The sequence below is a fragment of the Arachis stenosperma genome, chromosome 8 (genome assembly GCF_014773155.1).
Source record: "Arachis stenosperma cultivar V10309 chromosome 8, arast.V10309.gnm1.PFL2, whole genome shotgun sequence".
Classification (NCBI taxonomy): domain Eukaryota; kingdom Viridiplantae; phylum Streptophyta; class Magnoliopsida; order Fabales; family Fabaceae; genus Arachis; species Arachis stenosperma.
The window spans coordinates 52,323,484-52,395,572 of record NC_080384.1 but is presented as its reverse complement, the minus strand read 5'-3'; the positions used below and the strand labels follow the sequence as shown (position 1 = coordinate 52,395,572).

At 31.9% G+C, this 72,089-nt stretch overlaps 5 protein-coding genes across 8 annotated transcripts; 3 read left to right on the top strand and 2 right to left on the bottom strand.

The window, feature by feature from the left end:
- The first annotated feature begins 7,127 nt into the window (after positions 1–7,127).
- Positions 7,128–10,563, top strand: LOC130943617 (ubiquitin-conjugating enzyme E2 27). 2 transcript variants are annotated; one of them, XM_057871568.1, is made up of 6 exons: positions 7,128–7,253; positions 7,433–7,648; positions 7,787–7,835; positions 9,213–9,372; positions 9,528–9,617; positions 10,162–10,563. In XM_057871568.1, the coding sequence occupies exons 2-6, from the start codon at positions 7,471–7,473 to the stop codon at positions 10,261–10,263; spliced, it is 579 nt and encodes a 192-aa protein (XP_057727551.1). In that variant the 5' UTR covers positions 7,128–7,253; positions 7,433–7,470; the 3' UTR covers positions 10,264–10,563. The 2 variants fall into 2 exon arrangements, with proteins under 2 accessions (XP_057727551.1, XP_057727552.1); XM_057871569.1 differs by having other exon boundaries at positions 7,134–7,253; positions 7,464–7,648.
- A 21,928-nt stretch (positions 10,564–32,491) lies between these two features.
- Positions 32,492–36,868, top strand: LOC130945203 (probable serine/threonine-protein kinase At1g54610). Its single transcript, XM_057873922.1, has 7 exons — positions 32,492–33,048; positions 33,182–33,466; positions 34,397–34,714; positions 35,040–35,267; positions 35,339–35,439; positions 35,518–35,632; positions 36,273–36,868. Exons 1-7 carry the CDS (start codon positions 32,731–32,733, stop codon positions 36,582–36,584), a joined length of 1,677 nt encoding a protein of 558 aa, XP_057729905.1. The 5' UTR covers positions 32,492–32,730; the 3' UTR covers positions 36,585–36,868.
- A 1,813-nt stretch (positions 36,869–38,681) lies between these two features.
- On the top strand, positions 38,682–43,098 carry LOC130943839 (uncharacterized). Its single transcript, XM_057871880.1, has 6 exons — positions 38,682–39,146; positions 39,574–40,931; positions 41,034–41,288; positions 41,598–41,678; positions 41,999–42,370; positions 42,794–43,098. The coding sequence occupies exons 2-6, from the start codon at positions 39,813–39,815 to the stop codon at positions 42,848–42,850; spliced, it is 1,884 nt and encodes a 627-aa protein (XP_057727863.1). The 5' UTR covers positions 38,682–39,146; positions 39,574–39,812; the 3' UTR covers positions 42,851–43,098.
- A 566-nt stretch (positions 43,099–43,664) lies between these two features.
- Positions 43,665–47,109, bottom strand: LOC130944055 (protein BASIC PENTACYSTEINE4-like). Of its 3 annotated transcripts, none has more exons than XM_057872188.1 (3): positions 47,004–47,109; positions 44,923–45,076; positions 43,665–44,833 (listed from the first exon to the last, which is right to left on the bottom strand). In XM_057872188.1, exons 2-3 carry the CDS (start codon positions 44,992–44,994, stop codon positions 43,958–43,960), a joined length of 948 nt encoding a protein of 315 aa, XP_057728171.1. In that variant the 5' UTR covers positions 44,995–45,076; positions 47,004–47,109; the 3' UTR covers positions 43,665–43,957. The 3 variants fall into 3 exon arrangements, with proteins under 3 accessions (XP_057728171.1, XP_057728173.1, XP_057728172.1); XM_057872190.1 differs by lacking the exon at positions 47,004–47,109 and adding an exon at positions 46,619–46,901; XM_057872189.1 differs by lacking the exon at positions 47,004–47,109 and adding an exon at positions 46,340–46,549.
- A 13,059-nt stretch (positions 47,110–60,168) lies between these two features.
- On the bottom strand, positions 60,169–61,613 carry LOC130943961 (developmental regulatory protein wetA-like). The gene has a single exon (XM_057872070.1). The coding sequence runs from the start codon at positions 61,331–61,333 to the stop codon at positions 60,383–60,385; it is 951 nt and encodes a 316-aa protein (XP_057728053.1). The 5' UTR covers positions 61,334–61,613; the 3' UTR covers positions 60,169–60,382.
- Positions 61,614–72,089: the final 10,476 nt, after the last annotated feature.

Sequence of the window (72,089 nt, the reverse complement as noted above, 5' to 3'; positions counted from 1 at the left end):
GTTTCTAAATATCTTTTTAATTTTTCAACTTCATTTTCTATTTTTTCTTTCAACAGCTTTAATTCTTTTAAGTCATAATATGGTGTTCCAGGCATTTATAAATTTTTTAAGTTTAACTCCAACTTGTTTATATTTGTTCTTATTTCTATCCTTTTTATTATAAGGTCATTAATTTCGAACTGAAGATTATTTAACTCCCTTTTATACTCCTTTATTTTACTTTTTAATTTTTTCGCCCTTTTTCTTTTTATTTTGTTTTCTGGTCTTTCAATCTTTGTATACTTCATTATTTATCTTAGAATTTCTGCAAATTCTATCATCGATTCATCACTATTTTCTAGAGATTCTATTAGTTTTTCTAACTCTTCAACTTCTCCTTTCAATTTGTCATAGATTATTTTTAGAGCTTCAAATGCTCTTTGATTTATTTCAGAAAACTGTAAATAATTTAACCGATTTTCTCTTTCAAAGAGCTCTTGTTTCTTATCTTGATAGGTTACATATATTTTTTCTTTATTTATTGTCATAACTTAGTGTTTAGGGTTTCATTTAATTTTTCGACCTTTTTTTTAATTCTTTTATTTCAGAATTTTCCTCTTTAATCTTTAACTTAGATAAACTTAAAAGGCTATTAATTTTAGATTCTCTTATTTGAAAATTCGATGAAACTAATTTTTCTGATGGTTCTTTTAATAATAGAACTGGGTTTTCAATAGCTTTATATTTTGGTATTTCTGTTTTTACAATTTTCTGAAATAATTCATCAACATAAATTCTTTCTTTGTTTTTAAAAATTATACTATGATGGCTGTTTGTTAAAGCATAATTTATTGCATATGTAATTGAAAAAGGTTCATCATCTTGTTCCATTAGATTTTTTCTATGAAATTTATAAGCCAAACTTATAGATCTTCCAAGATTTTCAGTTGATAAAGGTATAGCATATCCAAGATGGGCATTGAACTTAACATTTACGTTTGCCAAGTTTCCATGAACAATTCCAATTATTTGGTCTATTGGGTCATCAGTAATTCTTTTGTCACATATTGCTAAGCTTATTGGTGAATTAATTCCTTTCATATATGTAGATTTGATTAAGACTTGTATAGTACTAATATGAATCCATCCAATTTTAGATCTTTTTTGTTGATCCTTAATTTTCTCAATCTGTTTACTCAATTCTTCATCATTTATCAAAGCTACTTCAAGTTCTCCATTGGCGGATTTTATCTTTATAGGGGCTTCGAGTTGAATTTTTCCATAGTATATTATATTTTTTCTATTAAAAACTTCTTTTAAAAGATTTTGTTTATTAAAATTTTCATTTGATTTGAGATTTAATTCTGTTTTTAGAACAGCCTGTTTTTCATTATCTAATAAAGCAGTTAATCTATAATAATCAGATTCTTCTGTTAATTCTAAACTTTCTAGATAATTCATAACTAAGAGATTAGGATAAAGGCGTACCTTTCTGGAGAAAAACTTCCTTTATTTAGAATATTTTACATAAGATGTTTTTATCTCCAGAGGGGAGATTGTAGATACTAACTCCAGAGGGGAGTTTAGAATTGGTTTTTCCTAAGGGAATTCTTCTTCAAACTATAGAATCGCCTCGGCAGCTTCCTCTTTGCTCTCCTAGCATATGAGTACTCTTAGCCTCCTGCTTTCTATGGTTTGATCATCTCTACAATTGCCTAAGCAACCTATTTATAATGGTTGGGTCTGATGGACAATTCCCATCCTTACCCTTCTTATGACGTTATTGCTTACGTCATTGTTTATTATCTTGCACCAGCTACATTGTTGGTGCTCTATGACCTAAGCGCTTACGTCACTATGCAATAATGTTGAGAGATGCTTCAGATGTGCTGTCCTCCTCTTTCATCATGTGACCTTCAGATGCGTTGTCTTCTTCCTTTATCATGTGGGTTGATTCCGTTTCTTTATTGCTTTCTTCAGATAACTCTGAGACACATAGCTGGCACTTGTGGTCTTCTCTGTCTTTTATCAAATAGCAGAGATTCCTCTTTATCCCTTCAGGGAGCTTTTCTAAGAGTCCAGATAAGTTGTAGAATGCTGATTCAAATTCCACTAAGAGTCTCATCTCTCTTTCTTCAATTTCATTTCTTTTACTGGATACAAGCAGAGTATTTCTGCTTTTATAATTGATTCTTGTGTGAGATTCCCTTGTTATCTTTTGAGTTCTTTCGAAAACCCTTGCTAGTGTGCTGGCTAGTCTACCTTCATGACTGTAGATTGTTAAATCTTGAACCTGATCAATTGGTTGAAAATTTCCTGGGAAGACGGACATGAATATTACTTGGTGTGCTGGAACCAAGCATTCTTCTTCTTCATTAAAAATAGGTTGACTGTTTGTAAATTTTAGGGATATATCCCTTGGATTTACGTTGTCAATCATATTTTTAAATCTCTTTACTGCATCAACGAATCCTGCAGGAAACTCACTAATAATTTTCAAATCATTAAAAATTAAAATTGTATCAATTAATCCATACTGGAAAAACTGATAGGTGTCAGATGGGGAAGCCTCTGGAAATATAACCAGCTTTGTTAGCTGTTCTTTGGCAATAGGATAATATCCCAAGATTGCCCTTTTTTCTTCAGTCCAATTCAGGACTATGTTAAGGGTTTCTCTGAGATTTGATTTACAGACCCTTTTCTTTTCCTTGATTTCAGCCCTTGTAGGAATGTTTCTTATTATCCCTGTTCTCTGGGTTTGAATCGGAGCTTTATCTGCTCTTTTTAGGGTTTGCTCTGGATGAAGAGCTTCATATTCCCTGAAGGATTCCTTTGCTTCTTCCAGTGTTAAAAACCCTCCTTTATGAATTATCCTTGATTGATGTGTAAATGGTGCTGCTTTTTCCCAGGCATCATATACTCCTTTCATGGGGCCATTATAAATTACATAATATTTTTTATCTTGGGTGGATTTTTTGATAATTTCAGCAATTGTTTTATTTTCTGGAATTTTTTCCTCACCTGATTTGTCCACCACGCTTAGCTGGCTGAACTCTGATGGTTTTGGTTGTTGTGTTGATTTCATTGCTTCGATGGCCTTTTTGAGGGATTGGATCTGTATCCTTATTTGCTGACAATGCTTGCATTTTTCAAGTTCTTCTTCGTATTTCTGAATTTCTTGATCTAATGCGTTGTAGACGAACTCCATTCTCTTGTTAATGTATCTGCAATAACATTTTTGTCACCTTTAATATATTCAATTTTTATTGGATATTGTAACAAAAATAATTGCCATCTTACCAATCGTCCATGATTATAATCAACTTTTAAATTATATCGTATGAAACCTGTTAGATAACTTGAATCTGTCCTTAATGTAAATTCTCTGGGTAGTAAATCAATTTTCCATTTCTTAAGAGATTTAATTGCTGCTAGAGTTTCCTTTTCATGAGTAGTATATCTCCGTTCTGTTGGAGTAAAGGTCCCTGAAATATACCTGCAAAGTAATTCTCTTGGGGAATATTTAGAATCTAGTGATTCTTTTTCTTGTTCCAAACTTTTTATAGCTTTCTTAGCTTTTAGACATCCTGACCAGGTTATGTCTGAAGCATCTGTTTCTACTATTAAGTAGTCGTTTTCTTCTGGAATATAAAGTTCTGGAAGTTTTTCACATAATTGTTTAATCTTTTGAATTTGCATACTGTCTTTTTCATCCCATTTCCATTCTTTTTTAGTACTTATTTTTGGAAATAAGCTTTTAGTGTATTCTGTTATATTCTTTAAAAATCCTTGATCAGAAATATAATTTATACATCCTAAAAATCTTTGTAATTGTTTTCTATCTTCTATTTTATTAGGAAATAAATTTACCTTTTCTAGGACATTTGGCTGAAGTTTTAGCTTTCCTTGAGTGGATAGAATTAATCCAAGAAACTCTATTTCTTGTTTTGCTATTCTTGCTTTCTTTTTGCTAAGAACTAGTCCTTTTTCCTTACATCTTTCTAAAACTATTAATAATTTTTGAAGATGATCTTCTTTATCCTGTTTTGTAAAAATTAGTATATCATCAATGTACACTAAAACAAATTCATTTAACTCTTTTAGATTTTCTTCCATAAATCTTTGATAAATACCTGGAGCTTGTTTTAATCCGAATGGTAATACATTCCATTCATAGAATAACACACTTGTTGATTCTTTTGTTGGGCAAGTAAAAGCAGTTAATTTCTTTATTTCTTCGTCTAAACGAAGTTGCCAATATCCTGATTTTGCATCTAGAGATGAAAACCAAGTCGCTCCTTTTATTTTTTCTAAAATAGAATCTTTTCTTGGAAGTTTATGAGCATCACCAATAGTTGCTTCATTCATTTTCTTATAGTTAATAACCATTCTTCGTTTTCCCCTTTTAATTTCATTATTGTTTTCGACATAAAAGGCTGGAGCTGCATGAGGACTTTTACTTAATCTTATAATTCCTTTTTCCAAAAGATCTCTACATTCTAAAGAGAACTCTTCTCTATCTCTTGCAGAATAAGGAATTTTATTTGGAACATTTATCTCTTTTATAGGATCTTTTAATTTAATGCTTACTAATTCGTTATTTGTATTTTTAATATCTAACGGATTTTCAGCACAAATTTCATCCAAAAGTTCCTCTATCTTTATTTCAAGATTATTTTTTGGAATGTTTATCTGAAAGTATAAATTTAAATAACATGTTTCTAATATAGAAAATATTTTAAATTTTAAGATCTTATCTATAGTAGTAGTTGGTATTTTTATACGTTTTGATTTTTGATTTATTGAAGAATCATGTGGAGCTTTTAAAACTATATATGTTAATTCTTGAATGAATGGATGATATAGTTTTAAAAAGTTATTTCCAATGATAAAATCCATTCCAGAATCTAACATATATATAGATGGAACAATGAACCTATAATTTTGAATAAAAATTTCAGTCATTTCTGTTTTTTGGTCAATTTTATGTATTGATTTGTCAGCTATTCTAACTCTTAATGGTTTCTTTAATTTTTTCCAATCAAGTTTTATGTTTGAACTAGCAAAGCATTGTGTTGCTCCAGAATCTATAAAAGCATTTATAAATTTTTCTGTTATTTTTATAGTAATAAATGTGGCATTATTACTCAGTCTCTGAGTCTGTTTCTGAGACATATTCAAAAATATAGTCTAGGTTATCATCAGATTCCTCTAAAGGTTCCATAAAACAAGACTTAGCAATTTCTATTTGTTTAGTAAGATCTTTTTTATCCTTCTTTTTCGGACATTCATTTGCATAATGTCCTTCTTCTTGGCAATACCAGCACTTACAGTTTTCTTTTTTATTTGGGCAATAGTCACTTTTTTGCCTTTTGTTTTTATTGTTATTTCTTGTTCTAAAATACCTCTTTTTTCTCCAGTTTGGATAGTATTTTCTTTTCTAAATTGATATTTTCTTTTTCTCTGAAAATTTTTATTAAGCCCATATTTTTGGGGTATCTCTTCATTATCCTGACAGCAGATTCTAATTATATTTGCAAATCTTTTTTGAGTTGCTTCTTGCATACAACGCTCTTTTATTTCCTCTCTTATTGCAGCGGTTGCTCCACCAAAATTATTTTCAATTGTCCCTCTATTTATTTCTCTTATAAATCTTCCCATTATAAATTCATTAGCAGGATATGGAAGTTTTGTTATATACATACTAAGATAATGATTTTATCTTCTTCTTTTAATTTGTAATAATGTATTCTATATTCACATATATAAGATTCCACATTACATAGATCATATATCTGGATATTAGCTAAATGGTTTTTTGCTTCTTGATATTCTTTATTATAGACTTCTTGTTTATGATCTATAATATTCTTTCCAAAAAATTCTTTATATAGAATCATCATTATATATAATATCTTATCATAAGCTGTTATTTTTGTTGCTAAATCTTCTATTATTTGGTTTTCTATTGATGTCATATAATCTCTTATAGTTCCTTTAGTATGAAATCCTATGTAATTCCAAATATCTCTTCCAGACAATTCACTAAGCTTTGGATTAGTAAAAGCTTCTAATAAAAAGGAATTCAACCAATTTTCGAAAATTTCTTTTTCATTCTTTTTACAGTCTAAATCAAGCATTCTTTCTCCTTCCATTTCTTGGATTTTAGGAACGTACTTTGATGGTATTTTTGTATATTTTGAATCTTTATTTATAAACCCCTTTTTAAAAGCATAATTATCAAAACCTGTTTCCCATTTATATTGAGATTGGTTATCTTTAGATGTTCCAGCTTCATTTTTTACTTGTATTGGAATTGCTGGTTCTTCGTCACTTGAATAATCTAGGATGTGTTCTTCATTTTCTATATTTTCAGAATTTACTAATTCTTCTTCTATTTGAAATCCTTGTTCCATAATATTATTTTCTTGAGCCATTTTTAATTGTTTAAAAAGCATTGTAACTTCTTCTAACTTTTCTTCAATATTCATAATTTTAGTGGTGGTTTTACTTTTAGATCTGTTATGTTGATTATATTTTGAAAATTTTCTTCTTTGAGATTCTCTTTTTCTTTATTTCTTTGAAATTTTATGGATACTAATATTTCTTCAAGCATATCTACTATAGAATTTAATTGTGGGTTAAAAGTATGATAAAGATGTGGGGAATCATTTCCATGATAACATTTCTTAGAAATTCCGTGTGAAAAATAAGTTTTTTCAGGTTTTTGAAATCCTTCAATAAAACTTATAGTAAAATAAAGATTTTGAGAAAAATCATTTTGTATTGATTTTAAGAATTCGGTGTCATTACAGTTAACATTAGTTAAAATCATTAATTTTTGGTCTATTAATTTTGATAACTTGATTATTTCTTCTCTTAAATCTTCTAATTTACTTTTTTCCATTAGGTGACGCTTTTCTTTGTGAAGAGTTACGGTTTAAAGTGTGGCTTTAGAAAGTGTGATGTAGACAAATCTTTAAATCTGTACCAACTTTGATCTTTATACTAAAATTCTCCAATTTTTATTAGAATAGGCACCTAATTTTAATATATAGTTGATAGTTGTGTATTATTTTAATATTAAAATTGTGGCGAAAAGAAAGGAGTATAAATAAGGTGTGTAATGGCATCGGTGACCAGTGACCACTCACTCCACCATTATTCGCACTGCAAGTTAGAGTCTGTAAAAGAGACTCAGAGCAAAACAAAGAAAGAGAAAGAGCGAAAAAGAGACCACCTTTATTCTCGCCTTCTTCTCTACACAACTCAAGGTTACTTAATCACCTTCTTCTTCTTCATCACATTTTTTCCCCTCTACAAATGAATTCTTACTTACGACCAAATAATAATATAATAATAATTTAATTGATTAATTGTTTAATTGATAGTGTTTTTTGTTTCTTCTTGTTTGTAATTTTCTTCTTTAATTTCTGTTTTTGACATTACTTAGGGTTTTGTTTTGGGAAATTTGATTCTTGAAGAAGAAGGATGATAGACTTTGCGCGCGTGCAGAAGGAGCTGGTGGAATGTGGTAAGGACGCTGAGGGATCGGGAATCAAGGTCACACCTAAATCCGATAACCTCGTTCTCCTCCTCGGAACCATTCCCGGTCCTATCGGAACCCCTTACGAAGGTGGCGTCTTCAAAATCGACATCACATTGCCCGGTATATATGCGCCTTCATTTTTCCCCAATTCAATTGATATTCGTTCTTCATATGCCTTCAATTCATGTTTTGTTTGTTTTCAATTGGTGATGAGTCTTCATTGTGTTCAATTGTTTCTTGTTGTTGTTGCTGTTGCAGATGGGTACCCGTTTGAACCACCAAAGATGCAGTTTTCAACCAAAGTCTGGTAGGATTTCTTTATTTTTATTTTTTTCTAAATTATCATTTATGTGTATATATATTTGAAAGTTCCTTCAGGGTTTAGGGCTCGGTTTGGTTTGATTAGTGTATAGAAATATGTTTGATTGCATTGAGACTGAGACAAAGCTTCAGAAGGAAGGACATTAGTGTCTTGGTTTCAGTGTCCTATCCTCATTCCAAATGTATCCATAAGCATGGTTATAACAGGACACTATGGTCTATGGTATTGTTTGATTTATGTAACTAACCCTCCTTAGGGTGTGCTTGTGAGTAGTGATTTTGGAAGTAAGAATGGGTTGAAGGGTAGAGCGTAATCTCTTAAAACCCTTGCCTTTTCTCCGTTTTCCTCCAAAATCAATACTCGATAAACATATATACCTTTAGTAGGGATAGGCTCAGTTGTTTGTTCTTGCTACTTAGTGGTTGTCAATGTGGACATGCAAATCATTGTGTTTTATTGTTTGGCATTTTTTTTTTGTGTGTCTGGAAATGTGTAGAGTAGATATGTCATCCATAAGAGAGTATAGTTAGAGCTTGGATTTGGAGGATGAGCTCTTTTAAAACCAATATCTTTGGATATTTATGCAATTGTCAAAATTTTGAGCTAGGAGTTATTCTGTTTTAATTGAATTGATAATGCTGCCTATGCAACTTCATTGTATCCTCTTAGAGAATCACCATATGCTGATCATTTTTCATAAAACGGAGTGGGAAAATGTGGCATAATATGTTGAGATCTTGTTGCTGACACCCTTATGTGCAATCTTCATTGATTATTGAGCATCATGGATATATTTCTCATATACGTATCAATGTTATCTCAAATTTGGACAATATTGAGTAATGAGTTATAATAATTGCAAGTACACAGGTACTGTGGCAAACTCGAGGTTTCATTTACCTCAGCAGGTCTACACAATTGTCCCAAGGTTTTGTGCTAGGATTTTCCATCTGTTTCAATTTTGTATTGATATCACTGCAAGACACAGGCTGATTTTAACCGACTAGAGAAGCATCATATATTGTTCCTTTTCATAAAATAGCATATGGTAGTGTGGCATTTCATCTCAACATCTATTAATATTGTGAGTTTTGTATCTTAATCTCATGCCTTTATCTCCCTGCCCCTGGTTCTCAGTGGTTGTTAAACTTGCAAAATATATTTTTCATGTTTGATGCTTTTCTCAAATTTGGAAAATAGCAAGTCATAATATTACAAGAAGTAATCAGGCTCTAAGGCAAACTCAAGGTTGCTTTATTATTAAACATGCATGACGAATGTTAGCTTTAATGGATTGCTATAGGGAAATATCTGTTTCAGTTAATGGACCGTCCATTTTGTTGTGTATTTTACGCCTTGCAGGCACCCTAATATCAGCAGCCAGAGTGGAGCTATTTGCTTGGACATATTGAAGGATCAATGGAGTCCCGCACTCACTCTGAAGACTGCGCTTCTTTCTGTGCAAGCTCTTCTCTCTGCGCCTCAACCGGATGATCCTCAAGATGCCGTTGTGGCACAGCAGGTTTGAACTAATTATTTTGTTTGTTGTTGTCTCTCTTGTCGTATTGAAGACTTTTATGCTTCTATAGAATGCTGCTAGAAAAGTAGAAAACTTCTCGTTGCACTTTTGGCTAGTTGAATCATTTTAACCTTTTGTCTATCTATGGAAAAATGCAGTATCTGAAAGACTATCAGACATTTGTTAACACTGCCCGCTACTGGACAGAAAGTTTTGCTAAGCCCACTTCTCTTGGGATTGAAGATAAGGTACCAAGCTTTTTGTGTTTTTGTTATTAGAATGTGGATGCACGTTAATTGGTTGTATCAATGTGCAACACTTGCTTTACATTCAAAGTGATTCTTCATTTGTTTCTTGCAGGTCCTGTTTTAAATATATTGGCAGTTAATTTAGTGCTCTGCGAATGCTTCTTGATATGGCCATTTTTTCATTAAACACTTGACCAAGAAAATTTTATCTTGATCTAGTTTATATTCTTATACTAGATAGTTCTCTGATGAGGTTTTATTAGAAAATGTAAAACGTGTAGCTTTTATTTATGAAGAATCTACTTTTGATATTATATAATCTTATACCAAGATTGTGTTTTGAATTTGAAAAAGGACTTGCATTAACGACTTGCCTGACTAGTTTCAGAATATTGAAGTGTTTCTGAATTGTTAGGGCATAAACATAAGAACATTTGAGCTCCTTTCCCTTATTTCCATTTCTATGATTGCTCTGAATCTGTTACGACATTATGCAGCTTTAATGTTTTATCTCAGCTACAATTTCTATTTATTGTGCTTACAGGTACAGAAACTCGTAGAGATGGGGTTTCCTGAAGCTCAAGTAAGGAACATTTTGGAAGCTGTCGGCGGAGATGAAAATTTGGCTCTTGAAAGGCTGCTCTAGCCTGTCGCCTGTTGTGAAATATCGACCGAATCATTTTGATCTTGGTGAAGTTTAGAAAGATATGTTCACCATTGAATGCTTGAACCATTATAGAAACAAAGGATCAATTGAATATAAACCTATATAAAATTTATATTGAACCAAATCAGGTAGGTTTTCTTTTTTGGATCTGCTTATTTTCCCTTTTTTCCCCCTTTGGAAACTTTGGTACTAGAGATTTTCCTTGTTATAATAGAATGTATGAAACTGAATCCCTTATTGGAAAAGTTTATCCTCCATGGATGGAATCATTAATTGAGATTTTCATGGTGTATTAATATTAAGCAGGTTTACAAGACTGAAAATGATCAATTCAAGAGATTATAAGCTTGGTGAATCTAGTTGTCAAACTGTTTTAAGAATAGTAATAATCAAATTGTTTTTTTAGATGATTATTTACGCTGTCAATGAAAATAGTAGTTATTTTTTATAATGTGATGTTACGTAATTGGATGTATATATAAAGTTGTTTTATACTGATAATGTATTAAAATTAAATTAAAAAAAAAAAAACTAATTTGGGGTCATTAGTCGGAGTAAGTGTGAATCTCTTGTCACATCATTTTAATAAGCTAATTTAATAAAAATACTGATTTTCAAATGTTTTCCTAGTCCAGAATTATTAAACAAAAATAATTGTTGGTGCTATAGGTAGGAATTAATTGACATTATAGGTGGTAGTTGACTTCAGAACATTTCTAAGTCAACCTCTAGTTATATCTTTTGTCATGAAATGTTAAGATAAAAATAACATTTTCAAAATAACAAAACTTTTAAAGTAACAAGTCCCATTAAAATAACATATTTAATTTGCAATGGATCCATACGCTTCAAGAAGTTAACAATATTGCAAATGTGCATGCGAAGAAAGGATATTAACCATGGTCTCCTTATGGATAGCTTAGACACTATTAGATTGAGAGGTGCAACTTAGTCTCTTATTTTGTGAGTTTTTTTTTTGTTTTTGTTTTTGGATCTTTGACCCCTTTACTCTACCAAAAAAAAAAAATATATACCTCCTTAGATAAGCTTTACATCAACCAAATCTATCTATAATTTGAATCTAATTTTTTTTATGTATTCTTTAACCTAATAGATTAAGAATTAATCCGTCACGAACGAAACAGATCCCTATTTAAGCGTTTGCGTTAGCCAATAGATTCAAATATTTTATATTTACTTAAGCGAATTAGTGAATTAATTATTAGATCAATCCAACTTGATTGAATCTAAATTTATTTATTATGTGATTTTTATGTGAAATTGATGTATGTTAGGAACGGAGCGACTTATACATAAAAGGGGATAGTGGCTCCCTAAACTTTAACTTTTTCTTATAAATTATGTATAAATTTTAGTTTAGTCCCTTAAAATTTTAATTTTAGTCTCTTTATATTAAAAAATTAAACTTTGACTCTTTCCTAAAATTTTTCCTAGCTCCGTCGTCCCTGACGTATGTTGTATACAGTATAAGTGTTGGGTCATTGAACAAAAAGAAATGACGAACATAAAAATTATGTTGAGGGAGGACAAAGGTAGATAGAATTTATAGTGACTGTGGTTACCATAATAATAATAATAATAATAATAATAATAATAATAATAATAATAATAATATAGAATTTATAGTGACTGCGGTTACCATCCATGGCTATGTTAACTATATAACTTTTGTCAATCTTTAAAAAATGTTGCTCCACATTCAATAAACTATTTGTTTTCAATTCAACATATACCACATTATTCAATTCAACCATTGAAATTTCCTTACCATTTGTTTCAATTCGTGCATTCAACCAACTATTCTCGTTTCGTTGGTGCAAATTTCTTCAAATAAAAATAAAATAATATTATTTGTAGGGATTAGTATATCAATCAATAGCTTTTGTGACTTATCTCCTTCACTTTTACCAACTGAAACATAAACAATAAACCAGAGATTTTGTTAGCTTCCAACAAACGGATATCAACCAACAAAAAAAAAAAGAACCAAAGAATAGGCTATTATTTCAACGAAGGACGTTTATTAATCCTAGTGATTATTTTGCCTATATTCATAATTAAAATAAAAATAAAATATATTTTTTGTTTTTGAAATTTGCTAAAAAAATTTGAAATAATTTTAAATTTTATTTTGTTTTAATTTTTTTAAAATTTCAATTTATATCAAATATATTTTTGTCGGTTAATTCATAAAAAAATTTAAGATTAATTTAATAATAATTTAATAAGAATAATTTTATACACAAAACAAATCAAACATAATTATTATGTATTACTGCTGAATTGATTTTAAAATTTTTGAGAATTTAACTACTTAGAATATATTTGATATAAGTAAAAAAATTAAAATAAAACTAAAATGAAATAAAATATTTTATCCTTAAAATAAATAACAATATCCTAGCTATGATGTCCTTTGACCTTTGTGTTTTTTCTCAAGAAAATGTAAGCTCCTTACAAATTACGCTATTAATTATTTTTTCTTTGTGCCAACTAACTATAGGGACATTGGGAACTTTTGGCTGTCATTTTCATCGCCTCTAATTTTTATTTGGGGAGTAATAGATAAATAATGACTATTTTAAATAATATGAATAATTACCAATCAAATAAAAATATGTTACATTCTAATTTAATGTTATTAATTAAATTTTAGATTAATTTACTTTTTTAATCTTATTAATTCACATTTATTATTTAAAAATATTATTAATTATCTATACTTTTTATTTTTATGATTAATTTTTAGGGAGAATTTAAAATGTACCAAATATATTAGTGTTTCAATAATTTTAACTATTGATATCAATAATAAGAAATATATATATGATATATTAATTAAAATCAACCATTAAAATTGTTAGGACACTGATATTTCGAATATATTTAAAAAATGTTCTAGTTTTAATATATACGTAATATAATTAATATAACAAAATAGATACTGTACAGAAGGCTTCTGATACGGGTTGAGAGGAGGATCGGGAACCTGCGGGTCGGATCGGATGTCGGACGGCCCTGATGGAGCGGAGGGGAGGTACCTGCAAACAGGGACGGATCCAGAAATGATATTATGGGGGGGCCAATAACACATATAATATTAAAAATTATGTAAAAAAATTATATAATATAAGATGTATTACAAAAATATATTGACAGAGAATATATTTTAAAGTAAAAAGAAATATGTGTATATTTTTTACTAACGAAATGGTCGATTCTTCATATCATAAAATTCACCGATAATGGAATTTGTGTAAAATTTTTTCAGTAATTTTCTTTTCAATATAATTAAAAGAAAATTATCAAGAAATTCATCTTTTATTTTGTTTCTAAGTTATTTTTCACAATATTCATAGTTGAAAAAGATCTCTTAATTGTAGCAGTTAAAACAGAGAGAATTAATACCAAATGAATAAAAAAAGACGGCTACAAGAAGAAAAAGAATTCACTTTATGATATTTGAAATTTTTTATTTAATTAAAAAATATTAGTAATAATATCTTTTTCAGATTTCTTTAATATTATTACTTACTTTTTAGATATTAAAAATTATTAATATTTAAATTAGACTGAATTTTTATTTATACTAGACTAAATACTAAATATTTTTTTTAAAAAAATAAATTATACATAATAACTTATTACTCTTAAAAAAAGTTGGGGGGGCCGAGGCCGCCACTCGCCCCCCCTTATGTCCGTCCCTGCCTGCAAAGACACTCCGACGCTCAAGTCAGAATGGATCTAAGAGGTATAAGGTGTGAGGAATGAATGAATACCTGGAGGGACCTGGGTCCTCTATTTTATAGGTGATGGTGATAATCTTATCTTATCTTATTTGCTTAAGATAAGGGAGATGTTTGAATTCGAAAGTTAGTTAGAAGATCTAGAGGGCCGATTCGGGGCCTTCTAGAAAGACGAGATGGGTTGACCCGGTAAGCCGGGTTCGGGTCTTGGTCGTGGGTCCGGGGTCCGTGGGCCGGATCCGTAACAGTTGCCCCCGTAGCGAGAGAGCGAGTAAGGTCGGTTTGTCGCTAAGAGTTCGAAGCGTCTTTCTGCGTCTTTGGTACTGGTCGAGTATTCGTTTGGCGACAAGGTCGGCTTCTTGATGTCGTTTGGTGAGAGATTCGTCTTGACCGTACTTTGGTCTCGACGTGACCTTCCCGTGTCTGCTGCGCCTGTTGCGTCTTTTGAGGCGTAATTGATTAGTTTGCTTTTCCGAGGGGGCATTTATTGTGGTGGGGGTTTTCTCTTTTTTGCCCCCGAGAGTTTTCATTGCGTGGAGGGTTAGGTGCGTCCTTTCGTTTTTTCGAAACCGTTTCGTTTTGGTTTTTATTTCCCTCGTCCGTTTTTCTCTTTTGAGAGAGAACTTCTTCATTTCCTGAGAGAAAACTGCTTTTTGCTTTCCTGGTGCTGCTTCTGCTTCTCCTCATATCCCTGCATTTTTTTTTCGAGTTTTCTTCTACTATTACCAGGTTGGTATCTTCTTTTTGCTACTTCTTCCACACGTTTGTTTGTGCCTTTTTCTGTTTTTGCCATGTTCTGTTCTGCCTGCTTCCCTTTGTTTTTGTTTGCTGTGTTTGGTGTATTGAGTTTGGGGAAGGGGCTGAGCACCGCCATTTTCTGTTTTACTTGTAGTGGTGTCTTAGGTTTTTGTTTTTCGCAATTGTGTCGAGTTGGTGGGCTGATGGTGGTGCTCTTCCCTGTTTTAGGTATGCAGCGTCGGAGAAATGAGGGTGTGGGTGCCCCCATTCCCCCTTCCAGGGGCGTTCCCAATCGCTATGGTTGGGTGACCAGCGATGTGTGGGGCGTTCCGTCGCGGATGACGGAGGGTGATCTCCAACGGCTCCGCGATCAGGGAGCAATCTGCGGTGGCGGTGAAGAGGAGGGGCGATATATACTCGAGCTCCCTGATGCGGATGAGCGCGTCTGCTATCTAAACCTCCGTTCTCCCACCGTGCCGGACTGGATGTGGGTCTACGAATCCATGTTTACTCGGCTCGGGGTGCGGTTCCCCTTCTCTCCGTTTGTTCAAGGTCTACTTAGTCGGTGTTCCGTGGCACCGTCTCAGCTTCATCCGAACAGTTGGGCAGCTGTTCGGTGTTTTGAGTTGGTGTGCCAGTATCTTGATCTCCCGGTTTCGGTTCCCGTTTTCCTTTTCCTTTTCTTGTGCACTCTTCCGACTAAAGAGGGGAAGCATAAGAAAGGGTATATGTCTTTCCGGGCTCAGCCTCACCGTCGGATTTTCGGGTTGTTTGAGGACTCCTTTCATGGGTTTAAGTGGGAGTATTTTAAGGTGCGTCCCGTTGAGGGGCACCGTCCGTTTTGGCTAACCTTGGAAGGCGAGCGCCGGTTTCCGACTTACTGGAATTTTGGTGCCGGGCCGTCGGTTCTGACTAAAGTTTCTTATGACGATTTGTCTCGGGAGGATAAGGATGTCGCTAGCGTTTTATGGCATTTGTTTGGCGAGCGTCCGTTGAGTCCTCGGGACGTTATGGGGGATCCCGAGGCTTGTCGGACATATATTGGTGTGTATTTTTTTTTTTTTGACTTTTCTTTGTTTTTCCTTTCAGTTGAGATGGCGGGCGGGCTAACTACCTTGGCGAGGTTGAAGGCTGCTTTGGTTCGGGAGGAGGGGTCTTCATCTCCTTCGACCCCTGTTTCCAACCCGGCCGTGGATTCGCAGGCTGTTCCTCAGGAGGTAGTTCCTTCGGGGGGACCTGCTGGTCTTGAGGTTCCTCCTGGCTCGCCTGAGGTAGTCGTGGTGTCGGCTGCTGAGGCTTCTCGGAAGAGGAGTAGAACCGAAGAGCCGGGTAGTGAGACTTTTGAGGAGGAGGGCTTGGTTCCTAGCGTGATGGACCGTCGTTTCGACGCTACGAGCTTTATTGATCAGCATTTAATGCCCGGGACAGAGTCGTTTTTTGATGGTTGTGACATTGCTGGCCAGGCTCAGTCGGTTTACCGTGCCCTTCTCCGTTCTGCTGTGGTTGTTAGGAAGGCGGAGCCTGTGATGGCCCAAGTGGGTTTGTTGGAGAAGAAGCTTCGGCAGGCCCAGGCTGATGTGACCAAGTTAAAGGAGGAGCTTGGGACAGCCAAGGTTGCAAAGGAGAAGGCGGAGAAGTCGTCGGAGGATGCCGGGGCGGAGATTCTCCGACTTGCCGGCCTTGAGACTTCGCTTCTTTCTCAATTGGCTGAGGAGCGGAAGAAATCTTCAGATGCGAGTTCTCAAGCCGCCCTGCTCCTCGTTGAGTCGGAAACCTTGAAGGCTGAGGTTGAGGCTTTGAAGAAGGAGAAAGCGGCTTTGTTAGCTGATGCCGGGGATGCCATTGCTGCTACCGAGGAGACGATGAAAGCGCAGTTTCTTGTGTTAGCCCCTGGTGTGGATGTGTCTGTGACGGGAGCTTTCAAGACCGTTCGCGATGGTCGGATTGTAGATATTTGAGTAGTTTCTTTTCGTACTTTATTTTTGAACATGTTAAGTTTCTGAATATTTTTATTTGGCCAAGGGCCGTGACTTTTTGGGGATCGTTCAATAGTATTTTCGGCCGTCCGGGCCTTTTGTATGATCCGCTTGTGGTGTTTATTTGGCCGTTCGGGCTTTTCTTGCATTTTTGTTTGTTTTTGTCGTAACCGTTTGTTTGGTCGGTTTTTTGGATATCCGTGTGTTCGGCCTGAAGGGTGATCAGTCCTTCAGTGGTGGTCGTGTCTTCATTCCGTGTTTTGGGGAATGGTAGTGACTTGTGATGGGGGTGAATTAAAAATAACTTGTAAAATTTTATTTGAATAGTTTGGGCCTCGTTAAAACCCTTCGTGAGGGAAAGAGTACCCGAGTTTCTAAAAGATAATAATAAAAAATAAAAGAGACTAAAGGGTGACTTAGAGGAAAGGAAAAAAAGCAAAAATAAAGAGTGACTTGTTTAAGTGTAGTATCTTCGTAAGTTGGCTGCGTTCCAAGTTCTCGGTATTTCGCTGCCGTCTAGTCGTTCGAGTTTATATGCTCATTTTCCGATTACAGTTTTGATTCTGTATGGTCCTTCCCAGTTGGGTGCGAGCTTTCCTTCTCCTGGTGTCGGGGGACCGATATCGTTTCGTCGTAGGACGAGGTCGCCTTCCACAAATTCTCGTCGGATGACGCCGTGATTGTACCTTAGGCTGATTCTTTGTTTGAGTGCTAACTCTCTGACGTGAGCTATGCTTCTTTCTTCGTCCACGAGGTCTTGTTCTGCTTCTTCGTCGTTACCCCCGACCGTTTTCCTGGGGCTGGGGTCTCCGATTTCCACCGGGATGACTGCTTCCACGCCGTATGTTAGTCGGAAGGGCGTTTCTCCCGTGCTCGTTTGGGGTGTTGTTCGGTACGACCATAGCACTGATCCCAACTCGTCTGCCCACAATCCCTTGGCTTCGTCAAGTCGTTTCTTAAGTCCTTTGACGATAACTTTGTTGGCGGATTCCACCTGTCCGTTTGTTTGGGGATGTTCTACCGAGCTGAAGCGATGGGATACGTGCAATCCTTCTAAGAGGTCTCTAAATTTTTTGTCTGTGAATTGGGTTCCGTTGTCGGAGATGATCACTTCGGGAATTCCGAACCGGGTAATGATCTGTCGCCAGACGAATTTCCGGCATTGGGTCGCCGTGATGGAGGCCAGGGGTTCGGCTTCAATCCATTTGGTGTAGTAATCTATGGCGACAATGAGATATCTAAGTTGGCCGGGTGCCGTGGGGAAGGGCCCGACGAGGTCGATTCCCCAACTGCCGAATGGCCGTTCAGCCGATATAACGCTGAGTTGGTGTGGGGCGGCTTGGTGGATATTGGCATGCTTTTGGCATTTGTCGCAGCTTTTTGTGAGTTGCATGGAATCTCGAATGATTGTGGGCCAGAAATAGCCGGCTCTGATGATTTTTTGGGCTAGCGTTTTTCCTCCGATGTGGTGACCGCAGCAGCCTTCGTGTATCTCGCGGAGTACGTATTCCGTGTCCTCGGGTTCTACACATTTGAGTAGGGGCTGCGAGATTCCGCGTTTGTATAGCTGTCCCGCTATGATGGTGTAGTTAGCGGCTTCTCTTTTTATTTTCCTCTCTTCTTTCGGATCTGATGGTAGGATTCCGTCGCGGAGGTATTGCAAGATCGGGTATGTCCAAGATTCTCGATTTGAGGATGTTAGGTGTGCATTGATTTCCGTTGATACGGAAGGCGACTTAACGACCTCCTGTATTAGCGATCTGTTGCCATGTCCTGACTTCGTGCTGGCTAGCTTGGAAAGTAGATCCGCCCTGGCGTTTCGCTCCCTGGGGACGTGATGTATGGAGACGTTTTCGAATCCTTCTTTTGTTTCACTTACTTTCTTGAGGTATTGTTGGAGCAGGGGGTCCCGGGTCTGGTAGCTCCCGTTGATTTGGGAGCATACCACCTGGGAATCGGTGTTAACTTCGAGTACCTTGGCGCCGACTTCCCGGGCTAGGTTTAGGCCTGCCAAAAGGGCCTCGTATTCTGCTTGGTTATTTGATACTGGAAAGTCATATCTTATTGATTGCTCAATTGTGATCCCATTTTGGTTCTCGAGTATAATTCCGGCGCCTCCGTGAGTGGAGTTTGATGACCCATCGACGTGCAGTTTCCATGGTTCGGGTGTTAGCTTGGTCGGAGTCATTTCGGCGATGAAGTCGGTCAAGGCTTGTGCTTTGATGGCGTTTCGGGGCTCGAACTTGATCTGGAATTGGGATAACTCGATGGACCATGCTAGCATTCTTCCTGCTAGGTCGGGTTTTTGTAATACTTGTTTGACCGTTTGGTCGGTTCGGACCGTTATGGGGTGGGCCTGGAAGTATTGTCGTAGTCGTCGGGATGCCGAGAGGAGTGCGAAAGCCAGTTTTTCTAGTCGTGAATAACGGGCTTCCGTGTCTTGTAGCACCTTGCTTATGAAGTAAATGGGCTTTTGTTCCTTTTTCTCGTTTTCTCGGACGAGTGCTGCTGCGATTGTTTCTTCCGTTATGGAGAGGTACAAATATAGTGTTTCCCCTGTTTGAGGTTTTGCGAGGATTGGAGGTTCTGTTAGGACCTTTTTGAAGTGTTGGAAAGCTTCTTCGCATTCTTTCTCCCATTTGAACGGAGTTCCTTTTTTCAAGAGTTTGAGAAAAGGGATTGCCTTCTGTGCCGAGGCTCCGAGGAACCGGGATAGTGCGGTTAGTCGGCCGGTGAGCTTTTGGATATCTTTGAGATTCTTTGGGCTTGTCATCTCGAGAACGGCACGGCATTTCTCTGGGTTTGCCTCAACTCCGCGTTGTGTGATCATGAATCCGAGGAATTTTCCTGCTTCCATTCCGAAAGCGCACTTTGTTGGGTTGAGTCGCATTTGGTGCTTTCGCAAGGTGTTCATTATGACCTTTAGATCGTCGGTTAGTTGCTCACCGGATTCCGTTTTGGCGAGCATATCATCGATGTAGACTTCTATTTTGTTTCCGGTTAAGTTGCGAAATATCTTGTTAACGAGTCGCTGGTAGGTGGCTCCGGCGTTTTTCAAGCCGAAGGGCATTACTTTGTAGCAGTAGGTTCCGTCCGGGGTGATGAATGCTGTTTTTTCTTCGTCTGGTCGGTGCATCGGAATCTGGTTGTAGCCGGAATATGCGTCCATGAAGCTGAGGTACCGGTGTCCGGATGCTGCATCTACTAGTCCGTCGATGTTTGGTAGGGGGAAGGCGTCTTTTGGGCATGCTTTGTTGAGATCTGTGTAATCCACGCACATTCGCCACTTCCCGTTAGACTTTTTAACTAGTACGACGTTGGCTAGCCAGGTCGTGTAGGGGAGTTCTCGGATGAAGTTTGCTTCGAGTAGGGCTTTTACTTGTTTTTGGACCTCGGCGGCTCGGTCTGGTGACATTTTCCGTCTTCTTTGCGCCACAGGTTTGGCTAGGGGGTCTACTGCCAGGTGGTGGGACATTAGGTCGGGACTTATTCCCGGCATATCGGCTGGTGTGAATGCAAATAGGTCTCTGTTTTGTTTCAGAAGTTGTGAGAGTTTTTCTTTGAGGTCGTATGGGAGGTTTCTGTTGATGAACGTGTATTCGTCTTTGGTTGGCCCTATTTGTAGTTTTTCCATGTCCCCTTCTGGTTCCGGTCTAGGTTGGCCGTCAAGCCGTGCGTCTAGGTCGGCAAGGAATATTCCGGCCGCGTCTTGGGATTTTTTCCTTAGGGCTAAACTATTGTTGTCGCATTCGACTGCAATTTCTCGGTCTCCGTGAATGGTTCCAATGGTGCCGTCTTCGGCTTTGAATTTCATGAGAAGGTATTTGGTGAAGATAACTGCCGAGAAGTCGTTGATTGTTTTTCTCCCGAGAATGACGTTATAGGCTGTGGAGTCTTTTAGGACGACGAATTCAGATAGGATCGTCTTTCTCTGGTTGCTTGTTCCTATGGTGATGGGGAGAGTAACCAAGCCGTCTGGTTTGAGGAAGTTATCTCCGAGGCCCGTGACGCCGTGGCGATGGGTTTGGAGGTTTTCGTTACGGAGCCCGAGTTTGTCGAAGGCTCCTCGGAAGAGGATGTTGGAGTCGGCACCTGTGTCCACGAGTATTCTTCTTACTAGTCCTGTTCCGATTCGGGCTGATATGACGAAGGGGGCATCTCCGGTCGAGGTGCCGTGCTGGCAGTCCTCGGGTAGGAAGGTTACCGTGCTGTCGGCAACGGTGACTGGGTTGTGGTTTTTGACGGCCATTATCTTGAGATCTTTTTTCATTGTTAGTTTTGACTTGTTCGGCACGTCCTTGCCCGTGATGACGTTCACTATGATGGTCGGATCTTCTTCGGTGTTTTCCCTGGGTGGTTTTTGGGTTCTTGGGTCGCGTCCTTCTCTTTCTGGTGATTTGTCTCTGTCGGCGCGCCTTGGTTCTCTGATGATTTTGACGAACTGGGGGAGTTTGCCGTCTCGTATGGCCTGCTCAAGAGCGTCTTTAAGATCGTAACAATCTTGTGTTCTGTGGCCGTACCCGCGGTGATAGTCGCAGTAGAGGGTTTTGTTTCCTCCTGTCCTTTCCTTCAGTGGTCGGGCTCTGGGGATGATGCCTCGATCTGCTATTTGGTGGTATACCTCAGTAATTGGTGCTGTTAGGGGAGTGTAGTTGGAAAATTTTCCTATTCTTGGTGGTCTGTGGGTCGGTTTAAGGTGATCTCGTTGGTTCTCTTTGGGTGGTGCGTTATGACGGGGAGTCGGGTTGTGTTGGGTGGCGGCGTGCTGTCGTTTGTTGGCGGCGACGACCTGACTGACTTCCTCGTCGTTGATGTAATCTTTGGCGACGTTCTGGATTTCGTGCATGGTCCACACTGGTTTGGTGGTGAGATGTTTGCGAAAGTCTTCATTCATGAGTCCGTTAGTTAGGCAGAGGCTGGCAACGGAGTCCGTGAGTCCGTCGACCGTTAGGCATTCGTCGTTGAAGCGATCGAGGTATTTTCTTGTGGATTCTTCTTGCCTTTGTGTGACCCCTAACAGGCTGATGGGGTGTTTGGCTTTGGTGATTCGGGTTGTGAACTGGGCCATGAATTTTCTTGTGATGTCGTGGAAGCTAGTTATGGATCCGTTTGGGAGGGCGTTGAACCATTTGATCGCTGGCCCGGCAAGGGTTACTGGGAAGGCTCTGCATCGGACTGCGTCGGATGCTCCTTCTAAGTTCATTCTGGCCTCAAAGGCCGTTAGGTGTTCTTGAGGGTCTTTAGTTCCGTCGTACTTCATGTCGGTGGGTTTGTCGAAACCTTTGGGGAGTTTTGCTCTTAAGATTCCTTCCGTGAAAGGCGTAGCTCCCATTATGGTATGGTCGCTTCTCGTGCGTTTGGTGCTTCGGTATCTCCGGTCTTCGTCTGAATCATGCTGACGGTTTACATCCCGAGAATCGCTGCGATGGTGTTTCTTGTCGTATCGTCGTTCAGGTGAATTCTCGTGTCGGCGGTTGCGTGAGGTGCTGCGACCATCTCTCTTATTATGCTGCCGGATTGGCGACCTTCCGTGGTAGGATCTTGACCTGGAAGTTGCCTGGCTTCCATGCTCGTTATTGTGCTTTTCTCGGTCGTTTAGCTTGCCTTCAAGTTCTTGGACCCGGAGACAGAGATCCTGGATGATTTGTGCCGCTTTGTCTCTGGCTTTCTCGGGATGTTGTGGGTCCGTCGTGACGTCGTCGTTTGCGTGGTGGACGGTGCTTGCTATTTTTGCTTGGTTTGTGGCTTCATGGTGTTCTGGGATCGGACGACGCGGTTGGGAGTCGTCCTGGCTTGATGGGTTATCCTCCAGGATGCCCTCCATCCGGTCTGATTGTTGCAGGTCCCCACAGACGGCGCCAATGTACAGAAGACTTCTGATACGGGTTGAGAGGAGGATCGGGAACCTGTGGGTCGGATCGGATGTCGGACGGCCCTGATGGAGCGGAGGGGAGGTACCTGCAAAGACACTCCGACGCTCAAGTCAGAATGGATCTAAGAGGTATAAGGTGTGAGGAATGAATGAATACCTGGAGGGACCTGGGTCCTCTATTTTATAGGTGATGGTGATAATCTTATCTTATCTTATTTGCTTAAGATAAGGGAGATGTTTGAATTCGAAAGTTAGTTAGAAGATCTAGAGGGCCGATTCGGGGCCTTCTAGAAAGACGAGATGGGTTGACCCGGTAAGCCGGGTTCGGGTCTTGGTCGTGGGTCCGGGGTCCGTGGGCCGGATCCGTAACAGATACTATAAAAAGTTTTAAGTGCATCCAAAATACTAATATTTTAGTAATATTAATAGTTGATTTTAATTAATATATATTATATATAATTTTTTATAATTAAATTCAACAATTAAAATTATTAAAATATTAATGTATTTAATACGCTTAAAATTCTTCAGTTACTATATAGTTATCATCATTCTATATTAGGATTGTTTTTGTTTTTTCTAATTATAATATTTTTTGTAAGAATTATATTAGGTAACTACTAACCAACATCTAATCGGTCAATTATCAGCAAATTTATTATTAATTAATAATTTTAATTTTTTAAATTATTATTAATTATTAATTATTTAAATTTTATTTTTTAAACAAAAAATTAATAAATATTAATTCTAATTATTTAAAATTAACTGATTAAAAATTATTTACCTGTACTTTTCATTCTTGTAATTTTCATTCTTGTAATTATGTTAGATGACTTATTTTGCTTATAACAAAATTTGTTGTTTCTCATCAATTATTATAGGTTAACATATTATCCTTCCTTTCACACTATCACTAAACAAAAAGACAAAATCGGTGTCTATGGTTGATGATATTTCTATTTTCTTTATATATATACACAAAAAACACACACATCAACGCCATCTAAGCTTCATTTCTTAGAATCAAACGAGTATAGAAGTTTATAAAAGATCAAATGTGTGGGAGTGTTAAAACAGATCAAATTTGTCATGGCAGTCTGTCAAAAAAAAAAAAGAGATCAAGTTAAAAAAAATACTAAAAAAAATTAGGCAAACAAGTATTAGATTCGAATTCATACTTTTTAGATGAAAATAAAAAAATGATGTTATTTAAATTATAACTTATTGACAATCTACTTTACACCCTTGCATTTTAATTCTTCTCGCTTTAAATAATTTATTAAGCAACTCGTCATACTACATATAAGCTAAATAGATTATTCTCATAATGTAACCCTAGTATAAACTAACGAAAAAAATTTTAAATGGATGGTCGTTTAGCCCCTATATGAAAAAAAAAGCCTATAAAAAGGTATTTAATATATTGATTGAAAAAAAGTTAATTTGTTTAACCTATTTAATTTTTTGATGATTTTTTTAATATTCTTAGCAACTATTTTCACAATTCAATCTTAATATCTTAAATTTTAATTAATAACCTATTAAAAAAGAAATTTGACCCAAACAAACCAGATTGATTTATTTAAGTTTAAGTAAAGTTAACTAAAAATAAAAAGGCATAAAGTTAAATATCTTCCATTAAAAGAATGTTTTGTTTAAAGAAAATCTATTTAAATTGTTATGTTTATTAATTTTTAGTGACTATCTATTGATTCGTGTAACAGTTATGTTATACATTTAAATTTTTTGGCAATTAAATTTAATTAAATTGGCCTAAATTTAATAAAAGTCAATTTTATTAGAAAGAGTGTGTCTACACGTTCTAATTTTTCAGCCTCCTTTTTTTTGCATTTTTCTTTTTGATTCTTCTTCTTTTTCATATGTTTTCTCTTTATCGTTATTTTTTTATCATTGTTGTTGTTGAAAATTTTTTTTCTTTTCTCTTTTTTTTTATGTAATTTTGCAATATTATGTGTTTCTTTTTTTTATATTTTTTATTCTTGTTAAGTATGTAAAACAAAAAGAATTAAGAGAAAGTAAAACAAAAAGGAGAGCATAAACAAGAAAAGAAGAATATCATGATGATGAAAAAGAATAAGAGGATGATGAATTTTAAGTTATGGAAAATTTGATAGAAAATAACATCAAAATTTTTTAAGTGTGACACAGAAATTTCTCAATTTTGACACCTAAATTTTTTATCCGTGAAGAAGAAGAAGAAGAGGAGGAGGAGGAGGAGAATCAGGGAGAAGAATTTTAAATTGTGTAAAATTTATCAAAAAATAACACCAAAATATCTTAATAATGACACATATTTTTTTAACTTTGACATCAAAATTTTACTACAAATGTATAAAAATATTTTTTTTCAATATTGCATTTTTTCCTACATTTTTTCCTTTTTTTTATTCTTTTTTTTGTTCTTACTTCTTTTACAAGCATTGCTTCTCGTACAAAAATTATTTTCGGTGTTGTGTATTTTGTGTGGTTATTTTGATATATAATTTTGTGGTTGGTGTTTTTGGTTCTTATGTACCAAAATTACTTAATAATTACGACGCAAAAACTTAGTTCGAAAATAAGCACATAAAAAAAATTTAATCATGAACAAACACCAAAATTAATTTTGGATCAAACAACATCGTCAATATGGCTTAAATGACACCAGAACTACTAAATTACATTTGATGACCTAATTACACTAAATACAATGCAAGTGACGAGACTAAACGCAACTCAATTAACTTAGCAATCTAGCGAAATTACTTAATAATTGTGACACACAAACTCAGTTCGAAAATAAGCACACAAATAATATTGAATTATAAACAAAAATACATCCAAATCAAGTTTAGATCAGACAGCATCATCGATATGGCAAAAATTCTACAATAACGATAACGATAACGATAACGACGATACGTATAAGAAGAAGACGATGATGATGATGATGATGATGATAACGATAACGATGATGAGGAGGAGAAGGAGGAAGAGGAGGAGGATGAGAAAAAAAAAAGAAAATAAATTCAAATGGAAAAATAATGAAGAAAAAATAAGAGGAGGAGGAGGTGGTACGTGGTGGTGGTGGTGATGGTAATAACAATAACGAAAGAGAGTAGAAGAAAAAGCGACAAAGATAAAGAAAAACGCACTTAGATTTAAAACTCTTAAAAATAACTTGGTTGAACTTGGTTAAATATTTTATTTAGTTGTAGAGCTTTTTTTTGTGTAAAGAAGAATGCTAGAATTTAATATTTTTAGTAAAAATTGTAAAAAAATTATTAGTTAATTTAAATACAAGATAAATTAAAAAAATGTTGATTCTTGATATTATTTGTGTTGTTTAAACTTAAAGCTCTTCCTCTTAAAATGAAAAAGTATCAAATAGATAATTCAACATTTAAAATTCAAAATATAGAGGTTTTATCTTTTTAAATTAAAAAGGCATGCACTAGATCATTTATACCTATTTAGGGCAACAAAAATCAAACACAACTTAACCCGAATTCTATCCCATAACTAAATGTGCTTTATGGACATATTTAATAGTATAATTATAAAATGTTTTTCAATTTCTTTTGTATGTAATATATTTAAAAGTAAAAAAAAAATTAAATAATTTTTAGCAAACATTTTTGTGGTGTTTTTAATTAATATCTCTAAGAAAAAAAAGTCAAAAAAACTTTAATAATAAAACATTTCTTTTTCTCTCTGTTTTTATTTTTTTAATTTTTGACTCACTTGAGTGGGCAACACTTTTTATTTTTATTATTAAGATTGTGGTGGTGTTTTTAAATAATGTGGAGAGTGGTGTGTTTTTTTTTTTTGTATGGATAATCATAAAACTGAGGCACAATTTTGTGTATTTTAATTTTTTTTGTTATACCACAAATCTGAGGGTTAGATTTGTGGTTTATCATTTTTTTTCCACAAAACTGACCCACCGATTTATTTATCCTTTAAAAAAATTTTCAGCTCACATAAATCTGAGGCTTAGATTTCTCTATTACCCCAAATCTGACCCTAAGTTTTGTTTCCAAAAACAAAACTGAGCTTCCGATTTATGAGTTTCAATTTAAAAAAAATTATCTCTATATCTATAAAAAACACATCATTTTTTCATAATTGAGCATAACACATTTTAAACTTCTATAACTAAAAAAATTAGCCGAGTGTGTAACACATTCAAATGGTCATTTAAAATGCATTATTCATCCAAAATTATAGAAAGAAGAAAACACTGATGTGGTTTTAAAAAAGTGATATGTGATTGCTAATAAAATTAGGTTTTCGACTATCACGGATAACAAATGTATATAGTATATTGAATAAATAGTTAAATTAGTCCTGAAAGATTACGCGATCTCTAATTTGATTTTTGAAATTCTTTTAATCAAATTAATCTCCAAAAGATTTTAGTTTAGTCACGTTAATTTTTTTGTTGCTTTTTACGTTAACAACGTTAATGGAAAGTGACGTGACACATGAAGTTATCTGTCAACACATCTCTCTACATTTTTATTGGCAGTCAGTACAATATCTTTATAAAATTTGGTTAAATCAGTCCCTAAATGACAAACTCTAATCCCAAAATGTTGCATATTCCCTTCTTATACAGTGTAGTTGCAGTGGTTCAGATGGCAAAAATTGAGGTCGTCAATATGATGACTCGTGAAGATGGAAGTCGTAGTGATGGAACTAGTCAACTTTTAGCTATTGAAAATGTTTAAGCAACTAGAACGAAACCCTAACTCCTAAAACGATTTTCAATTTCAGCCAAGAAACACCAACAAGAAATAGAATTTAACAATGGCACAATCTTAAAAAGAAGTTCAGTAACATAAAAATAAATAAAAAACTTCCCTTTCTCAAAATTAAATTCCACAAAGAAAATGTGATCCCCAAAACCAAACAATAAAGCAAACATTAAACATAAACAATGATAAGAGAAATTGATAACTAGTGCTCCTTTAATATTCAAAAAAATCAGAACTCTTGATCAATTTTCATAAATCAACAAAGAGCAAAATCCTAACCCCACAATTGATTTTCAATTCTAACAAAAAATACTAACAAAAAATAAATTTTCTTAACGGCACATTCCTAAAAACAAGTTTAGTAACCAGAACAAAATAAAACCTTAAGCAACGACAAAAATGGCCGTCAGTCACATTTACAATCACTGCAAAGTCACTTCTCAATGGCGATCTCGCGAACACATTCTGCCAGATACTTCAATTGACGACGATGATGAAGGCTTATTCGCCTTCTCCTCAGCAACGTCAAAAAGAAAGTGAGAGGGAGAGTCTTGTGAGAGAAACAGAGATGTCGCACCGAATGCTTCAATCGGCGACAAGGATGAAGACTTCTTCATCTTCTCAACAACATGGAAAAGGGAGGAGAGAAAGACTCTTCGTCTTGTGTGTTATTGTGACTTGTGAGTGAATGATAGTGAGAGATCAAAACGACATAGTTTAAATCATTGCCTCTCACTCTTAAAAACGACAGCGTTTTAATATTGATCTGTCTCTTAATATGTCACGTCATTTTTCGTTAACGCCGTTAACATAGAAAGTGATAGAAGGACTAACGTAACTAAACTAAAATCTTTTGGGAGGATGAATTTGACTAAAAAAATTTTTCGGAGACTAAATTAAAGATCGCGTGATCTTTGAAGAACTAATTTAACTATTTACTCATAGTATATTCATAGTCTTTTTTCTTAATCAATTCTTTTATTTTTTATCAATATATCAATTTTTTTCGAAACTTAATAAAAAATGTCATTCTTTTAAAATTCATTACCTAGATACTATTTTTTATATTATTATAATTAATCATAATTAAAAATAAAATAACAAATCAATTATCCCCTTAATAAAAAGTAGCATTTGAATAATTAATTTTAAAAGTGTGGTATTTTAACAATAATTTTAAAGAAGGTGTCATGTTAGTAAAAAGCCCCAATTTTTTCTTATTAATAATTAGCTAATAAAATAAAATAGATGGATAAATGTTAAGAATACAACATGTAAAAAATGAAATATGTTAACTAATTATTGCAAAATATACTTTACAAATGCGCCAAGTCAAACGATAAAAACTTAAAATATATCTTATAAAAAATGTGTACTTTAAGTTTCTCTTTTAGTTTTAGTCATTGTAATTTTTCTGTATATACAATTTATAACCACTTTTATAGTTTTTTTTTTATTCTAGAGATATGTCCTAAGGTAGAAAATAAGAAGGTATAATTAAAATTAAAACATAAATCGGTAAAAAGTTTATTTCCTTGAGCTTGTTATGCTACTATTTTTTTTTAAAGTTTAAGTTCATTTGAAAAAAATAGACAATATAAATTGTTATATATTTTTTAAAAAAAATAAAAGTCTCTTTTTTAGATTTGTTTAACTTTGAGATAGTTTTTTTTTTGTTATTTACCTTATATTATTTTTTTTACTTTTAAAGTTCACTAAAAATCGAATTCTAGACCTCGTATACATAAAACTTGATATTATATATATAATGATATCACTTCTCTCATAAACTTTAAATTATAATATAAAAAAAGACAACTTGAATAATTATATCTCTAAAATATCTGTTAACAAAATAATTTTACACAAATAATAAATATTATATTGTCACATTAGCGAACCTAACTAATTTTCAAGTTTACTATTTCAAATATTTTCGTAAATGTATGAATTTAATTGCATAGCATAAAATACTAGAGTAGTAATGTGTGTGTATTTCATGGCATTAATGAAGTTTACACCAAGTATGGTAAAGTAATTGAAGCTTCCATGTGCTGTCTACCTCTCTGTAGCAATGAATGCAAACACACTATTTATTACGTTTGGAATGGTGGGTAGAAGTAACTTCCTCTGTCAGAAATTTGATCAAAATCTTCAATTTCAGAAATAAATTTGAACCCAATGTGAATACTTGTATACTACTATTTCTGCCCATTAATAATTGTCAACTATTACTATGAAATAAGGATTTATCTATCTTATGTCTTTAGAGTATATGTTAAAATTTAAAATTTTAATTAAAAATATAAAAAAATAAAATTTTTAATATATTTATTAAATAAAAAATTTAAAATTTTTCAGTAATAATGACCTAAACCTAAATATAATGATAATGATTTTTTTTTAAAAGAATCTTACATTATATTGTTATAAGAAAATTTGTTATTCTACTACGGAATATTTAATTATTCTACTGTAAAAAGCTTAATAATTTTGTCTGTTAATTACTTTATAATAGAACATATAAAAATAATATGTATAAATGTATATAAATATATAATAATTATTTTACTGATTAAACTCAACTGTTCATAATATTTTTGTATTCTGAAGTTTTAACTTTTAATGTTGCATATGAATGTTTTAGAAAAAATTACTCCCATTTTAATTAATTTTATCATCCTGTAGCAATTATTTTATAATTTGTTAAGTAGATATTTTTGTCTGAATCATATAATTTTTAATAAGAGTTATATTACATAATTAACATTTTCAGTCAATATTAATTAATTTTTTAAAAATTATTTTTTTATTTTAAATTTTATACTTTAATTTATAAATTTTCAACTCTGCACCTAAATTATAAATGATAAATTTTAAATCTTAAAATTGATTAGTATTAGCTCTTTAGAAAGTAATTACTTATATTTATTTTAATTTCTAACAATTATAGTAAAATTTTCAGCAACAGTAACTATTGATGATTATTGCCAATGGTTGTGATTCCATTAACCCAAACATTAAATCATTTCATCTAAATTCCCCAAAGAATTGTGGAGTTGATCAATTCAAAGTTCAAACATATCTGGTCCCAATAATTGACAATTAGATAATTAAAAAATACTAAAAAGAATAGTATTAATATAACAATATCTTTTTCTTTTTCCTTCTTCTAACTTTTTAATGGAAGCTTGACCTTTTTGTTCCCAAAATTTATGACGTCATCATTGTCATGGCCTTTCTGCCTCTCTCGTTCCGCCACCATTTCACTGACAACCAGCTCACACTTCACATTTCAGAAATCACAGTGACAATTTCGTTATTTTCCAGCAAAACTTTGATATTTTAAGTTTAGACATTTATTAAGGACTAATTTTTTTAATATTGGTAAAAAAATATGTGTTATATTATTAGGTTATTTGATTTCAAGGGAGTTTTACTTTGCCATGAGTTTTTTTTTTCTTTACTTTTTAAAAGACATAAAATTACACCAATGCTTTGTCTAAATTTTTTTAATTAATTTAAAAGTTAAAAATATATTTTTAAAATTTTGAAGTTGCCATGTTTTTTAATTTTTTTAAAATTATTAAAATAGAAAATAACATCGCCGTTTTGTTATTTCAACGGATTTAAAAAATTATGGTTACGACAGTTTTATGGCTTAATACAACACACATAATGGGTAATTTTTGGAGATAATATCTCTTTAAATTCAATATTAAAAAAAATATTTAAGCTGCAGAACATATTTTTAAATATAAAATTAAAAAAAATTGAAATTTCATAGGATATAAGAGTAATAGATTTTCTAATAATACTCTAAAAATATTTATTAAGGATTTAAAAAAAAAAACAAATCTCATTAGTCAATTTGTTAAAGTTAAATTAAAATTGCAATATTTGAAAAATAAATATTGATAGTGTGAAAGGCTTAAATATCTTTTGAACTGTCCAAAATTTCAAATGTCAAAGTCTTCACTTTTCAAAAGCTTCATGTAATTATGCACCAAAAAAATGCTTTATGTAACTACTACTTTTGTCTCTTGATTTAAATAGTCTAAATAGTGGTGGAAGATTTTTTTTTTAAAATTAAAGCATAAAAAGTTCTCCCCTTATTTTTTTATGTATCTGATTGATCTAAATTGGTGAGATTTTCTTTTCACATTTTACTTGAATAATTAGTCTTGCCATTAGTTTGCACAATAAAAAATTTCTTTAAAATGATAAATAAATAAAATAATAAAATAAAAAATTAATCACTATTAAATTTATAATTTTTATTATAATTAATTTGACTCAAAATAATTAAATGGCTTGTTCTTTTGAGAAAATTCTAATTTTAATATAATATTATTATATTTTTTAAGATAAAAATTTACGTACAGTTCTTTTCATATAAAATTATTAATTAAAAATTATTATATAATTTGGTATATTTAATTAAATTATTGTCTAATAATTTTTAATTAACAACTTTATATAAATATAAATGTGAGTTTTCATATTTTTTAGGTATATCCTAAAAAAGTTTTTACCAAGATAGAACTAGAAAGGTCAAAATAATAAATATTTTAATCAAAATGTCTCAAGATTGAATTGAATTCCTTGTATTAAGACTTGGTAATTAGACATAGGACTAGTTTGAAACTTTAAATAGATATATAAGTAATTTTGTTTAATTTTTAACTTATGAAAAGTTATAACATTAATATTTAGTATAATTTTTAGAATTAAATTATATTTTTTAAAAAAATTATTTAAATATTTATAGATAAATTGAAAAAAAGACTTTTTTATAATAATAAACTTTTTATTTTTTTAAATAAATATTTTTAAAATTAAAAAAATTAAATATAAAATAATTTATTTATAATTTTTTTAATATAAATATTTATTATTTAATTTTTTTTAAGAAGAGGTTAATTAGACTGATTACCCAAATACAATAAAATAACTCAGTGCATGATAAGTTTTTCTCCGGTTATCATCTGAACTACATTTAACTTAAGTCTCAGAAGTCAGACATTATTATCATTATTACGATAAGGTGCATAATTCATAATGGTTGCGTCGCAGGGAATCATAGCCTCAGCTACTTCCATTCTCTCTTCATTAACACACTCATAACTCTTAACTCCTACTCTCACCTTTTACCCACCCTTTTTTTCTCCTTCTTTCTAAAAACCACCCGCTCGCGCCGCCGTACACGACGGCGATTTCCGAATCGGAACCTACTGGAACTCCAAACTGCAGCTCCTTTCTCCGATTCCATGTGTTTCTCGCTCTCCGCCACTTCCGTCGTCGTCGCCGCACGCCCCCACGACTAACGGATGGGTTGCGTGTTCGGGAAGCCGTCCGGTAACGAAGCTCAGCACCGTCACCGGAGCAAACAGAGAAGCTCTGCTCGCGATGCAAGCGATAATAGTGATATTAATAATGCCGTTAGGGTTCGGGAAAAGCAGAGGAACCGCCGGAACTCCGGCGGCGATGTTCCGGTAAGCCTTCCGGCACCGGAACGCCGGAAGCCGAGGCTCGATCCGTTCATGGTTACTCAGCAGGGATGGCCGTCGTGGCTTATGGCCGTCGCCGGCGAAGCAATCGGCGATTGGACTCCTCGTCGCGCCAACACCTTTGAGAAGCTCGCTAAGGTTTATTCAAAAGCCAAAACATCATTCTTTTTTATTCTTCTTCAATCTTCATTCTATTGCCAAAAAAAAAAATGGATCTTTTATTTTTCTCCCTCTTCTTTGAGTAGTAGTAATAATAAATGTTTTTGTTCAGATTGGGCAAGGGACTTATAGCAATGTGTATAAAGCAAGGGACCTTTTGAGTGGAAAGATTGTGGCTTTGAAGAAAGTTAGGTTTGATAATTTGGAACCTGAGAGTGTGAAGTTCATGGCTAGAGAGATTCTTGTTCTGAGGAAGCTTGATCATCCAAATGTTGTGAAGCTTGAGGGATTGGTCACTTCAAGAATGTCTTGCAGCCTTTACTTGGTTTTTGAGTATATGGAACATGATCTTGCAGGTCTTGCAGCTGGTCAAGGTGTCAAGTTCACTGAACCTCAGGTACCATAACTCTTAGCACTTTTGCATTCTTGGAGTCCACATGGCGTAGAAATAAGGTCTCAGTAGCTTTTAATAAAGGTTATCAAACTCAAGAGTGTACCTGAACTCGTAGATTCATAGGTTGGATTTGGAGACCTAAACTAATGAGTTAACTTCAGAGTTTCATTGCCTTGTGTAATGTGCTAATGTCCCTTTTGTTAAATTTGCTTTGCTTATGCTTTTGTTTTAATGGAAATTAGGCATGAGGGCCTAATGGCTACTATGATAGATTGGATACTCAACTGTTAATCTTCTTGTGTTGCGGCTTTTAGATTATTATTTTTTTAAAATTTCAATTTTGTATGCCGTGGTTTTATTGCATTGTGGTTAGAACTGTAAAGTTGTATCATTAGCTTTACATTGACTTTCTAAAAGGAGTGTAGTATTTGTTTGATCTTGTTCCTAGAGCTGTCTAGGCGGCTGTGTTGGGTCCCATGCACATTTTGTGGCATAATTAGCCTTCTAGGATTTCGGATGTTTTCAAATTACTTCTACCGTGATGCTTACTACTTCTTAGTAATTTCCTTTATCACATCTCTCATAAAGTATTACTCATTGCTGCCTTGCTGGATTTAGAGTAGACCTAATAATGCATCAATGCCGAGAAGCATAGAAAATAATATTTAGTAGTTGTGAAGACATCATCATTGCTATTATTAGTTAACCTTTTGTAATTGGAAAACAGAGTATTACGGTTGCAATGCAAATCTTAAAATCATAGAAGGTTTATTACATTTATTTTTTGCACTCAGTGTGCAGTTCTGTGAAGCTGTGATTTTATTTTAATTATCAATAAAATGACAGGGAATGAATAGTAATTCATATTAAATTAGTTAAAAGAAAACTCAGACTGAAAGGCTGATTTGTCTCTCAGTATATTTTTTGTGACAGGTCAAATGCTTTATGAAGCAATTGCTCTCAGGCCTTGAGCATTGCCACAGCCGAGGTGTATTGCACCGTGATATTAAGGGTTCCAATCTGCTTATTGACAACGAAGGAATCCTGAAAATTGCAGATTTTGGATTGGCAACTTTCTTTGACCCTAAGCAGAAGCAGGTCTTGACGAGCCGAGTTGTAACTCTCTGGTATCGTCCCCCTGAGCTGCTTCTTGGAGCCACATTTTATGGTGTTGGTGTTGACCTTTGGAGTGCTGGTTGTATCTTGGCAGAGCTGCTTGCTGGGAAGCCAATCATGCCTGGCCGGACAGAGGTATTGTTCTTTGTCTTGTTTGTAAGCAGCAATAGTTTAAACTTAGTTTCTAGTGTGTTCATTGATAATTGTGATGGCACAAAATGTTCATAGCTGTTTGCAAATATTTCAAGTATCAGTCTTGATTAGCTTTGATGGCACACAATAATGTAACAGGTAAAGTTTATTAGAAAACAAAAAAATGAAAAATATACAGAAACCAATAAACTATGTTAAAGACAACTGGAAAAATTGATGGTTCTATGTTTCTGTTTTGTGGTTAAACTGCTGCAGTATTTTCAGGATGTTGTTTTATGTGACTAACTTTTGGATTACTTGGGGCTAGGTTGAACAACTGCACAAAATATTTAAGTTATGTGGCTCTCCATCTGAGGAATATTGGAAGAAATATAAATTGCCAAATGCTACAATTTTTAAGCCACAGCAGCCGTATAAACGTTGCATCACAGAAACTTTCAAGGATTTTCCCCCATCTTCAATACCTCTGATTGAAACTCTTCTTGCAATAGATCCTGATGGTCGTGGCACTGCCTCAGCTGCTCTAAATAGCGAAGTGAGTGAACAACAAAAATTTCTCTTGCATTTAAGATGCAATGGATCTTCACATCTGTTTTCTATCTGCAGTTCTTTACAACTGAGCCCTATGCTTGTGAACCTTCGAGTTTACCAAAGTATCCTCCCAGCAAAGAACTGGATGTAAAACTAAGAGATGAAGAAGCAAGAAGGTCTCCTATTCTTTCCTACATTGAAAATGTTGGATTGATTTTTCCTAGTTTCTCATTTTTGGCTTCGATTTCATTCAGGCAAAAAGCTCTACATGGAAAGGCTAATGATGGTGCCAAAAGAGTCAGAGCACGTGAGCGTGGTCGAGCTATTCCAGCCCCTGAAGCTAATGCAGAGATCCAAACAAACTTAGATGTATGTCATTCATTTTCTTTTTCTTTTCCAAATAAATGCATTCCTTCCAGAAGTCAGGTTTTACTGCATGTATTATCTCCAGAATTGCTACAGTTATCCAAGTAATAGATACTAGATACCATCATATAAACTATAACTGATTCATTGAGCCATTTGCAGTTTCACCTTGAATTAGTTCATACTTACATATGCATGACTCAATCAGTCAATCTTTGTGATAAGCATATAAATATACAGTTTTACCGTATATTCTCGGGCTCCATCCATTATTTACTAGGCATACTCAAACTGCCGTAGATTTATTCATTAAACCCCACCATTTTTATGATCTGACAAAATGTATAATAATGCTGTCTGGGACTTGGCAGTTAGATTCTCCGTCAATTTTTTACTTTGGATTCTCTAATCTTGTCTACCCTGACATTCAAAACATATTTTATTTCGTGATTCCTTTCTTTTTTGTTCTATCAAGTCATAGAACTTCGTGTGAACTTTTGTTTGGTCTGATGATACTAATATAGTAAATTGAGTTCTTTTTCATTTTATTTTAGTTTTTTTCATCCATGTCCTCTTCTGCATCATTAAGAGACATTACATGTGTGTGTATTACTGTATTCTCATTTCACACTGAATTTTTCAGAGGTGGAGAGTAGTGAACCACACAAATGCAAAGAGCAAGAGTGAGAAATTTCCACCCCCTCATCAAGATGGAGCTGTTGGATATCCACAAGATGCATCTTCACAAAAAGGGCCTGTTTCATTTGGTGCCACTGACACTACTTCCTTTGGCTCAGAGACATTTGATTCTAAACAATCTCATCATGATGGAACTCATAGAGGTAGGAAAACCAGAAAAGAAGACTCGAACACTGCCTCATCATGGAAATTCATGCGTCCATTCAAACCATCAACAGTTGGTCTTTCAATGGATTTATTATTTAGGAGCAAATAAACAAACCAGTTTCATTTTGATTTTGGTGGCATCCTGGAATGAGTTAAAGCAAGCAACGTTTGAGGCCTTGATTAATTTAATATATATATTTTTTGCATGATGCAGTGGTTTTTCAAGTTATTGTTATTAATTGTTTTTCTTTTGTTGTTGATCCTATTTTTTTGTATTTCATTTGGCATAAAGTCTTTGTTGTATAATCTGCAACGGGGTTTACTTTTTGTATATCTTCAGATGATTGAATCCACTTCTGTATAGTTTCTGGGAGCAACTATTCTTCAATCATTATGATCTTTGGTATTAGTCTTCAATTCAGCCCTAAAGGGAAAAAAAAATGGTGCTGTCATGTTTAAAAGTTCTACACATTAAACAAACATAAGGGTGTATATTCATAGGCTCGTTAGTAACTATTAGAAGAAAGTAGCAAATGTCTTCAATGGTTGAAAGTAAATATTTTTCGTTTTCTTTTCTTTTTTTTTTTTTTGGTACACTAGATAGGGCTGGAATCCCAAGATTACATTACAGAAATAGTACCTAAGAACTAAGAAGGCCTGCCAAGGTACAATAGTTTATTTGTTTATAAATGTAAAAAAAAAAGGTCTGAAATACAATATTCTGGCAAAAAGTTTGGTTATGTAACCTAGAAGAAAATTCCCTATTCGTATACATCTATTTTGTTAGATATTATTGCATTCTATAATATTAACATTTTATTAAGTTACACTCATAAGTTAATAGAGTAAATAATCCACCAATAACTAAAATCATTATTACAAAAGAAATATAAATGTGTAACTTAATGATGGGTCAACATCATCAAACCTAAGCTAATAGTATGACACTGTATGAGCAGAAGCAGTACAAGTTTAGATGACACTCCAAAAGCATGAAATGGTTTCTCAATTTTTGAGGAACATGGCTAGGGATGACAATAGAGATGGGTATCGAATAACTTTTGCCTCAACTAACTTATATATATTTTTATCATTGATTGATAATGTAAGTCTTAGAATAAATCCCACAAAATATTCAATTAACTGTGAGAACCCAGTTGAGAAAATCAACACCTACCAATTACCGTCCCATGAAGAAAGTTGGTTCAAATGGTAATTGGGGTGGTCCGATAAATTAAATACAAGATTTGTGGATATGCATTATGGGTTTGGAATGACAGAGACCTCTCATGAAAGCTACTAACCACGAATATTTACAGTTTTACACAAACATAAAATATGACACAATATAGGATAGATAAATACATTAATTTCAAATTTTTATTATACATATATATGTTAGGAAATTATTTTATTTTTTTTGATTTGTTTGTGGACAATACATATATTAATTATAATTACAAATTATGCTATTTCAAATTAAATAACTTATATAATAGTGATCTTATTTATTGTTATAAATGTTAAATGGGCTTTAGGGTTTAATGGATGCCATGCTCAAATATAAATAGGTCTTCAGGGTTTCGGTCCCCAATATACCAATGCCGCCTTTGTTGCTCTTTCCCCGTAGAGTCACAGTTCATCCGCTTAGGAAGTCAACTTCATCAATTTCTGACTCTTATGAATAAAGGTACGCTTCCGCATTATGATATATTTTTGGTGATTCAATATGGATGATATGGGTTATTGAAATTAATTTATTCCAACAATATAAATAAAGTATAATTTTTAAATAAATTATAATAATATTTTGATATTTTATTTATCAACTATAATTAATTTATTCCATTAAATGATTTAATTTATTTGACTAAATTTTCATCTATCGGCCCTCAACTATCAACTTCACATGAAGTCAACTGCATTTAAGTTTCTACCTTTTACATTTTTTTGTGACTACCTTTTATATTGATCGCATGAATAATCATCTAAAAAAATAATTATAATTACACAACGGTGTAAAATATTTTACACCGTCAATATATCAAAATTAAATCCTTTAACATGAATTAAAACATTAAAAATCACACGTTAGCTTAAAAAGAAAAAGAAAAAAAAATAGAAAAGAGGGTTTGTGTATTTCAGTTTTTTGTGGTATCCGTAATGCAAGTAGTGGCTTTCGGTTTTTGGTTGCAACTTCCAAAGACAGAGAGCCAGAAAATTTTGGCTAAGCCATGCCCCACAATCTTGTTCCCTTATAGGAATTAGGAACACCCCCCAACCCCTTCTTTTCTTTTTTGACCCTAATTATTGAATTTTGGAAATCATGATTTATCCATCAATGCACATCCATTTCACCACCACCATAGCCATAACCATAACCCCGTTTTTACCTCACACTTTCAATTCCAATTCCATTTCCAAGGGGCCACAAAGTAGAAGAAGAAGAAGAAAGAAAGAAAGAAGAAAATGAAGAGAATTCCTCTATGATGATGATGATGCAATTTTAAGCACTGATACTAGTTCTTTGTCTTCTGGGGTTTGCAAAGTTTGAAACTTTGATTGGTTCTGATGCTGAATTTGCAACCAAGACGAGATTTTTTTTATTCAACATTTCATGATCATTTGGGATTTGTTTCTGTCCGATGTTCTTTGAATCATCACATGTCTGGTGCGTGTTTTTTCATTGTATACCAGGACCCTTTTGAGTATGGATTATTGGATTGGAGAAACCATTGGAATTGGGAAAAACAAAAAGGGGGGGGGGGGGGTTTAGATATTGGTTTTGTTGTGGGGTTTTAAGAGAGAATCAATAACAACACCATGTTTTCATGTTTTATTTTTATTTAGGTTGTGAAAAGGGTTTTCTGAATTCTTGTTCATTCTGGTTCTACCTAGAGATCAATTTATGTTATTCAACTTGAGCAATTCAGTACTTGTGGAAAATGAGTGAGAAATATGAACATGATAAGCTCAGAACTAAGTAGTAACTATTGAATTTTGCAATTTTTTTTTATAATTGAAGTATTGTTGTGCTAATTTATCGATTTTGAGCAGGAAGTTATCATTTATTGATAGATTATTTGTTATTTCTGCAGAGTGTGATAATGCTGTATATGAAGTTGCTGTGAAATCCAATCAATAACACATGCTTTCATTTCATTTGAGTGGAATTGAGTTACTTAGAGCTGTGCTACGAGGTTTTTGGAGTACATTTGAAACTTGAATTAACGAATGCTGATTTATTAGTGCACTTGAAAGACGGTGATGATGTTGAAAGATATTGACACAGAGAAAGAAATTCCTGTTTGATAATTCGAAAGAATTGTATAGAGATATGGGGTTGCCGCAAGTGACTTCAGGCTGCATTGCTGAGGAGGTGGCAGCATCGCTAGGCACATTCGTGCAAACTGCGCCTAGGATCGCCAGCATAAGCAACTATGAGTTGAACATGTTGGCTGGCGAAGACATGAATAACCGATTGCAGATTGATATGCCTAATCCGGACAGAAAAAGTGTTGTAGAGTTGTCGAAAGAATCTCATATTTCGAGTATGTGTAAAGATGGGAAATCGAACATTCCTAAGTTGAAGATTAACCCTATTGTCAATGCTGGTCAAATGATTCAGACACCGGCTTCTAGGACTGTAGGTTTCCAAATAATGACATTAACTCCTCATGTTAATGATTTTGGTGGAAATGCATATTCATCTGCGGTGTTTAATGTTACCAATGGCGCAGCTGAACCATCCGAGTCGAAAGTCAGAAAGCAATTATTGTCCCCTTTGAATGGCTTGCTTCTTGCAGATCATTGCAAAGGTGAATCCCTGGACATTGTTGAAGGTATTTGTCAAGGTAGTTCGAATAGTGATCACGATAGTTGTAGTGCTCTTATGTTCCAAGAGCATAAGAAGTTTCATGTCGGAAACTACACCGATATTCAGTCCATGATATGGTCTGCCTCTTGTTATCAGGAATTAAAGAATTCATCCTTTGTTGGTTCTAGTGTAAACCGAGTTTTATCTAGTTATGAGCATTCACACTGTGAACATCACGAGCCATGGTCGAATAAGCATATTAGATCATCTGCAGCACTTCATGACTCTGAACAGAAAACTAAAACAAGGCCTCAAACAGCACCATTGTTTATAACACCAAGGAAGTTTTCGCCTCCTTTTCCTTTGTCCCCTCTTGGTAAAAATTCTTCTGAAAATGAAAAATTCGGAGAATTCAAAGATGTTGACACTATGTTAGATGATAACAATGGGTCTATTAAGGATGTTGAAAAGTCTGGCTTGTTTATACCTGAAAATGTCATCGATATGCAAGAGTGTTGGACTCGGCCTTCTACCAATTTCAGTGGAACAGTGAATCGGTTGCCACTTAGAAGGTCGCTGGTCGGTTCATTCGAGGAATCACTATTATCCGGTCGGCTACTATCTGGGAAAGTTACTCAGGTTGGCCCGATTCGCATATTGGCTCTCTTTCCACCTTAATTTTCCTAATGAATTTGGAAATGTTTGAGTGGCCTTACTCTTATTTTACTCTTCTAATTGCAGAAAATTGAAGGCTTTCTTGCTGTGTTGAATGTAACTGGCGGAAATTTCTCGCCTCGATCACAAAAACTCCCATTTGCAGTAACTAGTGTGGATGGGGATAAGTACTTACTTTATTATTCATCAATCAATCTTTCAGGAAATTTATTATCATGCAAATCCAGAGTTACCAAATTCCAGAGAACCCTTAGCATGGATGAATCACGATCCGAAAAGAGCAGCCGTATACGTATACCTATTAAAGGACGTATTCAAATCGTAAGTTTCTAACGAAGAGTTTTAAAATTGTTAAGATGAGATCATCATTTTCCTAATCATAAATTTATAAGAAAGAAAATAGCTATGCCTTGCACATTCCATTATTCATCTAGTGTTTTTTGTTCTGTTACCAAGACAACAAGCTAACATGATATGTCCGATGTTGCCTCTAATTTTGGATAAATGTTACACATCTTCAATAGTTTGCAGCTTTGTTTTTAACATGGATTTTGCGGCCAGCTTTCTTGTTGGTAGCTTCTCATTATGTTCTGTGTTGGCTGTATTCTAAATAGTTCTACCTAATTGCAGCTCCTCAGCAATCCGGAGAAGACGCCTATTCACACATTCTTGTGCAATTATGATTTGAGCGACATGCCAGCTGGTACCAAGGTAAAGATTGGATGAATATTTTTTCGTATTCGAATTTCTGTTCCTATGAAGCCATCCAATTGAATGTCATATAATTCATCTCTCTTGCTTGATTTGATGTTTGATTAAAACATTGAAGGCTACATTAAAAAATTAATGAAAGGAATCCAATTCATATAGTGTTCTATAAGTTTTCAAGAACATGGAACCTAACTATAATGAAAACAGAGATGAAAATGATAAACTATATGCATCTTGTTATTGATTTCCCTTCAAATATGTATGTTTTAAGATCTGAATTATTTCCAGTATTAATGTTCTTTGCTTGTATTCATACCTAGACGTTCTTGCGGCAAAAGATTACTTTAACGTCGATGTCTATCACCGGGAACGAAAGCGAAACAGATGCTTGCAATGGAGTTAAGTTCAGTTCAAGCACATGCCTTGGAAATGAAGACAAATTTCTACGTTGTTCTTCGAAGGCGAATGAGAACTCAGTTAACACTGGCATTTTGCTTTATGCTCTCCACCTCCGCTTCTTATGCCCCTTCCCGAAGAAACGTTCTAGGTCAATTCATAAGTGCAAATCTGACTCGCTCTCTGCAGAAGTGCGAAACATTGTTGATAGCGAATACACCGAAAGGCGTTTCTACTTGTACGACGATATGCGAGTAGTGTTTCCTCAGCGCCATTCGGATTCTGATGAGGGCAAGGTATTAAGATTAATTACTGCATTCATGCATGGGATTAATTGAGGTTATCAAAATTGAGAGTTTACAGAGTTTTTCAGTATACTTGAAGTGTAAAACTCAACTCGGAAACTCGACTTGAGTTTACTTGATTTACAAGTTAACTCAAAAAGCTTAATAACATTAATGCAATACTTTTGTTATATGGTCAATTAGACACACCATCAATATTTGGTGATAGCAGTTCATATAAGTCAATAGAATTACTGAAATTCATACTTATTTGAATTGTGATCACCAAATGTCCTGGCATTTCTAAGTTCTAACTCTTATATATTGATAACATAGCTTTTTCATGCAAAATTTGTATATCCATGTTTTCATGGCATGTGTAAATCATTCTTTGGTAATCATGAAAATGTTATGATGGTTCAAAAAATGTTGCAGTTGCATGTGGAGTATCATTTCCCTTCTAATCCCAAGTACTTTGACATCAGTAGCTGAAGTGGCAGTTTATCTCTCTATGCTTATTGTGTATATAGTTGTAAATATTGTACATTTTCAATTCATTTCTTCTTTGATTATTGGGGCCAATTGCCCTCATTTAACTTTGGAAAATGTAAATTATTTCTAGTTACTACCCATACTTCATTCTCTCAATTTCAAAATAAATATCGGTTTGACTAATTTAGTCCGATGCAGACGCATTATTCCTTGTAAAGTGTAACTAGGGACATCTATTTTTTTTTTTTTTTTGGGGTCTTAATGCAAAACTAACTCATTTGACTTATGATTGTTATATTTTATTCTATCTCTAAGACGTGAATTTGAGGCTACATATAATAAAACAAACAATAGTATTAGAGTAGGAAACTAATAATATAGTAGTCAATGATTCTTGAAGTTCCAATAAATGTTTTATCAGTTACAGGACCAACGTGGCTTAGAAAGTGAATACATGGGAAATTTTGGAAAGAGAATTAAGAATATAGTTTCAAATGATTTATTTAATTTTATTTAGCAATATCAATGAATTTTGATTATTGAAATTGCATAGATATCCTTTTTTAGTTTCTAAAATCTATTTCCCTATTATCTTACTAACTGAGAATTGATTCAAAGTTCATTCCATTATGAGAATGTATGGCTAAAAAAGTGTTGATGTTTATTGCTCTACAAATTTGTTAGTTTTCCATTGAACGGTGGTCCTGTTAGTAGTAAGAAATAATACATTAAAATTATTGTAAAACCTTTTCCAATCTCAAGAGATTATGATAATTGCAAAATATAAGCAATGACATAAAAGTGCCAATAAATATTTAAAAGGCCAAAAGTGTCTTAAGGTAGACTTTCCCAGCAGCATTTCATAGAAAAGGGGTCTCATAAACAGGTTAGAAAAGTAACCCCTTGGTCTTGATCACCTAAAAATCCACATCTACATAGACAGTACTTTACAGCTATCCCATCTGAAAGGATAGAAGGCTATGGAACAAAATTTTAGGAGACAAAATATCCCTTCTTTCACAAAATTCAAGCATATAATGCTTCTTATCAAGGGATATTTTTAATGAGAGGCCAAATTGGGACACATTCCTAATGAATGTTCGCTAGCTACTTGATAGTAATGTAGCGATTTGTTCCATGTCTGGCCCAGTAGTCCTTAAGATCCAATGGTACAGATAAATCATGTCCTTGTGCTGCAAACCTACTTAGTAATCGTGTGAAGACACTGCCGCTCATCTTTCTCCCTCCTATACGTGCATGGCGCTTGTTAGGAAGCTGCGGTAGCGGATATACTGACAAAGTGGTGGTACAACAAGATGACTGCCATCCACCATTACCCCATTTGTAGCACTGCCGTGGTACTCCTGTGCATGTGCAAACCGGGACGGGCATGTAAGTTTCATCGAAGGTAACCAAATTCAAGCCAACATCTTGCCTATCCCATTCTGATTTGAACTTCGTCCCTTCGGAAGATGCCCTTTGATTTAAATCCTCACCCATTTTCTTTCCTTTACTAGGAGTCTTTGATGCCTTAGGAGAGATTGTCTTGTTCTCCTTAGTTTTCTTAGCCTGATGTGATTTGATAGCATCAGAAGGTATGATTGTCACCGGGAAGGCATCAGTGATCGGCACATCCTTTGTGTTGTATGTGGCATCTGTCATGTTATCTAGATAGTTAGCAGGATGGTGCATTCGTTTTGAACCGCGTTGAACTCCATTGCCCAATGAGAAGTTGATAGCATCTTCCCGATTTTGAAGTGCAGCAAGGGCATTATCGCGTTCCCTTATGGCATTATCCCTCTGAGCAATTGCTTCATCCCTCTGACGCAGGGCCTCATCTCTAGCAGCCAAGGCTTCATTCTTTTCAGATATAGCAGCTTCCAATTCTAGAATTGCACGCCTTTCGGCCATAATGGACCTAATTTTCTTATTCATAACTAGTGCATTTGGTTCCGTTACTTGATGCTGTGAAGCCATACTCCACTGCCCATTTCAAATAAAAAATCTAATCAATTAAATCAAGCGAAGAAAGATAGAAACAACGACGCATTCTACATATATGCATTGTTTACCGGGGAATTCGCTCCTCTGTAGTAGTCTATTGTATGCCTACTGTTTCCATGTTTGTGGCCATCATCCATCATGCATGCAGAGGATTGAGCCACATGTGCAGAAGTTGATATCAAGCAGTGCAGTTTCCAGATTTAGTTGATCAACAATTCCCAACTGAAAAACACATTTTGTAAATAATGAGAATGCCAACAGCAACACCTGCGCACATACATACGCAAGAAAGAAAGAAGCTCAACATATCCAATAAGAGGATCTTTTGATAGTACAAACAAGTGGAACCTATTGGCAAACCTGTACAACTAGAACAAATTCCTTGTCTTGAAACAGAATGAAATAACTCCAAACATCACTCAAATACAATTCATTAAAAGTGATATGACCAATATTGAACAAGGCCAACCCTATGATTTATCATACTATAATCCCGATGAAAGCAAAAACAAGGGCACCACCAGTGACTTGACACGAGTAACTTCAAAGGATGATGTGGGTGCATTTGATATAAAACCCAAGCATCAGATTGTTTCATGACCAACAATAAGGCATCTTAGATACGTGATTTTACATGGGACACCAATGGAAGAACATGATAGTATTGCAATCGCAGAGGTTCCCCTGAATTTAAAACATGTTTCTTACAATGCAATACAATTGCTGCATTGTGTGAAATGCTTTTGACCCATCTATTTGAAAGAATAATAAAACTGACAAACAATCTGGGAATCGTATACTATTCAGTATTAGAGCCATCACCAACACCAGAACAACAGTGAATTCATAATCCAAGAACCAGTGAGTACAAAAGCTGCAACTAACAACAACTAAATCTTTGTAAGAATTGGAGCAAAGGAGCACCAGACCAAATGAAAGCAAAGTATATAAAAAAACACAATACGGCAAGGATGAAACCAGATAAAGAGCAAGAAAATTTGAATAGGAAATAAGAAGGAATTAGTAACAGTCTAACTAAAGTCAATCTAAAGGCAAGGAAGACAGCCTTATATGAAATTTCATCAATGCTGCTATAACTACACTAAGTGAGAAAGTAACTTCCCCTTTTCAATAGAAGCTGCAAGAGGGGAGATATCCTTTGATATGTAAATTGCATATTAAACAAGCGAGAGCAGCTTACTGATGGAAATAACGAAAAGTAAAAGCGTAAACTATTAGTGTTCAACAACCAAAAACTTTGTCAATCACATCCATACGATATGATGTAGCCCTGTCATGACAAGAACAGAAATGCAAAGTTCTAAACAACTTCTATACACAAATCAGAGAACACTTCAAAGCATTGACTACATGCTACACTTTTCTACAACTCAGATTTTATAGATTCCCTTTCATATTTCATTCATAAATTAATCTCCACTTCCTCCATAAACAGAGAACTTTAACTCTCTAATCAAAGTATACCTAAGACTCCAAAGCAACTTAAAACAAATGCTGATGAAGATTTGAGGAAGCTATCTATGCTTTAGCTCTGCAATAAAGTAATAATCTTTCATCACCGTGTTCACATAACAAAACTATGAGAATAAAAAAAGTTCCAACTTTTTTGCTCTTCTTTAATCATACAAACATGGAAATCTAATATGCTATCTCAACATGATAGCATCAAAGTAGTAGTGTATTAAACCCTCTTCCAGCTGAAACAGTGAAATGGCACACTTAAATTAACACCAGTATAACAACCACTACCACATTAAATTCTTCCTTTTCTTTTTTACTCCAAAAATTGTTGTTCCCAATTGTTCAATTTTGCAATGTGGGAAGTGGGAACTGAATTCAAGTGCAAGGTAAAAGAAACCATGAAAGAGTGAAATTTTGAAGTTGATTCGTTTGGATTCAGAACGAATGTGACATTGTAAGTAGCAAAACAAGTAACAATAACGAGTCCAAAGTAGCAAGTAAAAATTAAAATGTAAAAAAAGGGGGAAAATATTAAACAGAAAAATTAGACCTAGAAAGGTGAGAAGGGTTTATAAATTACGGAAAAAGAGAAGAAGAAAATTGGGGAAATGCATTTAGCGATAGGGAGAGAGAGAGAGAGAGAGAGAGAGAAGAGAGAGAGACTCACAGTCACAGGTAGAGAGGTAATGGAAGTGTGAATCGGAGAATGGTGAGAGAAAGAGAAAGGTGTTATTGGCGTTTTATGTTTGTTACCCTACGCAACGACAACGACATCTTTCTCGCCCAAATACATTGTCGTTTCAACTCTACTCTCTTCTCAACTCTCAAACCGCTTTCTGTCTTGCTACTTCTTCTTCTTTTCTTCTTTTTTTTTTATTAAAGATATTTTTTTCATTCCTTATTTTCTTTTGGAAACTGATCTAATAAATATAAAAGTATTTTATTTTAATTTTAACCAATACATTTTTTATTTGAGTTTTTAAAATAGCGAAACACATTCTTTTATGAATTATATGTGATGAATGATATTTTAGACAAAAAAATGTGCCAAATCTCTTATATTTTTGTTATATATTTTATAGATTATCTAATAATTATTCAATCATTTTATAAAAAAAAGACCAAGTTTGATTTTAAATAATAATAACAACTACAAAGAAGTTAAATAAATAAATAAAAATATAAAATATTTTATTATTTTAACTAATTTAATTTATTTTTATTTAATTTATGTTTGAGAACTAACCGTCAAAATACATTTATAGTTTACTGGTAATATAAATATTAAAGTTGAATAAAAAATTTAAAAATTTTATTATTATACTTTTAAAATGTCTTTAGGATATGACATAACTAAAGTCATTTAATAAAATATTTTTTATACAATATTTAATAAGATAATTTTTATTTTAATATGAGGGCATACAAATACAATTTTAAGATATATATATATATATATATATATATATATATATATATATATATATGTTAAAATTACTAGTGGGGACACTTGTCCCTACAAGAATATGCATACATCTGTTCCTAGGCACTTGTAATACAATTGTTTAGGATTGTCAAAATAAGTTAAATTTATTAATTCAGTATTTTTTTTTTTTAATTTTCTCATGATCACTCTTGAATATTCGACCCACTCACTAAAAAAATTAAATAATTTTCCATAAGTTTAAGACTCTTATGTGACTTGACTGACTTCATCACTAATTTTGAATGGATCGGATAAGGAAATTAAACTTCGTTCATAAGCTAATTAATAGTTAAGATTTAAACACATTAGCTCATTAATTAAATACATAAAGAGAAAAAAAAAAAATTGATTCAATATAACAATGCCAAAATGCAATAGTATATATTGTATATGTTGATTGTTAGGGTATCCGTAAACGTAAAACATAAGCAAATTACTTAACCGTATTATTTTAAAAATAATGTTTATAAATTTCTACTACTATAAGTTGATATACATACATATATAATACATGATGAAAGACTAATCAAAGACATACTACAAGGAAGGTACCGAACAGCAGCGATTTATTGTGGGAATTGTGGCATTTTTAAATTGCTACAAAATAGTTTTATCAGCAGTTTAACAATTAGCGTCTTTTAAAACGCGGAAATTAGGATTTGCAACGATAAATAGAAATAAAACAAAGATTGTTTCCTATTATATCTGTCTCTGTCAATATATATATATAAGTGATTCTTAGCCAACTTTCTCATAAATAAAGAATTAGTTATTTTTATAACATGTTAAATGGTTATTAGAAAAATTCATTCGTGTCATTGTGATTAACACTAACCATATCTATTTAACTTGAGTTTGGAAAATCAAATTACACAAGTATAGTAAAATTATTTTTACAAATTATAAAATTTTTTAAATAAGTCCCAATTTACAATTTTTGACCTTTTGTTAAACCACTCAATTTATTAATAAGTTATAGAAAAGAAAAATCAAAAGATGAAAATAAACATAAATTAAATCCATATATAATTGTTACGAATTTGAATTCTTTGTATTATTCTTTTGTTTAATTTGGCACAAAAAATCATATTGAAGTAGTTCTAGCATATGTTATCCTAATTATTACGGCCATGGTACTATATTTACCTTTGACATATATATGTTGGGTCATAAAAAAATAAACAAGATATGTGGATCGTTCAAGTTCTTTGACAGACATACTATTTTTAGATTTTTTAATTTTCTTTTTAATAAGAACTGAATAATAAATTGAATGGTTTAAAAAAAAAGTTAAAGATTATAAATTAAGATTTTTTAAAAAATTATTGTAATAATTTACAAATTTTTTTTTATTATAATAGAATAATTAAGTTTTTAAAACTCAGATTAAATAAATAATTAGTGTTAATTATAATAATATAATTAAATTTATCTAGTAATTATTAAATAAATCATAGAAAAAAATTAATTTTTTATTTACGAGTGAGATGGCTAGAAATGAGGATATCCAAAGTGAAAATGTAGGTGAAGAGTAGTTTGATCCATGTTTGTATAGTTTCTTAAGAGTGAAGCTTAATTGGAATAATGCAAGCTCTTGGAGGTGATGCTTTTGCAATCCCAACAGTTGAAAAATGCTTGTGAGTGACCACAATTATATTTTTAGTCAACTCCACTATATTGATTGACTTCTTTTTTTTTTGGTCTTTTTTAGTTAATTTATTTTATTAAAAATTAATATAATCAATAATGTATGGAATAAAGAGAGTCTCATTGATGTGAACATCAAAGTTCTAACTCAAGGCATTATTATATGTTTCATAACATATTATCACAAGATATATTCCACGACTCATCAACTTGTTTTTTTTTTTTCTAAATTTAAATTTAAAACTTCATTTATATTATCTAAATTTCTTACTGCTGCCAAAAAAAATTTGTAGTTATTTCAAAACTTTAGTTTTTTAGATATTATATTGTTGAGAGACTTCGGATAGAAATCAAGTGAGAGAACATAAGATGAGAAGACACCACATCCAACTCAAAGCCTTAAGGTATCAAGTTAATGAATCTCTCATCTTATAAACTCCTCACTCATCCTTGCTTTTTTTGATGTGGGACTAACTTCAACACTCCTCACACTTGCAATACTAACATATATATTCATTTTTATACATGATTTATTGCATGCAAGGAGATGGGTAGAGATTAGAGAATGTCAAAACGAACATGTTCATTCATTGCAAGTTGGTTCATCATCTCAACATGATTCACTTCTCTTGCTTGCATTTCCCCATCCAGTTGACTTTCCATTCATTTATTTTCTAAATAAAACCCTAAATTAAATTGCATGGAAAAGCAACTATATATATATATATATATGAGATTATCATCCAATAAATGGTCCATCCTAGTTATCATGAGAACATATTCTTAAAACAATCCAAGTCAAGCTAGCTTGCATTTTGCAGTTGGAAAAAGAGAATTAATATGCACATGCATGTGGCCAATAATTGTCACCCTATAATAATATTAAGAGAAATGGTATGTGACCAATAAAATTTATGATCAAATATATATTTTTTAAAATTTTGTTAAAAATTTAAAAAATATATTCATAAATTTTGTTTTAAAAATTTTCAGTTTGCATTAAATATATTCTAAAGAAATAAATTTTCAAGAAACTTAAAATTAATCCAGTAATAATGTTTGACAATTAAAAATCAATGACAGAAATTTGTATCTGACTAACCTATATTAAAAATTGTCCTTGTAAAGTTTTTATTTAATTGGTTATAAAATTTTTAAAAATAGCTGTTAATGGTATATTTGATATAAATAAAAATTTTTTTAATAAAATTAAAACAAAATAAAATTTAAAATTTTTAAATTTTTTAATAAATTTCAAAAATAAAAAATATACTTTAACTTAAAATTTATTATTTTTAATCAACATTTAACTAATTCTAAATACTACTCTAAATCCTAAATTCTAATAGTATAAAAATAAACTATTGACCTAAAATATTGACTAATATTAATAAAAAGTGTTAATCATTTAATATTTCTCTTATATTAATATACAATAAAGAGAATATATTATAACATATACCAAAATATGATGCTCTTTTTATTTGAAGTGACAAGATTATAATTTGTATGCATGTGTAGATATGATGATGGGGTATAAATAGAGGGTTGGATGATTGAAATGTAAAGCAAAAGAGAATTGAGAAAGGGAAGAGAAGGGGTGTTATATGTAGATGAAGAGTCATGTCTAATAGCCAAGGATGACTTGCCTAGCTATAACCATTATTCTAAGAGAGATTTAGAGTCCCTTGTTTTGGTTCAGTGGCTGGCAGGTATCTTTGGCTGCTTGACTGTCTCTTATCTTACATGCAAGACCTTCTTCACTCTTCTTATTATTAGATAATAAACAATTATTATCTAGGGTTTAATTTGTATATAGTAGCTAGGTTTAGAGATGCATCTAGCTAGTATAAATGATCTTAATTTCATTGGGTAAATTAAATGATTTTTTATGGAAACTTTTTGTTGAATATAATTTGCACCATCTCCTCTTATTTTTTAAAAATTATTCCTTTCTGTTGTAACTTTTTTTCCAATTAATAATTAATTAGAGGGTTAAATCATAATAAATTATTGGCTTTTAGAAAAAAGTAATTTGGATAATATTAAAAGGTTAGTAGAATTTATTGTTTTTAATTAGGATTAGTTAATAATACTTAAAAATATTGACTAAAATATTATGTTGTTGGGTTGTTGTACTTAAAATATCAGACTACTGGATCAATATAAAATAAAATGGCTAGCGACCAAGATTTTTTCTCAAATAATTTTTGCAAGTTATTATTGTTAATATTATTATTAGTATATATATTCTTGTTTTTTTTTTTGTATTATACTAAACATTTGTACAAGAATAGCGTAGACACAAATCCATAACATAATTACAAGAGACAATATATATAGGAAAAGTCTAGGGCCAGCAGTTTTATTGAATTTTGGCCAGCATGTAACCAGCAGAGAAAGGTAAGCCATTGGATGAAATCTCACACCAATCTCACACCATCAAATCATCATTGATGGCTAGTTAATGGCTAACAATCACAAAAATTGCTGGCCCCTAGCATTGCTCATATATATATACGAATAATTAAAATCAGCAATAATTTTATACCATAATTAGATCTTCTTATCACTACAAAAAAAAAACCTGGGAATTTGCAACGGTTTTTTTATGAATTTATGGCGTTTTTAATAGTCCAACTTTTTCTTCGTATCAACATCCAACGTTTTTTGTTCCAACTTTTTCTTCTGGTGCAGGTTGATATCATCGTCACCTTTTTTTTTTATTGTTTTGGTCTCAGCTTCGATGATCAAGTACGGTGACTAATCAAAGATGCCTTGTATGGAAATGAAATCAAATCATCATGTGAGTCCCAGAAAATGTTGATTCCAGGAAATGTGGAATTGGAAGAAAACCAAAAGTAGCAAAAATAATTTGCTTCAAACTCATGGGAAATTCAAAAAGTTGGATGAAGATGATATGGATACCCGAAATCTTAAATCCTAAACCTTACTTAAACCCTAAATTTTTAAAGTTCTTTTGCTGTAAATCTGAATTTTTTTAAAAATTTATTATTAATCAATAAATATATATAAGACAAGATTCAAATTTTAATATTTATTTGAATAGATGAATAAATTAATTATTTGAATATATACATATATTTAACTTTTTCTAATGTGTCCATTAAGGATTTATTGTCATCAAGATATGAGATTAAACTAGAAATTAATTAGCGAACTGTTATTATTTTAGACCACAAAATATTATTTTAATAATATAAAACCTCCAAAAGGCAAAAGCTAATAATAATTAGCGAACTATTATTTTTTGTAGTACACGTATTATGTTTAGTTATGAAAAAATCTATTAGGGTCATATTTAAGTTCTTGGCAGAATTTTATTAGTATCTCTTGCTATTCATTCTAAATCCTAATCACTACACCACAATTGAAATTTATAGCGGTTTATAATCGTCGCTATTTTATTCACTAATTTAAAAAATAATGACTTGAAAATGCCACAATTTTAATGTAATTTTTTTTAATGCAGTGAGTCACAATTTTCCACATGAGATTTTTTTAAAAAATAGTTGATAAATTATAGTAATTTGTACCTTTTTAACTATATTTTTTTTTACATCATATTGATTAAATTTTAATATCAGTATAAGAAAAAACTAAATAGACAATACTAAATTCGGAGGTAGTTTCAAAATGTTAACCATTATCAGTAGTTAAATTCTTGAAAAAAAAAAGACACTATACAAAATTACAAACACTTATTTCAGGCAATAATTTATAATAAATATAACGCACATAAACTAGAGACCAGGCACAATGGTAAAGATAAAAACCTAGCAATTTTGAAACAAAATTCTTCCCATTTAAAACATTTATAGCACTTTGGACACCCTGATAATAAAGAAGACTACAAAATGAAGACACTATGTTAGCCTGACAAACGATAATCCCATTATATTTTTAGCAATTAAAAAAATATTTAATTTTGATGTACTGACTGTGTAAAACATTTTATACTGTCGTACAATTATATTTATTTTTTTGGATAACCATTCAAATGGTCAATGTAAAAGATAGTTATTTTTATTAATGTGTTATTACATAATTAGATGTATATATAAAATTACTTTACATGGACAATTATTAAAATTAAATTCTTAAAAAATAATATTTTATTTACAAACCTTTACCTGTGATTAAACAGAGACTATGTTAGGGACTGATGTTTGGACTAGTTATCTACTATGATGCACAGACACTGACATGGATATTGGACACGATATGATACATGATACGTGAATACATAAATTTAAAATTTTTACAAGACACAGAAATATGACACATATATAAAATATAAATAATTTTTGATAAATTATAATAATATTTTGATATTTTATTAATATTAAAATATAAATTGATTTTTAATGTATTTTTTAATTATTTAAAATATTTTTTATTTTAATAATTAATAATATATAGTATTTCTAAATTTATTTTAAGAATAAGGCTGGACACGCTATACGTGATAGTATTTAGATGTGTTCAAACGTGTTCGAAAAAGAATTTTTTATTTTTTATTAAGACATAATTGGATACAAAAAATATGCGTGTCGGATAAATATCAATAAGTGTCATATCTGAAATGTGTCCAACACGCAAACACAACAATTCAAAAAGAGCAATGCTAGGGGGCCAACAACATTTGTGATTGGGAGCTATCAACTAGCCATCAATGATGATTTAATGGTGTGAGATTGGTGTGAGATTTCATCCAATGACTCATCTTTCTCTGCTGGTTACATGCTGGCCAAAATATAATAAAATTGCTGGCCTCTAAACTTTTCCATTCAAAAATATATCCGTACTTCGTAAATTACTTGTGTAGTGGGTTTAAACTTACATCAAGCATTTAATTAACTTTGGCAAGTAAAATTATACTCACTATGGGGAAAAAAATTTTTTTTTGACTGATAACATAATGATTTTTGTACAACCTTATGCACTTGAAGCAATTACATTAGTTGACTAGTAGATTTTTTATTGACTAAGTAATCATTTTAATCCGTAATCTTTGTTTATTAGTTAGTTAACCTTTCTGAATTCACAAAAAAATATTTTATAGTTTGTGGGTTTAAGAACTAACATAATAATAAATATTGAAGTGATTATTCAAAAAAAAATATCAATTTCGAAATTTACACTGGTTTGATACCTCGTGTATACTCTCTTAAGAGTGAAGCTTGGAATAATGCATGTAACTCATATTCAGAGCTTGGTTCTTTGCAATCCCAACAGTTGAAAAATTTGTGAGTGACCACAATTTTGAGGCAACTCGTCTATTTTAAATTTTTAATTGACTTTTTTATATCTATTTTATTAAAAATTGTATAATTAATAGTCAAAGAATAAAGAGTTACATTGGTTGTGAACAAGTACACCATCGAATACTTTTTTATGCACATTAAATTTCATTAAATCTTCCGGGCCATCAATACTTTATTAATTTTTTTTGGATATTAAAGAAAAAATCAATTAGGAAGTCAAATTTTTTTAACAATTTTTTTAGTTAATATCAGTTATTTTTTTTAAATTATCTTTTTTATTTTAAATTATAAAATTTAAATCTTAAATCCTCAATCCTAAATTATAAATTATAAGTTATAAATTTTAAATTTTTTAAAAAATGAGAGATTTTACAATTAAAAATTAACTAATATTAATTAAAGGAATAAAAGTTAATTCTTTCTTCTTATATATTCGTTAAAGAATTACGTAGAAATTCATAATTAAATATGTGTACAAATTTCTTTTTATAATAGTTATAAAAATTAAATTAATCCGTGTCTTTTTATCAAGATGCAAAATAATTGCCAACGAGTTATAGTTCAAATGGCGTAATTTCCTCATACTCATCTATGATGTTGTGGGTTCAAGTTTCTATATCTTCGGTAAAAAAAATAAAAAATTTCAGAAAGTGAAAATGAATTACAAGACAAAACTTAACAATCAAGTAGAGAAGACATTGATTTCATATATGAAAAAAATAAATTGAAGAAATTAAAGGTTGAATGTCAAAGCGAACAGATTCAGTGCAAGTTGGTTCATCAACATGAAAAACTCTTGAAGGAACTGAAGCAGTTGACTTTGCCATTTTCAAATGGCTATGATTGCTTATAATGGCAACACCTAGCATATATATATATTTTTTAATAATCAATAAATTGAATATATAAAATGAGATTTATATATGAATACAATAATGGTCCATCCTATATTTCAGAACATATTCTTAAAAAGTAGTAATCTCTTTCTCTGGCTATTTAGTGTTGACACTCAGAAAATCAAGCAAAGAGAATTTACATATGGATGATGCCAATATATATAGTTGACATATAATAATAATAAAGTTAATAGTCAAATTAATCTTTAAAAGATAAGTCATTTTCTAAATTCGTCATTGAAAGATTTTTCAATCAAATATTAAAAATTAATCGTATTTATCTTTCAGTCACTCAATTAATAATTACTATCAACGATTGATATTGTGAAACGTTAATTAACAACATAAATAATATCTGACATGCCTAATTGAAAAACATTAATTTATTATTATAATAAGGAATATATCACAACATATACCGATATTGTACTCTTTTCATTTTATGTGTCACATTATATTCAAGTATATGATGGTGGCTATAAAAAGGGGCTTTGTTCCTAAGAAAGAGTTCATCAATTGAAAGGAAGAGAAGGGGTCTTGTATGTAGATGAAGAGTCATGTTTATTAGCCAAGGATGACTTGCCTAGCCATATCCACCTTTAATTTGAGCCCGTTTATGTTGTTTCTAGTTTTTTTTTTTATTACTAAATTAACATTTTTCTTTTATCTTTTATATCAAAGAATATATATAGAAAAAATGAGTGAACCCATTTTAGGTTTAATGGCTGGCAGGTATCCTTGGCTTGTTGACTGTCTCTTATCTTACATGTAAGTCCTTCTTCACTCTTCTTCTTATATATATACCACTCTAATTGTATATATGTAATGTTATATATTATTATTATTATTATTATTATTATTATTATTATTATTATTATTATTATTATTATTATTAAGTTATGTATGTACAAGTATTTAATTATGTATATGTTTTTCATATTAAAAATTATACACAACGTTTAATTCAATATACAATATTATATATGTACATGTAAATTAGAGTTCTTTTACACTATCACCAATACATAACATTTAATTAAATTCATAATAATTATAGTAAAAATCTTTTGTTTTTATTGGAAAAGAATATTAAATATGCATGGATCAACCACCATAGCATCTTATGGGGGAGCAATAATACATCATTTAACACCTAAAAATCTAGATAGCAATAATATTTTCCTTTTTTAAAATATAAATGGGTGTACTCGTAGTTTTTTCCGGGTGTACAGTCTACTCCTAATTTACTATTATTTGATGATATTTTAATTTTTTTTCCAGTTATCTTTATTCATTTAATTTCTCTACTTTTAAATTTAGGATTTTTATTCCTCTAACAAAATCCGTCTACATTTAACGCTAGGGCACTTATTATTAGCTAGTTAAATATTTAAATTTAATAGGTGTTTTATTAATAGATACCAAAAAGTAGGTGGTACAAATAATGAATAGGGTTAACTACCAAAAATTCTCTCGAATGATTCAAATGCCGACAAAAATATACTCAAATTTTACTATTGACAAAATTTGTCTTTAAATAATTTAAAAACGCGGCAATAATATTCAACAATGAATATATATTTTCAAAAAATGTCTTAAAGATTAAATTTTGATGTGATTTTTTGCAAGAATAATTAAAAAAAGATATTATTATTCTTAAAATTTAATAATTTTTTTCTAAGTATATATTTTTTTGTGATTTTTTAAAAGTATTATTAGTTGTTTATAAAAAAATACATACTTAACAAAAAATCACTAAATTTTAAGGATAATAATATCTTATTTTTTTAATCATGCTTGTAAAAAATTATATCAAATATGCCTGCAAAAAATTGTATCAAAATTTAATCTCTAATATATTTTTTGAGAAATACATATTTAATGTTAGATAATCTTACAACAAAACTAACATTAAATATGTCCTCTAAGGAACTGCCATGCATAGGGCATGAACTTTCAATAAAGCAGTTAGTTTTATAAAACATTCTTCAATAAAAACTTGTTAAGTGGGGTGAGAATTGAGTTTCATTTATATATAAGAAAAATTGCACCTCTATTGTTGTGTGTGTATATATATATATATAAGGTTAATGATCTCTATTGTTGGATAAATCGCACCTCTTTATAAGGAAATTGAATTACATCTGTTTTGCTAAGACACTTTTTCCCCTTGTTTACGTTTAATCAATTATTGTGTTTATTGGAACTGAAAATACTGTCTTTCTTTTACCCATATAGACAAAACTTTTGCAATTGATAAAGATGTTTAAGCCTGAAAACCTCATCTCTATTCTCTACTAACTGTGACCTGATTATGCTTAAAACTCTGTTGAATTGATGTTGATAAATGATTTCATTATTAGAATTACCAATATTAGTTGATACATTGACCAGAATAGTGATTGTGGATTATTTTCCCATACTATAAAAAGAGTAAAATACTATTTTAATTCTTAACATTTAGATTAAGTCTTAATTTCATCCCTAACGTTTGAAACATTTTATTTTTGTCCCAAACGACTTATTTTGTCTTATTTTAATTCTTTGATCAGAATTAAATTTTTTTTCCCCAAAAACACCATTTCTTCTATTATGATTTTCTTCTAGATAGTAGCAAAAATTGCAATTGTAGTGATCATAGTAGTGATTATAGTAATTTAAGAGTAAAGGAGACAGGATAATAAGAGATAAAAAAAAGATAACAATATAGAAAAAATAATATTTTTGGAAAAAAATTAAGTTTGATCAAAAGACTAAAATAGGATGAAATAAAATATTTGAAATAAAAATAAAATGTTTCAACAGTTAAAGATAAAATTAGTATTTAGACTAAATGTTAGAAATAAAAACAATACTTTCTCTTAATTACCAAAAAAAAAAGAAAAAAATCAACACACGGAAAATGAATAATATGATTGAAGACACAAATCACCATACTTGACAATATCAAAGATAGTCTAGTTTTGCGCTCTTTATTTCTGACTTGAGTAAATTCCAGGAACATTGGAGCAACATAATGTAATTCTTCATCTACCTAGCCACAATGTGCTTGCATTCCCTTAATGCAATCATTGAACAATCAATCTTCTCAATTGAATTATTATAGTTTAAAAGTTTTCAACCAACTCCCTACTTTCATCCAACAAAATATACGTATATATATTAGATAGAAATTTTATGAATATTTTTTAATCTCTCTCATAACCAATCCAATAAACCAAGCAAACAATCCCCCGTTTCCAACTTTAAGAAAAATCAAGAATAAAATTAGAGACAAGAAAAATAAATAATGAGAGTGATATGTAGATAAAAATACATGGACTATTGCATCAATATATGTTAGATAGATATAATCGGGGCAAGGAAATATTAATGGAATATTTCATTTATACTGGTTGGTGAAATTAGGGACTTAATTAAAAACTTATAAGGACTTAAAATGGAACTAATCACAGAAAATTCCCTCGGCCCCACTAGCAGAAATCCAACGTGCATTGTAGGAGAGAAAGTATCATAAGGGCATGTTTGGTGACACAAAAAAGAAACAAGGGTATGCTTTGTCATGGATGTACAACCCTCATTTCTTCCTTGCATAATGATTAGGAAAACATGTTATTCCTTTAGCAAACATCCACCCTTTTAATGAACATACTTCAACTTTAATAATCTTTTACCAAATTTAACCACCACCTAAAGATGGCTTCACAATATTGTTAACCCAAAAATGGACAAAGCAGAAAAACCAGAGAAGAGAGAAAAGGGGGAAAGGGAGGGGGGGCTCAAACTTCAAGAGGCATTAACTATAGTAACTCACTAGCATTTGGTTACATAACTCATTCTCCCTAGCAAAACAATACACTATCAACTATGAAAACAAGAACCATAAGAATACTTTATGCTTAAGACAAGATCTCTGTCTAGCAACAACGTCAACATCATAACACTAACTAAACAGTAGAATATGCACTCCTTTAGGAAAAGATAAGACAATTGCAATGTACTTATTCTTGTATCATATCAAATCCATACACTTAATGACAAAAATAGCTTAGGATCCAACATCAAAAAACAGTCACTAAGAATTCAGACAAACAATATTAACTTAGTTAAAGGGGACGGAATTCATAATGGTATAAAAGCATGGCAAACTACATTCGAATCTGCAAAGTCGATAATAAAGTTGATACAGCTAAATTAACCAAAGAATATTACCTTGAATCATTATGCTAAGGAAACAAAATTGTCTTTGACTGATTCCCCAGGTATAGCTCTTCCAGACTCAAAATAATGTCACATCTACAAATACAAAATGAGTACCAACATAGAAGTATAGAAGATTTGGATAGAATGGAGAAATCAAACTGGAATTCCTTTTTGTTATCACGTGTGTGCAAAATCTTTCCCCACATCCCCTGTAAGATTACTAGTACTTTCTTCCTTAGAATCATTACCCAGAATCACTTGACTTAGCTAAAAAACAGAACCACTTTTCAACAAAATTAGCAGAGCCATATATACTTTGAACATGTGAAAAGCATGCTTTGAACAAATAACATGTGAAGGGGGCCTAATCATAAGTTATGTAAGAAGGAAGAACATACTCTATAACTCATAGTTCAGACATGCATCTTAATTTTCTTTTGCAATGGCTGAGAATTCTCTCATGGTACATGATATAAACCAAAAAGAAATTAAATCTAAAAAGAAAAGATAATAAAAAAAAGAAAACTCAGGAGAACCCTTTTCCAAGCTTCTGAATTGCAGAGTACATTTTCCTTCTTGACCCAACAGCATTGATCCCCATATCTTTGAGATCCTCAAGAGTCAACAATGGAAGAACCTCATCATCCACCTCATGAATTTCAAACACAGGTGCATACCTACCTAACCCTAACCCATTGAGCCAAACTCTAACACCATCTTCACCATTACCGTCACCAATATACCTTCCTCTCCCATTCCTATTATTATTTTCCCTAACAATACCGTTATTGTCCGAAGGCCCAGAAAGTTCAACCCCATCAAGGTGCTCCCTTGCACCCTCTGAAACCCTAACCCTAATGTTCCTCCTATTACCCTGAAAATCCAGATTCTCCATTGAATTCAAAGGGCTTTGATCCTTCAAAGGGCTCTCTGTATTCTCCACATCGAAATCTCGATACCCGTCGTCGACATCCTCGCCGCCACTATACTTATCTTCTCCTTCTCCATCTCCACCGCCAGAGCCACCGCCACCGCCGACGCTGGTGCCGTCGTCGATTCTCGAAACCCAGTTCGATCTAACCCTCTTCGCTCCTCGTTTCTTGGAATCCTTCACCTTCCAGCTACCAATCACAACGCTATCGATGTTCCCTTCGCGCTCTTCGCCCTCTAGGGTTTCGCCGAACTCTGCGGCGCCGCCACCGGAGCTCAAATTGGTTAAAGGACGAGTTTTGGAGGGTTTACCTGGATTGTCCTTGCGGATGTGGTGGTGCTGGTGGTGGCCGTCGAAGGGGATCCGCCATGGCTTGGTGCTCCGTCGAGGGTGCGTATCGTAGTGTTGGTCTCCTCCGATATCGCCCAATCGGACACTTGGCCTTCTCTGGCGCTTCGATGCGATTAGTTGCTCGGAGGGGTTCGCCGGAGGGAGCGTTCCTCCGCCGTTGACCTGAGCCTCCGGCGCCGGAATATTCTCCGCCATAATTCAAGTGTAGTGTCCTCCCGAAAAAACGACGCCGCAGAGCACAGAGAAAGTGCAAAAAAAAAGAATTAAAATTAAAAATTAAAAGTATATTTTCGTATTTATTTTTATTTAATAATTATTTATAATTGTGTGTGTGTGGGGGCGAACTTTGAAGTGAGGTTGACGGGTTAAGAGAACAGAGGAGAACAGAGAAGAAGAAAAAGAAGAAGAAGAAGTGGAAGTGATTTTTTTTTTCTTTTTTTTTTTTGGGCGAGAAGAGTGTGAAGAGCAGTGTGGGAGTGAGTGATGGAAATCAGGTGTGTGTTTTGTGTGCGGAAATTATTACAAGAAGCTTCAACTTCAAGGCCCAAACGTCTTTTCCTTCGGTTGACTAGTGTGCATTCTGGTCAACTATCAAAATTTTCTTTGCCTATCCAAGTAAGAAATACCAATTAAAAAAACTATTAAAATAGTATTGGAATTTGGAAATATTAATTTGAGTTGGTAAAATAATTATCATCTATTTAAATAAATATTAAAATTGAGCTTTTAATTATTTTTTTAATTTTATTTTTTTAAAGTAAATTTATTTTTAATTAAAAATAAAATTAAAAAATAAATTAAATAATTATTTATTATAAAAAATTAAAATTATTGAAAAAAATTAAAATTTATTAAAAAGTTTAAAAAATTCAATAATTTCAATAATTTTAATTTTTAATAAATTTTAATTTTTTTAATAATTTTAATTTTTTACGATAAATAATTATTTAATTTATTTTTTAATTTTATTCTTAATAAAAAATAAATTCATTTAAAAATAAAATAATGAGATTAAGAATAACAAAATAATAAAATAATTATCTACCGTAAAAATTTGATATTATTAAAGAATAAAATTAAAAATAAAGTTTAACTAAATTAAACATTAAAGAATTTTGATACATTAGAAATAAAAGGTATAATTTATACTTTATTCTATATGTATAATTTTTTTTTCTACAAGTTTTTGTACTAGTCATTCTACAAATATTTTATGCGGAGTAAAAATCTTTAAGAGTAAAATTATAAAAATAAATAAATTTATTTAAAAGGAAAGTAACGTGATTAAATGTAATTTACTTGATATTATTGAAAAATAAAATTAAATTTTTTTTATATGTACGTTTTTGTCCTATTTAAGCCCCTAATGTTTTAAAATCGTCTCAATTTTATCCCGCCATCAATTCTGTTAACACATCCCTAACTGTAGGATAACATTAAACCAATTTTAAAACGTTAAGGACTTAAACAAGACGATTTAAATGTTAGCACTTATCCAAAATATTTGGGACAAAAATAATACTTTACTCAATTATATTGTGGCTAATTTTTTTAGATATTACAATCGGAAGAGTGTAATACATTAATATTACACTAATTTGATGTAATACACTGATATGGGAGTTTTCAATGTTATAAGAAATCGTGACTTACGATTTCAGAAAGAAACAAAAAAAATTGTGAAAATGAGATTAACGATTTTAAGTAAGATAAATTTTTTTTTTCAGAATTTCTACAACCATGAAATCGTTACTTTTATTTTCTAAGTTGATTCTAGCCATTGATTGTTGATCCAAAGCTTTCTAATTGTTGTTCCTTTTCACTCAAATCGTTGGTAACGATTTTAAACAAATCGACACTAACGATTTCTTTAAAACCAATTATGAGTCCCATAATTAAGCATTACATATCCAAAACTTCATTTATACGTATTACACAACTGTAATGAATATGTCAAAAATAATTAGTGTTATATTGTTATATTATATTTATATCACTATATGTCTTGACTCAGGAATTTGTGTCATATATTTACAAGTTATAAATATAGAATAACATACTGTGTTAGAAAAATAATAATTTATAAGAATAAAACACGATTGATTTTTTCTTGGGTCGAGTTTTAAACACCACATATATAATTTTTTGTGGCCTGAATTCTCTTTTGTATGCATGGTCACTGACCGGAGATTTGACAAAAAGAAAAGTCTGATTAATATTTTTGTTTGTTAAGGATTCATAAATCAAGAAAATAAAAATTTCCACTTTTTACCAAAAACAAAAAAATTCCACTAAACATTGATCATGAAACTATTTTCACCTACGGCCCGAAACATTCATCATATAACTATTTTCTAGGATCGAAAACCTTCCAAAAACAACAATCCAAAAACTTTAAAGAAACCTGTTTCCAGAACAAAATTAGAGACATTTCGTCAGACCCATATGAATAGCCCAAAATGAACAGTGCTTAACAAAATAAGTCCCCAATCAAGATTTTTTTTTTTTAATTTCAAGAAATTGAGAATATATCCTTTTTGTTTCCTTAAGTATTTACGAGTTTGTCTACCAAAAAGTACTTAAAATTTGAAAAAAAGAAAAGCTTAGAATTAATCTAGTTATTAGTAGTGTTGAATTGAATTACTTATTATATAATCTCCTTTAAATTATTTAATGATTAAATTAGTGTTGTTGGATTACATGCCATTACTTGGAAGATGATTTAATGATAATCTAAATTACCAACAATCTATATATAATATAAATTCTCTTAAGTAGGAATCTTCCAAACACTATGTTATAACATTATTACAGACAGTATAAAAGATAATAAACCTTTTTTAACGATAATATAAAGTATCAATAAAAGGAAAGTTAATAATCATCCAGATGGAGGAATATATTTTTTTTTCATATATTTTCTTTCTTTATTTTTAAATTTTATTCTTATTATATATATATATATTTTTAAGTGAAAATTTTATAATATCATAATTATATAATTTTAAATCAATAAAAATATAATTTAAAGAATACAGAATGTTAGGCAAGGTACTAGGTAGAGAAAAGATAATACATGAAAGTGGTAGTGGTTGGTTATATACTTATACATACACTAAAATAAAAGTACAAATTAAAAGTGTATTTGATTTGTATTTTTAATTTTTGTTTTTATTTTTAGTATTTTTTATTATTTGATTGTTGTGAAAGAAAAAAAAAAGAATAATAAAATAATAAAATTATATTTTTTATTTTTATTTCTTTTGTATAAAATTTTAAAAATAAAAGGTACTAAAAATCAAAATAAAAATACAAATTAAATACGTGCTAAGTATTTTTTATTTTATAGGACAGCTCATGGTCTTAGTCTTAGGAAGGAGGTATGGTATACCCTCTAAATTAAATCAATGTCACATTCCCAACTTGTTCATCATTATCATCATATCATCAATTCTTTAGTGTAATTTAAATTTAATTTAATTTAAATTTTTTTATCCACAATATTTTTTTATCCGACAAGTTAAAGACTAATTTATCGTGAATATGACTGCATGAATAAATCAAAATTCGAACTTCTGATATTTATTTAAGTGGACGAATAAATTTACTATTCAATCAATCTAAATTAGTTTAATTTATTATCTAAATCTCTATAAAGAAAAGGGACAAGGGAATTCAATGGGCTAAGCCCTAAGGGGTCCATGGGCATGAGGGGATGGTTTGGTTCTTCCCAAGCCAAGTGGGACCCAATGGCTCCTACCACTACCACATATGGCTGGCCTCCACCGTCCCTAAACTAAAGGGGATTATGGTCCCTACCCTCCAGATTAGGACTCTCTTCTCAGTATGGGACGCTTATGCCCATGTCAATATATCTCATGTCCTTATCCTTTCCCCAACAACACAAACACACCATGGAAACAAATACAGTACATTTTTTTTTTATATAATTTTACCACTCAACGGAGGAAAAATGCTCAATTTTAAAGTTTAAATTCTAATATAATTTTATGTATTATTTTTTTTCTTTATTTATCTTATAATTTTTTTAAATATTTATAAAAAATATTTATGTTCCAATAATTTTAATTATTAATTTTAATTAATATATATTATATATATAATTCTGCCTATATTATACTTGCGGTATATAGCTGGTCCCAAATTCGGATAAAGAATGAGGATTGTGTTAGGTTTTTGACAACCAACATAAAAACATAGTCGAATCTCCATGACATGAATCAAAGACTTTATTGCACTAAAGCTAGGTCATTGCCCGGAAGTAACGCACTGTATGGCTCGAGTATGGTGTCAAATGAGTAAGAGCCGCTGCATCGGTATCCAGATATAGTGTTAAATGAGTAAGGGTTCCCGTGTTTTCGTGAACGGACGAGGGTAAATAAGCTAGTTCACAAAGTAAAAGGTAAAGGTCGGAGAGACAGAAGGTTGAGATTTGGGATATAGAACATAGGCATTTTGACAGAAAAATTCATGGAGGTGGTGGACACCATGACAAAGAGGAAGATTAACATTATGTGCCTACAAAAAACAAAATGGGTTGGTGCGAAAGTTAGGGAGTTGAATATGTTCGCTTTCAAACTTTGGTATACAGAAAATGTGAAGAATAGGAATGGGGTTGGTATTATTATGGGGTGGAAGAAGGACGTAGTGGATGTCAAGAGGGTGGGAGATAAAATCATCTCAATCAAACTTGTGGTGGAGAGGGATGCTTTTCATGTGATTAGCGTTGATGCACCGCAAGTGGGTTCGGACAAACAACACAAGATAAGGTTTTGGGAGGATTTAGAGAGTTTATTCCAAGACATACATTTGGGAGATAAGATTTTCTTATGAGGAGATTTAAATGGCCATGTTGGAAGAGAAGTGACTAGGCATGGAAGTATTCACGAAGGCCATGGTTTCGGGGTGATCAATGCTGAGGGTAAAACTATTTTGGACTTTTCCTCAACCTTTGACATTCTCATCGCAAATACATGTTTTAAAAAGAGAGACGAACATCTTATAACTTATAAGAGTGGCATGACAAGCTCTCAAATCGACTTCTTCTTGTTGAGAAAAGTCGACCAAAAATTTTGCATTAATTGTAAAATTATCTCGAGAGAGAGTTTGACAATACAACATAGGATGCTCGTCATGGATTTTCACGTTGAGCAAAAGTTAAGGAAAAGACATAATACAAATAACCCAAGGACGAGGTGGTGGCGAATGAAAGGTGAGGAACAATGAAGCTTCTTAAGATAGGTAGGAGAAGAGGCAAAGTGGGATGGGAATGGAAGTGCGGAATAGATGTGGAGGGAGATGGCAGAAGTTATTAGAAGAATAGAAAACGAAAGTTTTGGTAAATCTAAAGGAATAGGACCAAGAGACAAAGAGTCCTGGTGGTGGAATGCGAGTGTACAAGAAAAGATAAAGATCAAAAGGGAGTGCTTTAAAGAGTGGTCTTTATGCCGCAATATAGATAATTGGGAAAATATAAGGCGACTAAGAAAGAGACAAAAGTGGCTATAAGTGAAGTAAGAAAAAGAGCATATGAAGGTCTCTACCAATCTTTGGGCACGAAAGAAGGAGAAAAAGGTATATATAGAATCGCAAAGAGCCGTGAAAGAAGAATGAGAGATTTGAATCATCTTAAGTGTAAAAAGGATAAGAATAGAGAGGTGCTGGCTCAAGATGAGAAAATTAATGAAAGGTGGAAGAATTACTTCTACGAGTTATTTAATGAAGGACATAAGACCCTTTTGAGTCTTGGTCAGTTATGCACAAGGGAAGAACATCAAAACTTTGACTACTATCGAAGGATTCGAGATTTTGAGGTAAAAGAGGCTCTAAAGCAGATGAAAAATGGCAGGACAGTAAGACCTGATAATATCTCAAATGAGGTTTGGAAGGATCTTGGAGGAAAAGACATCAACTGGTTAACCAAGCTTTTTAATGAGATTTTAAGGTTAAAGAAGATGTCTGATGAGTGGAGAAAGAGCACCTTAGTACCTATCTACAAGAATAAGGAGGATATACAAAGATGAGAAAACTATAGAGGGATCAAACTCATGAGCCATACCATGAAGTTATGGAAAAGGATGATAGAACGGAGGTTGAGAAAAGAGACACAAGTAACAGAGAACCAATTTGAATTTATGCCAGACAGATCCACCACCGAAGCGATATACCTGTTAAGAAGGATGATGGAGAGGTATCATAGTAATAAAAAGAATCTACATATGGTGTTTATTGATTTGGAAAAAGCGTACAATATGATGCTAAGGGAGGTCTTATGGAAGGTCTTAGAAAAGAGGAGAGTAATGATCACATATATTTGTGCAATTAAAGACATGTATGATGGGGCACAACTAGTGTGAAGACTTAAGGTGATGTGACAGAGAAATTTCCTATTGATATAAGATTACACCAGCGATCATCTTTAAGTCCATACCTTTTCACATTAGTTTTGGAAGTACTTACGGAGCGCATCCAAGAGCCTGTGCCATGAGGCATGCTTTTTGCCGATGATATCGTTCTTATGGGAGAATCAAGAGAATACCTAAATAAGAAGTTGGACTTATGGAGAGAAGCTCTAGAAGTGTATGGTTTAGCAAGACAGAATATATGGAATGTAAGTTCGGTTTGAGAAGGAAAAACCCTAATATAGAGGTGAAGGTCGGAGAAAACATCCTACAAAAAGTTAAAAATTTTAAGTATCTTGGGTGCATCATACAGGATAATGGAAAGATTGAACATGATGTAAATCATAGGATCCAAGCAGATTGGTCAAAATGGCAGAGTGCATCTGGTTTTATATGCGATAAAAAAGTGTCTTTAAAACTTAAAAGTAAATTCTATCACACTACTATAAGACCGGCTATACTTTATAGTACGGAGTGTTGGGTTGTCAAAGGGGAACACGAACATAAATTTAGTGTGGCAGGGATGAAGATGTTGAGATAGATGAGTGGTCATACGTGATTGGATAAAATAAGGAATGAAGATATAAGGGAGAGAGTTGGAGTAACACCCATTGTGAAAAAGATGGTAGAATAATTGCGTCTCAGGTAGCTTGGACATGTGAGAAGAAAACTGACAGAACACCCACTCAGAAGAATGGATGAGATGGAAGATGAATAAGGGGTGAAAGGCAGAGGATGACCTAAAAAGATTATTCATGAGGTGGTCAAACGAGATTTACATATAAACGGTCTCTTTATAGACATGATACATGACAGAGTTCAATGATGTCATTTGATTCATGTAGTCGACCCCACCTAGTGGGACAAGACTTTTTTGTTGTTGTTGTATATTATATATATATATATATTCATAATTAAGATTAACGACTCAAACTATTGAAATATTTAAATTCTTCCTATCTTCTGTCTAGATATCAGTTAGACGACTTTAAAATTAGTGTTTGATTATTATTATTATTATTATTATTATTATTATTATTATTATTATTATTATTGGAGTTTGTCTTTATTTGTTGTAAAAAATGTATAAACACCTATAATTTTAATTAAGAAGAAGCAAAGTTATATAGATGGTTGATAAGTTAACATATAGAGTAATTTTTTTTAGATAATCAAATTTGATGTACCATTTTTATGTAATAAAATGTCTAAAAGAGATAGAAATTAAATGTCTCAACATATATTCATTTTATGCTAAAACATCAACTTAGAAATTTTTTTGGTAATAAATTAAAGATATCTAGTACTAAAAGTAGTGGTCTACTATTGGTGATTTTTTGCAGTAATCTTTTTTTTTTAATGTTTTCTCTTGTAGTAGAACCACAACAATTCTTACAATATATTTTATTTATTATTATCTTTATGGTTTCTATATACTTCTAATAGTCAGTTGAAAAACGCATTGCTATATTAATAGAAAAATGAAGCTTGACGTTGAAAGTTAACTAAAGATTAATAATAAAACAAAATTCATACTTAATCTTGATTTTATATATATATGTATTGTGGATCTTTCTAGACACAAAAAAAAAAAAAAAGAAGTTGATTAGTTGAAAGAAATATATAATCAAAGCCATAGGCACCATGCTTTTCTGTCTAATAGAAATTCTCTCTCATATATATAATAGCACATAAATAATTATATTTTTATATAAAAATTAAATTTTTAAAATTTAAATCATATAAATTTTAATATTATGCTATAGAATTTATTTTTTTAAAGAATTTAAAATAATAAAAAAATACGTAAATAAATATCTTTTTAATAATTTTTTTACCAGTAAAAATTTCTTTATTTTTTGTAACTTAATTAATTAATTAATCTTTATAAAATCAAGTTGAAGATACAGCATAACGTATATGTCTTTAAGATGTTTCCTATCGACTTTGCCGTGTTTTTGGCGAGTCATATCAAATTTAAAATTTGAAATATTAATGTGTAGATATTTTTCTTTTTATGAAATTACTTAAAGAAGATAATATTTTACCTTTTCCGTTGACTAAACATTTAAAAAAAAATAATGCCTGAGTGGTTAATTCTGTCTATGTGCACATTTTTCTTTTTATTTAATATATATATTAATCATGTACCTAAGCACTACTGTTATGTTTTAATCACTGTTTTTGGTTTGTTGGGAAAAAGTTGTTATGTCAATGTCACAGCTGCATACAACTTGACCAAATAAATAGAGACATCACTGCATATATACAATTCGTACCCGACAAAACCCTAGCTTAGCTTCAACAATTTAATTAATTAATTATACAAAAAAATTAATCACGAATATAAAAATACGTATTTGTCAATTATTATATTACTATAAATAAATTTGATTATATATTCTATTATTATAACATGTTTGATTATTTTGGCAACTAATTATTTAGTTAAAAAAAATATATGAATAAATATATATAAACATATAGTTAAATTAAGTGATTGATTTTTGTTTTGTATTTATTTAATTTTTTTATATACATAAGAGGAGAAACTCAGGTGCAGTCAACTTTACGTGAAATTAATAATTGAGCTGTTAAATGATTTGACTGATTTGACTAAATTTTCATCTAATGACTTTTGACTATCAACTTCATGTGTAATCGACTGCACCTGAGTTTTCACCAATTCATATATGTATACAATGATTATGATATTTGAAACTATATGAAAAGCAAATTAAATGATCATGTAAAGCATAATGGTACTTATGGTACGTATTATAACTTTAAAATTTGGATTAGACCAACATAATAATCACATAATCTCACCAAAATTTGGTCATCATTGATGGGACTGACTTCGTATTAAGTCCTTACTCTCAATAAGTTAATAATAATTATTATAATTAAGAACTTTCTTAATCATCATGATTATTTAATGCAAATCCCTATATATCCAGTTTGTCATCTAGCTATAAAGACAGACAAGTTGATTAAGCTTATCACTTCTTTCAGTTCTTTGTCATTATTGTGTTTGCTTTAATTTAATCAAAAGAAATTTAGATGATGTTTTTCATCAACGAGTCATCTCAGATTGTGACAGAACTGAATTTTTTAGTTGATATATATATTATTTAATCATTAATTAGTAGGTATGTACCAAAATTAAGTTTCTTGATTAGCTTAGCTATATATAGTGCCATGCATGCATGCATTGACGATATGTCGCATGCAATTTTTCTTAAACTGATGAAGCATAAGAACCTCATTGCCACACATGTGAGACTGTGAGAGCTAGCTTGGGAAATTAAATAATTTATTTAGGGCAAACATTTTTGTTTTTTTCATCCAGTAAAGATCCAAGAGTGGCCATCAAATTAACAATAATGTAGGTATATAATATGTTAATTAGATCCCAAATTGAAGTTTGTAAAGTACTATAATAATTAAGTGGTTTATTCAACTAAAAAACTAACAATTAAATTTTAGGATGAATCACACTAATTTAATTTCTTTTAAGGTTACAGGATGTTGTTTCGGATTTGAAACAGAGAATATCTTTTATATTTGTAGAACATAAATTTGTAAGATCGAGATATAAGACTAGAGATTATGGCAAATTTCTTTATTCTGGATTAATATTTTCATGGCAGTGGAGTATACTTATAAGAATGTTGACGATCAAGTCAGTAGAAATTTAAGAGATATAATAAGTATTAAAGTTGGATAACATATTTTTAAAATATGTAAAGTCTTTTATTTATAGTATTTAAAAGAAAAATAAAAAAAAAATCCAAGAAAATCTGTGTGATATTTACGCAAAATTCTAGGTGAATATGATTTAAATTAGGGCATACTCTTAAAATAGACATTTTTAGATAAAAAAAAATGTAAAGTCACTCATTTATTAAAGAAGCGAACGAATCATATCTTATAAATAAAGATGTGAATATATTTTGCTTATGAACGTATTTTAAGCATAACTTTTATCATAATTCCTACTTTCAAAAATAAAACCTTAATAGCTCCAATGAATCAGTGCTCGCAATTGAGGATAATACCAATGGAGTCACTTAGTATATAGTCCATGTACATATATTGAACAATAGAATAAATTCAATATAGTTTTCAATTTTCATTCACAATTCTTCTCTCTATTATAGTTTCTTGCAATCCAAGAAACCTTTTTCTGCATTTTTTTAATTATTGTTGTTATCACATTAGAAATTTCTTCAACTTTTTTCACATTAGACTTCATTATGGGTGGAATATAAAGTCTCACGTTAATACGTTAGAGAAAAAATTAAACAAAACATATCTTACAAAGATGTAAATACCTCTTTTTGGTGGATATATTTTTTGATGAATGATGCGAAAGATTTCTTAATGATGATGATGATGTAGTAACTATCTTGATTTCTTAATTAATAATTTTAATTTTTTTAAAAATAAATAAAATTATTTTGAGAGAGTATAATCTTTTTAGAAATTTCAGCCGGATTTCAATAGATAGAAAAATAATCAATTGA

What these genes read in the sequence shown, in the direction of transcription:
- LOC130943617 (XM_057871568.1), top strand. Translation starts at nt 7,471, where the DNA reads ATGATAGACTTTGCGCGCGTGCAGAAGGAGCTGGTGGAATGTGGTAAG. An exon ending in ATGCCGTTGTGGCACAGCAG is followed by an intron (nt 9,373 to 9,527) that starts GTTTGAACTAAT and finishes GGAAAAATGCAG; the next exon opens with TATCTGAAAGACTATCAGAC. An exon ending in CTCTTGGGATTGAAGATAAG is followed by an intron (nt 9,618 to 10,161) that starts GTACCAAGCTTT and finishes TTGTGCTTACAG; the next exon opens with GTACAGAAACTCGTAGAGAT.
- LOC130945203 (XM_057873922.1), top strand. Translation starts at nt 32,731, where the DNA reads ATGGGTTGCGTGTTCGGGAAGCCGTCCGGTAACGAAGCTCAGCACCGT. An exon ending in TCAAGTTCACTGAACCTCAG is followed by an intron (nt 33,467 to 34,396) that starts GTACCATAACTC and finishes TTTTTGTGACAG; the next exon opens with GTCAAATGCTTTATGAAGCA. An exon ending in AGATCCAAACAAACTTAGAT is followed by an intron (nt 35,633 to 36,272) that starts GTATGTCATTCA and finishes TGAATTTTTCAG; the next exon opens with AGGTGGAGAGTAGTGAACCA.
- LOC130943839 (XM_057871880.1), top strand. Translation starts at nt 39,813, where the DNA reads ATGGGGTTGCCGCAAGTGACTTCAGGCTGCATTGCTGAGGAGGTGGCA. An exon ending in TTAAAGGACGTATTCAAATC is followed by an intron (nt 41,289 to 41,597) that starts GTAAGTTTCTAA and finishes ACCTAATTGCAG; the next exon opens with CTCCTCAGCAATCCGGAGAA. An exon ending in CGGATTCTGATGAGGGCAAG is followed by an intron (nt 42,371 to 42,793) that starts GTATTAAGATTA and finishes AAAATGTTGCAG; the next exon opens with TTGCATGTGGAGTATCATTT.
- LOC130944055 (XM_057872188.1), bottom strand. Translation starts at nt 44,994, where the DNA reads ATGATGGATGATGGCCACAAACATGGAAACAGTAGGCATACAATAGAC. An exon ending in ACAGAGGAGCGAATTCCCCG is followed by an intron (nt 44,834 to 44,922) that starts GTAAACAATGCA and finishes TGAAATGGGCAG; the next exon opens with TGGAGTATGGCTTCACAGCA.
- LOC130943961 (XM_057872070.1), bottom strand. Translation starts at nt 61,333, where the DNA reads ATGGCGGAGAATATTCCGGCGCCGGAGGCTCAGGTCAACGGCGGAGGA.